The 72089-nt window shown below is 32.0% G+C and overlaps 2 protein-coding genes across 3 annotated transcripts; one reads left to right on the top strand and one right to left on the bottom strand.

Moving 5' to 3' along the window:
- Window positions 1-25624: 25624 nt before the first annotated feature.
- On the bottom strand, window positions 25625-48035 carry LOC143055402 (vacuole membrane protein 1-like). Its single transcript, XM_076228537.1, has 8 exons — window positions 47953-48035; window positions 47361-47501; window positions 44587-44667; window positions 43183-43299; window positions 38360-38452; window positions 34721-34786; window positions 27906-28041; window positions 25625-25731 (listed from the first exon to the last, which is right to left on the bottom strand). Exons 1-5 carry the CDS (start codon window positions 47983-47985, stop codon window positions 38405-38407), a joined length of 420 nt encoding a protein of 139 aa, XP_076084652.1. The 5' UTR covers window positions 47986-48035; the 3' UTR covers window positions 25625-25731; window positions 27906-28041; window positions 34721-34786; window positions 38360-38404.
- Window positions 48036-57886: 9851 nt separating this feature from the next.
- LOC143055023 (uncharacterized) lies at window positions 57887-63129 on the top strand. 2 transcript variants are annotated; one of them, XR_012971914.1, is made up of 2 exons: window positions 57887-58412; window positions 62209-62801. XR_012971914.1 is itself a non-coding variant. In XM_076228156.1 (2 exons), the coding sequence occupies exons 1-2, from the start codon at window positions 58067-58069 to the stop codon at window positions 62877-62879; spliced, it is 411 nt and encodes a 136-aa protein (XP_076084271.1). In that variant the 5' UTR covers window positions 57887-58066; the 3' UTR covers window positions 62880-63129. The 2 variants fall into 2 exon arrangements, 1 of the variants encoding a protein (XP_076084271.1); XM_076228156.1 differs by lacking the exon at window positions 62209-62801 and adding an exon at window positions 62815-63129.
- The last annotated feature ends 8960 nt before the right edge of the window (window positions 63130-72089 follow it).

Here is a 72089-nt window from a genome sequence, read left to right on the forward strand (position 1 = left end):
ATAATAATTAATTATGTAATAATTATGTCATAATGAAATTATCACAATTTGAAAGACTAATCTTTCTTCTTTCTTTTGGTACCTCGTTTATAAAATATAAAGAAGGATGGAATGAACTACATCAGTTTAAAGTTGTCTGTTTGGGAATGACAAAAACTTTGTATTGTGCTACCTTAAGTTATACAACATTAATAATTATGTTAAAAGGTACATTTGTGTATCAATTTTAAACCTGGATCATGCAGTATGAGCAATGAAAACCTGTCCGCATCTCTGAACTATATCATGACTTTATTAAAACAGTACATATTATATATTATTTCTTATTTTATTCAAAAATCTTGAATTTGTCGTCTGTTTATTTATCATTCTACATTAAAAATTCGGATACAGTAAAAACGGTATTTCAGGATTCGCACATTATATACACTGAATCTCTAGTTATACTACATGTACTAAGTAGTTGTGATAATGTGTTTTGAGACAGTGAGGCAATTTTGTAAAATGTATTTTAAAATTTTAATTTTCAATTTTATTATTAGATTGTTGGTTCCGAGTATGACCTGCCAATTTTGAAGGAAGGTGACAGGTGTGGTCACAGAGAGAAGAAACAGAGAAATAAGCTGTGCACATGGGTGAAAAACCTTTGTGTGCAGCATAAGCATGGAAATGCTTATAAAGCAGGTACATGTATGTATAACTACATGAAATTAATAACACAGATTGATATACTGGGTTGTTGGTGGTCAAGTGGTTTAAGTAGTTTATCTACAGGGATAAATAGCTTGTCAACACTAACAATGACTGAGATTGTGAGATTATGAGGTGCATTTGACGGATATCTTTAAAATTGACAAGGATTACCATTTTTGCTGTTGAAGGTCAATACTCATTGATGGTTCTCTCCAGATAGTATGGCTTCTTCCACCAATAAAAAATGGCTACCGAAATATAACTGAGAGTGCTTAAAGTTGAGTTCATCACCAACAAAGAAACAGATTGATTTGTGTATGATATTTAAAAACCAGTTTCTTTGCTGTATTCTTTGTTATTTGATGCAAAGTAAATACATGTATAATCTGCTTATCATGATCTATTATGTTAATATGAGGCAGGAGTTACCTGTAAAAGGGGATGAAGTGTGTATAAATTATTTTTGAACTTGATTAAGCATATTTTAACTTTTGTCTTTAGTGATTTTGTTAGTTATTTTTACCTGCATCACCAATGTTAAAAGAGGTCTAGTAACCCCTTGACTTTGCACATCATTCAGTTTGTCTGTACGTATGTACATCTGAATAACCTTCTGTAGAAAACTTTCTAACTTGTTTTGGCTTCTATAAAAGGAGGCAATTTTATATTTGGTCTGGAAATTGATAATGTTGATTTGTAGCATGTAAACAATTTTTAGAAGCTTTATGTGAACATGCTCAAGTGTGTGATACAATATTTCAGATTCTTCACTCATCTGAACTGCCTTTTTCAGAGTGTATAATAATAATAAGAGAGGAGACCTGTTTTCATGGTTTTTGTGTGTCTCTTTGGTTCCTTTTCTTCTAGATAAAATCAAGCAACTTGGCTCACTACTGTTAAAGGGGCATTGTGTGTGTATTTCAGTATAGACACCATCTGATTAACCATTGAGGTAACCTCCAAAGTCTGCCGACGGTCATATAACTTGATATAAATATAGATATAAATAGATAGCAAACCTGTGCAATTTGATTTTTTCTAGGTTTGTTTGATTTCATATTATAGATTAAAAATATATGTTAATCATCATTTTTGTCGAGCCTGCAACTTTTGTTGCAGAAAGCTCGACATAGGGATAGTGATCCGGCGGCGGCAGCGTTAGCTAACTTTTTAAAAGCTTTATATTTTAGAAGGTGGAAGACCTGGATGCTTCATACTTTGAATATAGATGCCTCATGTTACGAAGTTTCCGTCAGCTACATGTCAAATGTCCTTGACCTCATTTTCATGGTTCAGTGACCACTTGAAAAAAAAAAGTTCAGATTTTTTGTAATGTTGAATTCTCTCTTATTATAAGTAATAGGATAATTATATTTGGTATGTGCGTACCTTGCAATGTCCTAATGCCTGTCAGACAGTTTTCACCTGACCTCCACCTCATTTCATGGATCAGTGAACAAGGTTAAATTTTGGTGGTCAAGTCCATATCTCAGATACTATAAGCAATAGGGCTAGTATATTTTTCGGTGTGTGGAAGGACTGTAAGGTGTACTTGTCCAACTGGCAGATGTCATCTGACCTTGACCTCATTTTCATGGATCAGTGGTTATAGTTAAGTTTTTGTGTTTTGGTCTGTTTTTCTCATACTTTATGCAATAGATCTACTATATTTGTTGTATGGAATGATTGTAAGGTGTACATGTCCAACTGGCAGATGTCATCTGACCTTGACCTCATTTTCATGGTTGAATGGTCAAAGTTAAGTTTTCGAGTTTTGGTCTTTTTATCTTTAGAATACTATATGCTATAGGTCAACTATATTTGGTGTATGTAAATATTTTATGATCTATATGTCAGTTGCGCAGGTTTTATTTGACCTGGACCTCATTTTCACGGTTCATTGCTTAGTGTTAAGATTTTGTGTTTTGGTCTATTTTTCTTAAACTATAAGTAATAGGTCAACTACATTTGTTTTACTAAAGCATTGTTAGCTGTACATGTCTGCTTGGCATGGTTCATCTGACCTTGACCGCATTTTCATGGTTCATTGGTCTTTGATTAGTTATCTTGGTTAATGTTAAGTTTATGTGACAGTTTTTAATAAAGCTTTATACTTAGGATAATCAACATAATATCAATGATAAGTAAAGAAGGCGAGACATTTCAGTGTATGCACTCTTGTTACCTGTATAAGAATGAGATTTTGTGGATCGAATCAGTCAATCAAATGATTTATCCTTGTTTCACATTTAATGTTGACATTCTTTTCCTTTTAATAACAAAACACACCTCATTCTTGCTTAACCAATCTCTAGATAAGGGGTTAAATTGAAGGTCACATGAATATGGATTAAATAAAGTAAAATTATTCACTTGCAAGTTAATAATTCATCAGCAATCTTTCTTAGCATATTCTGACAAAATTGAACCAAACTGGCTGCTAAAAGCGAATTATGATTGTAAGGTGTACATGTCTGATTGGAATGTGTCATCTGATATTGACCTCATTTTCACAGATCATTGGTCAATGTTAAGTTTTCCTGGTTATGTTTGTTTCTTAGATAGTATATGCCATAGGGCAACTATATTTGATCCATTGAATGATTGTAAGGTGACATGTCTGTATGGCAGGGTTCATCTGACCTTGACCTTGTTTCATTGGTCAATATGAAGTTTTCAAGGTTTGGTCTGTTTCTTGTATATTTACTGTAAGTAATAGGTCAAATATGATTGATATGTATGGAATGATTGTAAGGTGTAATGTATTTCTGGCTTGATTTATCTGAGTATGCCCTCATTTTCTTGGATCAAATTAAGTTTATATATGTGAATACGAAGTAAAACTTCATATTTAGGACTATCAACATAAAATCAATGCTCAGTAAAAACAGGTGAGACATTTTAGCATGTGCACTTTTGGTAGTCTTAGGGGGAGGATTGGCACCTTTAAACTAATTTAACATCCAACATTCTGTTTGTACCTGTCCCTAGTCAGGAGCCTGTAATTCAGTGGTCGTCATTTGTTCCTGTGTAACATATTGTTGAAGGCCATACAGTGACCTATAGTTGTTAATTTCTGTATTATTTGGTCTCTTGAGGAGGGTTGTCTCATTGTCAATCATACCACATCTTCTCATTTTTATATTGACTACTGTGATCTATCTTGCTTTTTCATTTGTACTTAAAAAAAACCTTTAGGACTTCTAACAGGGGGTAAAAATCACTATCATTTTATATTTTTGTTGTAGTGACCACGACAGAGACATTTCTACACAATAAAAACCAATTATACCAAGCATGTTTCATAAGATAGACCATCTAACATCATAGTACTATCTTACTACACAATAAAAACCAATTATACCAAGCATGTTTCAATAGATAGACCATCTAAAATCATAGTACTATCTTACTACACCATAAAAACCAATTATACCAAGCATGTTTCAATAGATAGACAATCTAACAGCACAGTACTATCTTACTACACAATAAAAACCAATTATACCAAGCATGTTTCATTAGATAAACAATCGAACATCATAGTACTATCTTACTACACAATAAAAACCAATTATACCAAGCATGTTTCATTAGATAGACAATCTAACATCATAGTACTATCTTACTACACAATAAAAACCAATTATACCAAGCATGTTTCAATAGATAGACCATCTAACATCATAGTACTATCTTACTACACCATAAAAACCAATTATACCAAGCATGTTTCATTAGATAGACCATCTAATATCATAGTACTATCTTTCTACACAATAAAAACCAATTATACCAAGCATGTTTCATTAGATACACCATCTAACATCATAGTACTATATTTGTACGCAATAAAAACCAATTATACCAAGCATTTTTCATTAGATACACCATCTAACATCATATTACTATCTTTATACGCAATAAAAACCAATTATACCAAGCATGTTTCATTAGATAGACCATCTAACATCATAGTACTATCTTTCTATACAATAAAAACCAATTATACCAAGCATGTTTCATTAGATAGACCATCTAACATCATAGTACTATCTTTCTACACAATAAAAACCAATTATACCAAGCATGTTTCATAAAATAGACCATCTAACATCATAGTACTATCTTACTACACAATAAAAACCAATTATACCAAGCATGTTTCATTAGATAGACTATCCAACATCATAGTACTATCTTTCTACACAATAAAAACCAATTATACCAAGCATGTTTCAGTAAATAGACCATCTAACATCATAGTTCTATCTTTCTACACAATAAAAACCAATTATACCAAGCATGTTTCATTAGATACACCATCTAACATCATAGTACTATCTTACTACACAATAAAAACCAATTATACCAAGCATGTTTCAATAAATAGACAATCTAACAGCACAGTACTATCTTACTAGACAATAAAACCAATTATATCAAGCATGTTTCATAAGATTAACAAAATAACATCATAGTACTATCTTACTACACAATAAAAACCAATTATACCAAGCATGTTTCATTAGATAGACCATCTAACATCATAGTACCAAATTTCTACACAATAAAAACCAATTATACCAGGCATGTTTCATTAGATACACCATCTAACATCATAGTACTATCTTTGTACAAACATGTTTAATTAGATAGACCATCTAACATCATAGTACTATCTTTCTACGCAATAAAAACCAATTATACCAAGCATGTTTCATTAGATAGACCATCTAACATCATAGTACTATCTTTCTACACAATAAAAACCAATTATACCAAGCATGTTTCATTCGATAGACCATCTAACATCATAGTACTATCTTTCTACGCAATAAAAACCAATTAAACCAAGCATGTTTCATTAGATAGACCATCTAACATCATAGTACTATCTTATGTCGCAATAAAAACCAATTATACCAAGCATGTTTCATTAGATAGACCATCTAACATCATAGTACTATCTTACTACACAATAAAAACCAATTATACCAAGCATGTTTCATTAGATATACCATCTAACATCATAGTACTATCTTTCTACACAATAAAAACCAATTATACCAAGCATGTTTCATTAGATAGACCATCTAACATCATAGTACTATCTTTCTTCACAATAAAAACCAATTATACCAAGCATGATTCATTAGATAGACCATCTAACATCATAGTACTATCTTACTACACAATCAAAACCAATTATACCAAGCATGTTTCATTAGATAGACCATCTAACATCATAGTACTATCTTTCTACACAATAAAAACTAATTATACCAAGCATGTTTCATTAGATAGACCATCTAACATCATAGTACTATCTTTCTACACAATAATAACCAATTATACCAAGCATGTTTCATTAGATAGCCCATCTAACATCATAGTACTATCTTATGTCGCAATAAAAACCAATTATACCAAGCATGTCTCATTAGATAGACCATCTAACATCATAGTACTATCTTTCTACGCAATAAAAACCAATTATACCAAGCATGTTTCATTAGATAGACCATCTAACATCATAGTACTATCTTTCTACGCAATAAAAACCAATTATACCAAGCATGTTTCATTAGATAGACCATCTAACATCATAGTACTATCTTTCTACGCAATAAAAACCAATTAAACCAAGCATGTTTCATTAGATAGACCATCTAACATCATAGTACTATCTTATGTCGCAATAAAAACCAATTATACCAAGCATGTTTCATTAGATAGACCATTTAACATCATAGTACTATCTTACTACACAATAAAAACCAATTATACCAAGCATGTTTCATTAGATATACCATCGAACATCATAGTACTATTTTTCTACACAATAAAAACCAATTATACCAAGCATGTTTCCTTAGATAGACCATCTAACATCATAGTACTATCTTTTTACACAATAAAAACCAATTATACCAAGCATGATTCATTAGATAGACCATCTAACATCATAGTACTATCTTACTACACAATAAAAACCAATTATACCAAGCATGTTTCATTAGATAGACCATCTAACATCATAGTACTATCTTTCTACACAATAAAAACCAATTATACCAAGCATGTTTCATTAGATAGACCATCTAACATCATAGTACTATCTTTCTACACAATAATAACCAATTATACCAAGCATGTGTCATTAGATAGACCATCTTACATCATAGTACTATCTTTCTACACAATAAAAACCAATTATACCAAGCATGATTCATTAGATAGACCATCTAACATCATAGTACTATCTTACTACACAATAAAAACCAATTATACCAAGCATGTTTCATTAGATAGACCATCTAACATCATAGTACTATCTTTCTACACAATAAAAACCAATTATACCAAGCATGTTTCATTAGATAGACCATCTAACATCATAGTACTATCTTACTACACAATAAAAACCAATTATACCAAGCATGTTTCATTAGATACACCATCTTACATCATAGTACTATCTTTCTTCACAATAAAAACCAATTATACCAAGCATGTTTCATTAAATAGACCATCTAACATCATAGTACTATCTTTCTACACAATAAAAACCAATTATACCAAGCATGTTTCATTAGATAGACCATCTTACATCATAGTACTATCTTTCTACACAATAAAAACCAATTATACCAAGCATGTTTCATTAGATAGACCATCTAACATCATAGTACTATCTTTCTACACAATAAAAACCAATTATACCAAGCATGTTTCATTAGTTAGACCATCTAACATTATAGTACTATCTTGCTACACAATAAAAACCAATTATACCAAGCATGTTTCATTAGATAGACCATCTTACATCATAGTACTATCTTATGTCGCAATAAAAACCAATTATACCAAGCATGCTTCATTAGATAGACCATATAACATCATAGTACTATCTTTCTACACAATAAAAACAAATTATACCAAGCATGTTTCATTAGATAGACCATCTAACATCATAGTACTATCTTTCTACACAATAAAAAACAATTATACCAAGCATTTTAAAAAAAATAGACCATCTAACATCATAGTATTATCTTTCTACACAATAAAAACCAATTATACCAAGTATGTTTCATTAGATAGACCATCTAACATCATAGTACTATCTTTTTACACAATAAAAACAAATTATACAAAGCATGTTTAATTAGATAGACCATCTAACATCATAGTACTATCTTTCTACACAATAAAAACCAATTATACCAAGCATGTTTCATTAGATAGACCATCTAACATAATAGTACTATCTTTCTACACAATAAAAACCAATTATACCAAGCATGTTTCATTAGATAGACCATCTAACATCATAGTACTATCTTTCTACACAATAATAACCAATTATATCAAGCATGTTACATGAGATAGGCCATCTAACATCATAGAACTATCTTTCTACACAATAAAAACCAATTACCGTATACCAATCATGTTTCATTAGATAGACCATCTAACATCATAGTACTATCTTTCTACACAATAAAAACCTATTATACCAAGCATGTTTCATTAGATAGACCATCTAACATCATAGTACTATCTTTTTACACAATAAATACCAATTATACCAAGCATGTTTCATTAAATAGACCATCTAACATCAAAGTACAATCTTTCTACACAAAAAAAACCAATTATACCAAGCATGTTTCACAAGATAGACCATCTAACATCATAGTACTATCTTTCTACACAATAAAAACCAATTATACCAAGCATGTTTCATTAGATAAACCATCTAACATCATAGTACTATCTTTCTACACAATAAAAACCAATTATACCAAGCATGTTTCATTAGATAGACCATCTAACATCATAGTACTATCTTATGTCGCAATAAAAACCAATTATACCAAGCATGTTTCATTAAATAGACCTTCTAACATCATAGTACTATCTTTCTACAAACTAAAAACCAATTATACCAAGCATGTTTCATTAGATAGACCATCTAACATCATAGTACGTTCTTTCTACACAATGAAAACCAATTATACCAATCATGTTTTATTAGATAGACCATCTAACATCATAGTACTATCTTTCTACACAATAAAAACCAATTATACCAAGCATGTTTCATTAGATACACCATCTAACATCATAGTACTATCTTTCTACAAAATAAAAACCAATTATACCAAGCATGTTTCATTAAATAGACCATCTAACATCATAGTACTATCTTTCTACACAATAAAAACCAATTATACCAAGCATGTTTAATTAGATAGACCATCTAACATAATAGTACTATCTTTCTACACAATAAAAACCAATTATACCAAGCATGTTTCATTAGATAGACCATCTAACATCATAGTACTATCTTTCTACACAATAATAACCAATTATACCAAGCATTTTACATGAGATAGGCCATCTAACATCATAGTACTATCTTTCTACACAATAAAAACCAATTATACCAAGCATGTTTCAAAAGATAGACCAACTAATATCATAGTACTATCTTTCTACACAATAAAAACCAATTATACCAAGCATGTTTCATTAGATAGACCATCTAACATAATAGTACTATCTTTCTACACAATAAAAACCAATTATACCAAGCATGTTTCAAAAGATAGACCAACTAATATCATAGTACTATCTTTCTACACAATAATCAAAGCCTTAAAGGCTGTAAAAGCAATTGCTGTCATGTTAATGTTTGGGGACTTATATATAATAATTAAACCTGACATGAGTGTTGTCTAGTTAGAAGTAAGAAGGTTTTAACTTTATATAAATAAAAGACTTTAGCAGAAAGTCATTTTAAATATGTTTTATATTTCACAAGGAGAAAACACGTTTACCAGGCTAAAGTTGGGGTCAAATATACATGTGCTGAAACATATAACTCAAAAAGAAATCATCATGGATTATCCCCTGGTAGTGTTTGTAACTGGGCAATAATTTCCTTTATTGATTTAATTTTAACAATTTTCATTATTAATTTATATTTAACCATTAACACAAATGATTAAGTTAAAACATTTCAACTTTCCAGACGCAAATGTTAAAAAACGGGAAAGAAATAAAATATCTTACAAGACATAAACATGTAAAGAATAAATGTATATTTCAGCTTAATAAAAATATTTTCATAATGGTACTTTGTCATCATTTTTAAAACTAAGTTCCAAACATTATTGCTCAGTTGATATACATGTATGTCCTTCTGATGCGGTACGAGCACAGGCACTTGTTTAGTTTTATATGGATAGTCGACCTTCCTATGGATAGAAACAAGTGCATGTGGGTACGAGATAACTATAATTATCATGCAATCCCGAAAAGGGGGGTCATCACAGACAAACATGACATTAAATCGTTATCACTGAACTAGTATATGTATTGTTTAGGGCCAGTTGAAGGACGACTCCGGGTGCGGGAATTTTTCGCTGCATTGAAGACCTGTTGGTGACCTTCTGCTGTTGTATGTTTTTCTATGGTCGGGTTGTTGTCTCTTTGACACATTCCCCATTTCCATTCTCAATTTTATTATACGAACAAGAACAAACAGCTCTATGTTGCTTTGACATTTATCAATTTTCAGGAAACATTGCGAAAAATGATCTTCAATATTTCGAAAACATGTGAAATAAAATTGCTAACACGGTGGACCGTCGAGTGTCAACAAGCGTAGTAGACTTGTTCACTGAAAAGACGAGGATAATGGTTTCATCTGACATTTGTTATGCATACCCAGTTTTGATCATGATATTTAAAAAGACGTACTTTTTTTCAATCTATGTAACTAGAAAATTCCAAATTGAAATATCTCTTCATCTGGACCGACTTGGCATCTACTACGTTTAGACGGGTCCATTTCATTAGTAAGGTGATCCATAAATATTACAGAGTTTTGACAGAAAAGGAAAACGAACTTATTGTTATGTGTTTTCAACAAGGGTTTCGTTCCGCTAAATTATTTGCGCAAACAAAGTTTGTCTATTTTTAGATTACAGGTAATCATTTGACACTACGCATTAACCTGTGTAGTGATTTTGATTTTACGATAAATGTATGAATGAACGATAATTTTCTGAATGAACAAGAGCACCTGACCTCTTAAAGAAACACAAATTAAACATATAAAACCGTATTTAATAGGAGATAATTCAGTTAAATTTTCAATACTAAATCAACAACTGAAATGAATCCATATTTTGTTGAAACATCGTACGAACGGCGGAAAACGGAATCGCAGTTATAAAAATGTACTTTTTTTCACTCGGACTTTTATGTTATTTGATAGTCAAACGGTTGACCCTTTAAATACAAAAATACATCTACAAGAACATATTCTGAAACTTCTTAAATCCACTAACGTTTTTTTAAAGTTTCAAGCTATGTATTGCATTAGAAAACATACATAGGTGTTAAAGAATGACAGACCAGGAGCCTGTTTAACAAAATACTATGGCTTGATATGGGCGGAGTCTCTGATCTGGGTCACAAAGATGGCCATACGCGATAGCATAAAAGCAATTGCTTTAAAAACCAATTATACCAAGCATGTTTCATTAAATAGACCATCTAACATCATAGCACTATCTTTCTACACAATAAAAACCAATTATACCAAGCATGTTTCATTAGATAGACCATCTAACATCATAGTACTATCTTTTTACACAATTAAAACCAATTATACCAAGCATGTTTCAAAAGATAGACCATCTAACATAATAGTACTATCTTTCTACACAATAAAAACCAATTATACCAAGCATGTTTCAAAAGATAGACCAACTAACAAATTCAGTAATTTTTTCATTTGTAAAGGGGCATAACTCTAGAAAAGTAATAGTAACACCATCAAAATTTGAATTTCATCTGTATTTTGTTGCAATAAGAATTGTGTTTAAGTTTTATAACGTTAGGTTGAGGGAAACTTAAGTTTGAGAAAGAAAACAACAAAAAATTCAGTAATTTTTCAATATGTTAACAAGCATACATTTATTTTTGGCATTGCACAAGTCATGTCTTCTTTGACTGTTCATGACGTTGAAATACTAAATCTCTGGGATCTGTTTTAGTTGATTTTAGTCTCTGATGCATGATTTTTTTTTAATTAATTGTTTTTGGCTTTTCAGTAACTAAGAGTACTCTCAAATCGTACTTTCTTGTTTATTTGACCTGTTGATACTATTTGTAATGCTCTTTAGTTATTTAATGTTTACTTATTCAGGGATGTAACTGGTCTATATACCAGCTTTGATAAATGTTTGATAGTACTAAACATTTTCTCTAGAAAGGTTAAAGTTATGCCACTAAAATTCAAACTTGATCCGTGTTTTGCGTAATAAGCATTGTGTATAAGTTTCAAACATTTGGTCGAGTCAAACTATAACATCCATAGCTAAGGCTGCGGCATAAAAATGTTGGTTATCCCCATTATTATTCAATCTATTGATAACTTACGTTACTATCCTTATAAATCTATCTATAATCAGCTTGCATGTTAAATAGTCTAGAGCTGTTCCATTGAATTCGTCTTCTTTTTCTGTTTCTTGAGGAAGTTAAATCAACCTGTTCAGTCACTATAAAGTGTTACAATTCATATTTAGACGCAACACATAAATAGTGACCAAAAAGGTACCGCAATCTCAGGATGAACGCTTAAATAAAAAAAAAATATGAACACACCTCTTATGTCTCACCCTGCAACATTCTGTATGTATGTTTCTATCCCTAGTCAGGAGTCGGTCATTCAGTGGTTGTCCTTTGTTTATGTGTTACATATTTGTTTTGTTAGATCTCTCGTTTCAATTGTTTTACAATGTCATTTCGGGGCCTTTTATAGCTGACTATACGGTATGGGCTTTGCTAATTGTTGATGGCCATACTGTGCCCTATAGTTGTTAACTTCTGTGTCATTTGATCTCTTGTGGAGAGTAGTCTCATTGGCAATCATACCACATCTTCTCTTTGACATAAAATATTTTAACCTTCGTTCTTAAAAACACATGTCCAAAACTGGAATATGATTTGATTGCGTTAGAGATCTGAACACAGACAGAAACACTAACATGACTAAATCCATATATTTTTGTTCAAGCATAATTGATTTGAAGTCATACTCTCCTCGTACATACTTGAATTTAACACGAGATGGATTGTATGAATAAATGATATCATTATTTTGAAACTTTCGGATGCACAATTAAATTTCCTAATGGTGCACATGCGCAGAAGCGTAACCAATTTGATTAAGATTAACCCGAATAATCCAGTTGTTTCATTCGGATTATTCCAATTATTAATGTATCAAAGGCAATTATAACAACAATCAGTGAGAATTATTATTATGACCTATTAATGCTCCAAAACAAGCCATTAACTTTTAATTATTTTCATGTGTTTTCGTGAATTTCGAGAATTTATACCATTTAAATATCTGAAAAGGTTTATTTAACTTAAATACCCATAATATTAATATTTTAGTATTATGCGTCCTTGATAAAAGTAAGGAGAACGAACCCAGGGCCTTACTGCTGATTAATGTTGATGTTTGAGTTCTTTTATATACGTTATAATATGAATATACCCAATAATCTAGAAAACTTGCAATAAAAACATAATCAACCTAGTTGTTTTATACTCATCTAAAATAGATATTTTTCAAAGGTCTTTTTTATTTTTTTACCGTACACCTTTTACATTTATTGACATTATAATAAAAATCATAAAAATTTATGAATTACAATTAATATATATCTTTATTTTTATTTCTTATATACATGATAAATATATTTTTTATTGGGGCCGGATCGATTTTACATATGGGATGGATCGACGTTGGGCCGGATCGACTTGGGCCGGATCTACGTGGGGCCAGATCGACCCAAAAGCTTATTCTTGCTGTGACACTTTCCTGTCGCAGAAAGGGATCAAGGCAAGAAATAAAATAGCCTTTCATGACTTCACAAAAATAACATATTTTATATTTTTCCAGCACCAGCAATAATTTTATCCCTCTATACAGGTATAGACACCATATAGAGGGTTTGTTCCCAACCGGAAAAATAATACTTAGATATGATGTCTTCTCCTTGTACATTTTTTGTACTTAGCTACAAAAGGACAGCAGGAGTCTACATGCCAGTTTGTAGAATTTGAAGCGTTTTACGTTTTTGTGGTTTTATCATAGAGTATTGATCCTTTGACTGCCATGGCATTGAAAAACGTTTTACCTTTGACTGCTAAGAATCGGCCTGGCTTCGAACTTTATCAAACAGCACCATGGCAACCCTGACAACAATTGATAACGTCATGCTATTCTGCATGGTACCTGTATATGATTGCTCGTGTGATGACACCACAGTATGTCTGCTTCGTTCATTTATCACTCTCAAGTGTCGAATGTTTTTACTGTATTTGTGTTTTTTTTTTATATTTGATCAGTCTTTTAATTGGTGTTAATTGCAATTTATTAGTATTTGTAAAAACTGATAGCCTCATTGACTTTAATGGTATTCAGAAAATCTGTGCCACATGGCCAATATTTTGGCCTTAAAGTTATTTCTCAAAAATGCCATGGCCCATTTTAAATCGTTTGTGTTGTATGAAATAAACCATAATTAGTTATGGTGACAACACCAGTGTTTAGTTTAAAATATTTAACAATTTTACTTCGATTGACATCAGAAGAAGTGTGACGTCTTTTGCATCACTTTTAAATTCACGACAGGCTCCCGTTCTAGAACAAACTCTATGTGTAATATGCTTTATTAAACTCAAATGTTCGGATTTGTGTATCAAATTCCATTGTCAAACTTTTGAAGAAGAAAATAAAAACAATAAAAAAACTTCGGGCTTTGGAAAAGTTTTCTGATTTTGTTCTACATGCCTTTAGTTTGTATAATATCAAACATCGTCACAGCAAATAGGTATTTCGTCAATTTCGGTAAATGATAGAGCGAGAATATAAATTTATTTGTGAAAATTGCCACTGTGTGAAATTAAGTTCCTACAATTACAGACAGGCAAATTTTCTTTGTCTTGTTTTACTTTTTAGTTGATGATAAAATTGAAAATGGAAATGGGGAATATGTCAAAGAGACAAGAACCCGACCAAATATGTTAAAGGATGGCTTCTTAAAGTCAAGCGGCAAATAAATATGCATATATTAAGGACGTGAACATGCCACTTCTTCATTTACCAAGACCTAATTCCGATTTTTTGAAAAGAACATTTAAATATTCTGGTCTTATTACCTGGAATAATTTACCAAATAATATTAAAGAAATAGATAATTTAGATACATTTATGACCAACTGTTCAAACTATTTTCTAACTGAACAGAATAAAGATGCATGAAACTAATGTATTTCTTTTTCTTCTTCTACTGAATGCATATGTGCTTATTTAACTGTATTATGTATTTTATATTGTATGTATTTTTGTACGTTTTTTATTTGTATTGATAGTTTTTGAAGATTAACATGTAATTGTTAAATGTTTTACCTTCGTTAAATAAAGAATTTTATTATTATTATGTAAACAATCGCCATATTGCTTTGTGACGTCTTGGAATTTCCACAACAATATATATATTTTCGAATAACAGCCACTTTAACTCGCTTTGTAACTACGATGTACACCTTATCTACTAATATATATAAATAACGTCACATAATCTGTATATCTGTGTGGACCTAATCTACCATGTACCTATCTGATCATGTGACATGAATATTAATACACAAATTCTTGTTCAAATGTATAATTCCATAATATTTAAATAAACACAATTTCTTTTATGGTTGTGAAAATATTGAAGTTTCAAATATTAAATTCATGCAACACACATTATTTATATTTACCACAATTGATATTCTTTACAAAACAAAATCGAATAATACTGCATTCTTTTATACTAAATAAAATATCTGATATATAGATTCACTTACGTTTGCATGCAGTTTATTCACATTCGAGAGATATTTTCCTTTTCGTGTTTCAACACATCATCTCATTGTCAACTCATTGTCAACATTGATGTAAACAATCGCCATATTGCTTTGTGACGTATTGGAATTTCCACAATAATATATATATATATTTCGATTCACAGCCACTTTAACTCGCTTTGTAACTAGGATGTACACCTTATCTGCCAATATATTTAAATGACGTCACATAATCTGTATATCTGTGTGCACCTTATCTACTATCGTGCCTATCTTATCACGTGACATGAATATTAATACACAAATTCTTGTTCAGATGTTAGATTCCATAATATCTAAATAAACACAATTTCTTTTATGGTTGTGAAAATATTGAAATTTCAAATATTAAATTCATGCAACACACATTATTTATATTTACCACAATTGATATTCTTTATAAAACAAAATCGAATAATACTGCCTTCTTTTATACTAAATAAAATATCTGATATATAGATTCACTTACGTTTGCATGCATTTTATTCACATTCGAGAGATATTTTCCTTTTCGTGTTTCAACACATCATCTCATTGTCAACTCATTGTCAACATTGATGTAAACAATCGCCATATTGCTTTGTGACGTATTGGAATTTCCACAATAATATATATATATATTTCGATTCACAACCACTTTAACTCGCTTTGTAACTACGATGTACACCTTATCTACCAATATATTTAAATGACGTCACATAATCTGTATATGTGTGTGCATCTTATCTACTATATGTATGATAACTTTTTAATTTACAGTAATTTTTGGGCCGAATAAGGGCCTTATTGCTCCTACTCCTTTGATTGGTTAAGTTCCAATGATGGTTATTTTCTTGTATGCAATCAAATGTTATGTTAAATTTTTTCTATAGTACTGGACAGGATAAAACTTTACTCATGCCAAGTATATCTTTATTTGTAACAAAGATAAATTCTGCACATTTTTTCTAAAAGTGCAAATTTAACAAAGACTATGGGCGAGTTGTTGTCGCTTTGACACATTCCCCATTTCCTTTTTCAATTTTAATAGGGAAAAATCAATGGTGGTATTACACCTAGAGCAAATCTGACATGTGTGGGTAATCTTCTTTCTATGAAACTACTGAGACACATTTAACCATACTTGACCATAATAATTAATATGTTTTTCTTTAAAAAATGTATCAGATGACCCCACCTTCCAACCCTCATGGCCCACATGAATAAAAATGGAACATAGGGGTAAAATGCAGATTTTTGTATATATCTCTGAAACTAAATCATTTGGAGCAAATCAGACAGGGGGCAGTTGATGGTTTTCTCAGAGCATGGGTCCTGTGTAATTTCGAGGAGAAGATTTTTTAAAAGTTAACGGACATTTAATATGGACGACAGACAACAAGTGCTGCCCATTGGACCAAGATCGTTTTTAACCCTTAAAGTACACCACTTACCATTTTGTGTACAACATCCCAGGAAATTAATAATATTTTCATGGCATCCTATTAATTTCATCACTTCCATTTCTTGCATTAAATCTGTCAATTCTCTATCGGTTGCATCCTCTAAAATATTTAAATAATATTGACAATTATTAATGGATAAAACCATTGGTCACATTCAAAGAATACTGTGGATTCATTCATTTTCATGGATTGCTTAAAACTTGCATAATCGTGGATATTTGATTTTGTAATTTTTCCAATCTCTGTATTCAAAGCCTATTCAAAATATGTTATTCAATGAACATTTGAATTCAATGTTCACTTGTACCCACGAAAATTGGTATCAAACTAATGTTAATGAATCAAAAGTAATTTGTCCCAACCCAGGACTATATGTCCCCATTCAAAAACATTGATCAGGAACCCTCCCCTTGCAGTGGCATAGCTTGCATGTATGCTCAGATGCTCAAGCATCCACATCATTTTGACAAAACAAAAATAAAAAAAACAGCAGTTTAACTCGGAAGTATCAAAATGTAACAAGGCTGAGGATATGAGGATAACATCCAGTCATTTTCGAAGCAGTATGCCTGGTCTTTCATTTAGGATAATTTAGTTTGATACATGAATCGCAGAATAGTGTTTCAAGTTAACTTTTCTTCGTATAAATAGTCTATGTCATCAGCTAAGGCAAGCGGAGAGGACTGATACACAGACCCGTGGACATTTTTCATCTGAAATTGAACCTAGTGGAGGGATGGCTTCTCATTTGACTATAGTAACTAACAACTAAAACACCATATCCTGATATCGTTTCTTGCGACATTGTAAACGACGTGATAAAACAAATCAATTTGTAATAGATCGTGATAAGTCCTAGGCTTATGAATTCCCGTTTCTATTTAGGTTCAAATACTAATTTTATTTTTATTCAGTAAAGAACAAAGATCCAATATTCCCCGCCATGCACATTACATGTCATATTTTATCTATCAAAGGCCAAGGAACAAGGGAATAACTAAAAAAAACTTTTATTTCTTTTTCTTTTTTATTTTTAATATCTAAAAAGAAATAAAAGCTTCACAGCAAATGAAATGGGATTTCCATTACAATTTATATTTCAAAGGGACATTACTAGTTAAAAATATTTGATTACGAATTATTTTCAAAATTGTCAAAGACATTGCTTATGATATGAGTTTCACTTAATCTGACATGAATTGTACACATGAGAGTGCTAACAATACCGGACGATCGGACGCCCGGTATTTTTATGTCTCCTGCATGCGATTAGCTCAGTAATAAAAAATCAAAGGTTGTAGACTCAAATTCCTGGAAAGAGAAGTCACTTCAGTTCCTATACTCAGAAGTTCCTAAATTATACAGAAGTGCCGCTGTAATGGAGTCCGTTTAAACGGTTTTTGATATGTCAAATAGAAGATTGGGGGGGAAACTTTACATCAAATATTTATGAATTGAATGATGGTAGTTTCAAGAAAACAATAAAATTTGGTTAAAAATATAAATATATGAATTGGTGGGTATTTTGAATTTTAACAAAAATCTAACAAGTGTCGGATTCTGGGGGAGTACATGTGCTTAAATAAAAAATATTTTCTGCACAAAAAGGTCCAAAACATTTTTCGGCTCGCTCGACTCGGCAAAACATCCACATCATTTCAACCCTGGCTACGCCACTGCCTTGGATCCCCAATAGAACAAGCAGAGCTTGCATTGCTCACAAGTTTGTTTTTTTGCTTAAATCTTTCATCAATGACTGTTTTTGCTTTTCAATTTATATTTAATAATAAGAGGCTTACAAATGCCAATACAATGTTCATTGTATCTGTCATATTTTCATTAAAAGCAAATAAATGCATTTTACCCATTTGTTCCATTTTAACCATAGTGTCTTTGTTTCGTGAAGTACAAGGAAATAAAATACAAATTTATACTAAATTCATTTGCGAAGATTTATATAGTTAAAAAAAAAATAAAACAACTTGTGTAATTTTCCTTAAAGGTCAATAACTCCGTAACGGGTCAATAGACAATTTTTGTCATAAAAAACATTTTTGAAGATGTTACTTTGCTGAACATTTTTTGCTGTTTACAGTTTATCTTTATCTTTAATTAATTTCATACAAAAACTAAAAAAAATCCTTAAAATAACCAATTTAGTGGCAGGAACCCAACAATGGCAGCCATGTTTGTCGATGGATCAAAACTTCGGATACAATTTATAAGCAAGATACCAGATAATTAAGGAATTTTTTTTTTGTTAAAGTTTGAAATCTTTGGCCCAGTAGTTTCAGAGAAGGTTTTTTGAAATAGTTAACAACAGATGATGATGGACGCCAAGTCATTAGTGATAACATAAGCTCAAATGGTTATAGCTAACAAGAATGTGTCCCCAGTACATGAATAGCCCATCCACATGGGGGAAAATTTCTAGTTTGGCATAAAAATTACAAAAATTATAAAATAGAAAACATGAGCCCTAAGTTTCAAGTTGATTGGACTTCAACTTCATCAAAAACTACCTCTACCAAAAACTTTAACCAATCCTTTAACCTGAAGCGGGACAAACAGACGGAAGGACAAACAGACGGAAGAACGAACCAATGGATGGACAGATGAACAAATGGACAGACAAAAGAACGAATGAATGGACGCACAGAACAGAAAACATAATGCACCAAAATGGGGCATAATAAATGGGACATTAAAATGGGTTTTAATCGATCCTACAAACTATCCATGTTTATGTAATAAGGAGTACTGTCTTTTGGTATGTATAACGAACACATTTACATTTATACCCTGTGTGTTATACATGACTACAAATATTTTCTTAGTTTTTTTTCAGGTCCAAAATTGGACCAAGAAATTTCCAATTGAAGTGAAAAGTAAGGATTTTTTTTGCTCAAACCTTGATTGTTTTTTATGTGTTATAATATTAATATTCTTGATTTGTCATGTTTTATTCAAATAAAATACATTTTATATCTTTGTTGTTACGTTTTTCGTGTAAATTTGTCAATATGTTTTGCAATCCGGAAATTTGCCAATTGTCTTAATATTGAAGACACAATAAAGCTTTTGTTATTGGTTAAATCAGCCTAGAGTTGTGTTCCTTGTTGTCATAACTTATTGTTTTGTATGTGAAGAGTTGAAGAAAAGTGTATGAAAATTGAATAAACAACACTCATTTTGAAAAGATAAACCATATAATATATCAGGTGATCACAAGTCATGTTGGTCAGTCATGTGACATAATATTGTAAAGTGATGATTTATTCTATGAGAAGTTTATTTTTATAAATACGTTTTTACTTTAACTTTTCAACTTTTAAACAACTGTTTAAAACCTTTCAAGAAATTATGATTGAAAACATGATTATCACATAATTGTAACCTGAACAAATTTAATTAGGAACAAGGTCAACCTGTCACTGATTTGTTTTGACATTCATTAGACCTGGGGTTGAAGTCATAAAACTTTGCTCAGTGCTCGGAGCACAAAAATCTTGCTCAAAACATAAAATCCAGCATTTTGATTGGTTTTTATTTGTTTAAGTACAAAAAACTGACTCAAATATTTATTACTTCAAGGCCTGTTGATTGAGGTGGGATAATCCAGATTAACAGCTAGAATCATCAAACAAAAAATAAAAGTATTGAGATTTTAACAATTCATTACAGCACTAATGACATTAATTGATTTGTAATTATTTTATTGTTTGAATCAGAACATTAATTGGATATTTATAATCTTGTCCTTTATACTCAAACAATTCATCCTTTTAACTGTGATTTTCAAAAAATTATCAAAGTTCAAAGCCCATAATTATAGCAAAAATGAGCCAAGCGGAACAAAACTGAAACTTAACAATTCCTAGTTGTGGAATTAGGGAATGACAGAATGATGGAATGACGGAATGACAGAATTACGGAATGACCGAATTACGGACATGGATAAAACTATATGGCACCGACATCTTTGTTGCGGGCCATATTCGTTGCAGGGCCATAACAATGCAAATTTTTCAATAAAGATAAAAAAGATGGAAAAAATTCAATTCTTATTTCCCAAAATTTTATGCTTGTCTAATAAAAAAAGAAAACCTAAGCATAAATCCAGTTTTCATTAATACTATTTGATTTTTGATCTAAAATATATAAGTAAATTTTACCCTTTAACATCTTGACTGCTATGGCAGTTGTTGGAGCTTTATTTAAACCAACAGTTTCTGCTTTAAAAACTTTACCAAATGCTCCTTCCCCAAGAGGTTCACCAAGTGATAACCTATAACAATAAATAAATTATTTCATCTCATATTCATTTAGATATTGAGATACTGATTGATGTAACCATATATATATAACTAAATAAAATTCTAATAGTTGTACACATTTTCTTAGATATAAAAGATATGGTATGAGTGCCAATGAGACAACTCTCCATCCAAATGACAATTTATAAAAGTAAACCATTATATGTCAATGTACGGCCTTAACACAGAGCCTTGGCTCACACTGAACAACAAGCTATAAAGGGCCCCAAAATTACTAGAGTAAAACCATTCAAACGGGAAAACCAACGTTCTAATCTATATAAAACCAGAGGCTCTAAAGAGCCTGTGTCGCTCACTTTTGTCTATGTGAATATTCAAGGACATGACAAAATTGTGTTTTGGTGATAACTAAGATTTATGAAAAATGGTTAAATATTGACTATAAAGGGCAATAACTCCTAAAGGGGTCAACTGACCATTTCGGTTATGTTGACTTATTTGTAAAACTTACTTTGCTGAACATTATTGCTGTTTAGTTTATCTCTATCTATTATAATCATGATAATATTCAAGATAATAACCAAAAACAGCAAAATTCAGGGGTAGCAACCCAACAAAAGGTTGTCCGATTCATCTAAATTTTTTAGGGCAGATAGATCTTGACCTGATAAACAATTTCACTCTATGTCAGAGTTGTTCTAAATGCTTTGGTTTTTGAGTTATAAGCCAAAAGCTGCATTTTACCCCTATGTTCTATATTTAGCCCTGGCGGCCATCTTGGTTGGTTGGCCGGGTCACTGGACACAATTTTTAAACTAGATACCCTAATAATGTTTTGGCCATGTTTGGTTAAATTTGGCCCAGTAGTTTCAGAGGAGAAGATTTTTATAAAAGTTAACGACGATGGATGACGGACGCCAAGTGATGAGAAAAGCTCACTTGGACCTTTGGGCCAGGTGAGCTAAAAACAAGAAACGAGAAACACATATAAATTATATAAACAAACTACAACTACTGTACATCAGATTCCTGACTTAGGACAGGTGCAAACATTTGCAGTGATGGATTAAATGTTTTAATGGGTTAAACCATTTATTACTAATGATTTACAATTTTCAGTGTTTTTGAACAATTTTGTACCGAGACACATGTTTTTTTTTATCTAGGTAATGTGAGAATGTTATATTTGCTCTTTTAAAAAATTACCAGAAAATCAAGTTTCTCAGATTGTATTGCATGATCAGACCTCTACAATAACATTTTTTTCAACTTGTTTAGGAGGAATTTGCATTATAAGTTGATTCAAGGAACAAAAGAAATTTAAAACAATAGAACAGAAGTTAGTTTTATATCTTTTGAAATATTTTTCAAAAATTATGAGTCAAGAAAAACTGAAACTAGTCATGTCACAGAACTTAGGATCTACTTTTTAACAATGCCAAGTCAAATCAGACTTGCATATGAGGCACCGTCTGATAGGCATGTCAATGTAAATTCATTGGATTTGTATCTTGTTTTTATTTTAAAGTCGAATTTTTTGTCAGCTTTTTCCAGTTTTATCCATTTCATACAGTAAGTACAGAGTGAGTCATGGATGATATTACGACACTCATTCCAATTTATAATTGACTGGGGAAGATAATTACGTCCTTTACTGAGGAATGATTTTAACTCTCCGTCTTGAAATATGTTAAGATCTCCTGTTATAACATGGGAAATTGGTCCATAAATGTATTTGGAATTACTGCAATTACATGAAGTAGGTGTATTTTCACTGATATTAAAATCTTTACACAATTGGCTATAATTTAACACAAATTTCCATGTAGATTTCTTGTAAATATAACAAATAAGAGGGAGCTCAGTATTATCAAAATATCCAGGAATTTGTTCTTTAACAGAATGGTTGTTAAAAATACCAGCAATATTTACAAAATCAAAACCTTTATTGACATACTTTATTTTAATAAAATGTTTTTTATGATCTTCAGGACGATAAATTTTAGGAAACAGTTTAGAATAACAATATGCCATTATAATTTGAACAATTTCGTACTTAGGACTGCTATATGAAATTGTGTTGCAATCCTCTAAAATTTTATTTAACTTATTAATCGGTAATGAACAGAGCTTTGTTAACAGATAATGTCTGCTGTTGTTTTTTGAAATAGAAATTAGGTCCGAAATATTGGTGTGATTGGTCCGAAATTTTCTTTGATTGTGATTTTTTCTACGACCATGAGAATGTTTTTTTTTTCGAACAGTTTTAGAAACAATATCCAAAATGTTAACAGTATCGGTTCTTGATATTTTTTAATCTAATTTAATTCAATTATTTTCCGTGATTGTACAAACTTTGAATGAGATTCACCAGGCTGCTTATTTACTTCTTCCAAAGGTTGAACTGCTAAATATTTGATAAGATGACTGTGCTTCTTAAGGTGTTGATAAATGATACTTTTGAATTTATTGGGTTATTTTCTTGAGTGCGTTTAGATAAATATCGACCAGTTTAACCTACGTACTGAATACCGCATCCTGGTTTGTTTCATGTGAGTAAATAAATAAGACTGTTTGTTTTTCAAGTTATATCAGTTTCAAATTTTAAAGAAAATGAGCGACCATTAAGTGTGGACCTTACCGTATTGTTGGTGGAAAGACAGGGACATGTTACTCATTTTTTGGCATGACACTTATCGATAGAAGGGTAACCACGATTTTTATTTTTAAAAATGTTAGCGATGGTAGTATTTTTAGATAGGCGATTTTGAAGATTGAGACGTGTAATTACCCTTTGAACGAGTTAAGTATTTAATATTTTTCCATTTCTAAGCTTCCTATTTGTTTTTTGTTTGTGAATTATATTAGAAAGGAGCAAAGACTGGTGTCCAGAATATGAACCAGCATACAATGAATTAAGTTATGAAAAAATGATAAATCTGTTCAGCTAAAGATGTCAAACGCTATCTGTATTAATTACCCCAAAAAGATAGGGTATATCAGGGTAGCGACTGACGTCTGACTAAATATTCTCGCTCGGACACACACTCCATAATCTAGTATATTATAAGAGCATATAAACCTGTTAAATTAAATTAATATTGATATAGCTTTTACTTGTCTGACCTTTTTATCCTCCAGTACAAGACAATCAGACAAGTGTTATTGTTGAGCCCTAATGATTCCAGTATATATATGAGAAAATGTTAAACCTTGGAAAAAAAGAGTTTTTGGAAAAACTTCTTGTTATATTTCATACTACAGTGGTTACAATATCTATTGAATTCATCTGAAAATTGATACAACCAATCAAATATCAGGTCATTATACAGCTTTTAACCAAAGAAACAATCTGGATGTCAGAAACAGTGAGCAATGCTATTTGTGGGTCGACAGATATAAGTTAAAATGTTGTCATGAGTCAATATATATGTCTTTACAGTATGATAACTTTCATGGAATGATCAATGTTATGCTTTTACTTACTGTTCCCGTCTAAATTCCCAGTGTTTGTCCAGAGGGAGATCATACTCTGACATCATGGTCAAATCAGATGACAAGCGTCTTCTTGGACCAGGTTCAATTCTGATTGTGGGTAAAACAAATGGTTGTGTACCATCATAAGATTTGTATGGATGGTAATTCTCATTCTGGAATTGATGCAAAACATTCTGATATGAAATTAAAATGTATACCTGTTTCAAATTTGTATGCAAATCCATGTCATTTTTTTAATTATCATGATTTTGTAATAGAAATAAACATCATAAAAGTTTGAAGAGCACACAGACTATCGCTAATAATAAATGAAGCAAGTCCAGATGCAAAGCTGTTATAAATATTCAAATCTAAAATTGACAAAAACTTCCTTAAAACTAAATTAGATTCTGTCTAGATTGAATATCTCTATTTTCATAATCTAAACATTACTGATGAACATTTAATGAATCTCAATAATCTTCCTTTCTTAAGACTTACTTTGTAACTTTTACACCATATAAAGACAACTTCCTCATAAAACTTCATTTCCTAATTATAACCGAATAAGTCAAACATATTCTTTTTTGTGCACTTATATTTGAACTTATCAGTAATAAAATATGTTTGAATATTGAAACTAGCCTGTGTCATGACAATTACTCTCTTGACATTTCTATATTTGCTGGACTGAACCCTCTTGTAACGTCTATAACATATAAATATCAGGAGTAACAGGAAGAGAACAACTACTGATGCCACACCACCGATAATGTAGATTACTATTTGCTCTTTATCGTTTGTTCCTCCTGACCTAATGTCTACTGCTTCTGCTTGTTCATCTGCAATTAAAGTATTTGTAATTAAAAAGTTTTCAAAAGATGAAATAATATGTTTGAAAGGAAATGGTAAATATGTGTCAGCTCAATAGCTGGCTTATCTACAATATTTATAACCAATTCAATCCTTTTTTCCTCCTCATCAAACTTTTAATTGTTAAAAGTCTTTATTTTAGGAATGATTGTAATATTTTTTTCTGTCTATGAAGGAATATTATCATTAAAAAAAATGTGGTGCACACTGAATAACCCACTACATAAGTTACTCTAAAGTGTGTATCAAATTCAACATTTTTAACGATGAACGCCATGATTATTTTTGGTGTTAAAACTGCTTATTCTCCTTTTTTGTAAGTGTTCTATACTTTAAGCACCTGCATAGCCATTTTTACTTGATAGAAATATAAGATAAGGGGGTTTCAAATATTTATTTATTACATATATAAAGTTAAGATAAAGTGATCAGCCATCATATATAGTTGGTAAAAAGTATCTCTGCTTAAGCTACATAATGTCAACTTTGGTAACACTATTGAGCAGTGGCTTTCTGGTAGGTAGCTGTCTCAATATGTTTAATAAAGTTATTAGGGTCACCATAGTCAGCTTGGCAAGAAGTGTAGTAAGCATGATCTTGACCCAATGGCACTGGACTTGTACAATTTAAAATCAGATCTCCAGGCAGAGAAAATATGGCTAGATAATTGGTTGTTTTTAATTTGCTGCTAGGGTATTTGGTAATAACAGAGACATACATGTATAATACATTATATGTCTATGGGATAACATAGTTTGCATTTCATCAAATTATAAAAATTTAGAATTTTCAAAGACAAACATACTTATACTTAGGTATTCCCTTGGTTTAGATAGAAAACAAGCCATAAATATCGTATTTGATTTCATTAAGACATTTGTCTTTGAGGTTCAGTACTATAACTGTTCAATGTTTTCAACAGCATCAAATTAAAGTCTTTTTTTTTACATCTTAATCCATTGTCAGTATTTCACTTTTAATCATCCAGACGTGTGTCTTAAACTAGCTAGTTGATGACCAGGTAATTGCCAATAATTTGTTATTGCTGTATATATAGTCTAATAATAAACACCTTCATTGATTACTCGAAGCTATTTACCTTACGACACAAAAACAAGAAAAAGAAATGGTGACCTTCTGTTTTTACAGACTTTTCCGATATCAATTTCGAGTTTCTCAAGAGTTTTACCCTGTCAGTTTTAATTCTGTAAACAAAAATGTTTACTGAAACTTTTTCGATGTTGACATTTTCAAAAGTTGTAGATTTCAAATTTTAATGGGAGGGATGGAAGAGGGTCTGAAAAACAAGAGATTTCGACTCCCATCGGAAGAATCACATGTATGACATACAAAATTTAATTATTACACAATACAAACTAGACTAAGTGAAATCCCTGGCCACACTTCACTCTGAAACTGTTTTATAGCAAAGTCAATGTTGGATTTCTTTGACAGACACAAATGATGCCCCTGCAGATGCAAAGTCTTATTTAAAAATAACTGTCTAACACTTTACCTTAAATATGACAAAGGTAAATTATATTATCACCCAAAAGAGCAAATATAAATAAGAATCAAAATCCTGACCCCATGCACAAAAAATGGAAAAACCACCAACTAAGTGAACACTTCCTAGCATAAAACTGTAGGACAATTATCTGTATGCAAGCTCCCCTTATGCAAGTAACTACTACAAAAAATGATTAAGAGCAAATATTAAACAAAATCAAAACCCTGACCACATGCACACCTTCAATACATGTACAAAGACTACAAACAGACATCAGAGTGAAAACTTCCTAGAATTCAAACTGTAGGAGGAGTTAAGTGGAATAACTGTACACCCATAATGGGAAGGACATACAGAGAGACACTGACAGGGGTAAAATAATATGACGTTTCAGTTGTGGCGGCATTAAAAGAATTAATTTTTTAAGAAAAAACTGTACATTTCCAATTTTCATGATGCCAAACCTCCTATTTTTATGACAGTCTATAAAAAATTTATTGATAATGATGTAATCGAAAAATTGATAATTAAATTCTCCAAACGATTAAATCATTTTTATGTGAATATTTTGCTCTAAGACGTATTATTTCTTGGTGAAAAACAAACATTTCTCATTCTTACCTAAGCCTTTACCTAAAACTGTTAGCCAGGCAGTCTGGTAATATCTACCAAGTGGATTAGAAATCAAGCAACCATACCATCCAGCATTATCTTTTGTTACATTCTTTATTGTCAGTATTTCTGGGTGACTTAAATTCACCATGGATTGCTAAAATATCAAATAAAACAGCATTAGAGGATGAGTATATAAAACATTGAAAAGCAAAATTTTCAAAAAAGTGAACTAAGACAATAAATTATAAAAAAAGTGAAAAAAGAAGAAAATATTTCAATAAACTAGACAATTAGAATCACATTATTTTCTTAAGTCACTTGAGATTTGTCATGCAGTCAGTTTTTTAAATATACACATGTATATATACTATTGTATAACACTTTTTAACAGCAAGATAAACTTATCAACAGACAATAAGAAATTAAATTTAAAGAAACATTCACATCAAGATCATTCAGACACACCATATCTGTAAACATTTCATGACTCAGTGAGACATTTTTCAAGCGACATACATTTTGGTGTGAAAATCCCAATGCAACCTTCTACTTGAGGTATTAATAAGTTGAAGTTATGAAATAACTGTTTCACAAATGATATCGGATATGTTCCTTATGTTGTTACTACAATCCCCTTCCCTTTCATGAATGTGACCTACCAAATTAGACTATTTACCGGACTTGTTATTACATAAGCAACATGACGGGTGCCACATGTGGAGCAGAATCTGCTTACCATTCCGGAGCACCTGAGATGACCCCCAATTTTTGATGGGATTCGTGTTGCTTATTCTTTATTTTCCTATGCTGTGTCATGTGTTCTATTGTTTGTCTTTTTTATTTTTAGCCAGGTGCATGTTGTCAATTTATTTTAGTTGATTTATAAGTTTGACTGTTCCTCTGGTATCTTTCGTCACTCTTTTTTTGAAGTCTAGATTGACTATATAGATATAGATAGAAAAATACTGGTCTTGGCCCGTAATTCCTAAACAGTTTGGACCATCACCACCAAAAAAAAATCTGAATCTTCTTTTTGTGGTTTTAATATAACTAAAAAGTGTGTGAAGATTTATGGAATAATCATAAATAGTTTCTGAGATACGGCACAACATGTATTTTTAATAAACATGATCACTCTAAAATAAGATAAAGAATCATCACAAAAAAGTAAACAGATCTTCAGATTAATATAACTTACCACTGAACCATGAAAATGAGGTCAAGTTCAGATGACACCTGCCAGTTGGACATGTACACCTTACAGTCCTTCCATACACCGAACATACTAGCCATATTGCTTGTAGTATCTGAGATATGGACTTGACCACCAAAACTTAACCTTGTTCACTGATCCATGAAATGAGGTCGAGGTCAAGTGAAAACTGTCTGACAGACATGAGGACCTTTCAAGGTACACACATATCAAATATAGTTATCCTATTACTGTAAATTCAGAAATTATTGCGAGGGTTTTATTATTGCGAATAATGCGACAGAGTTGTAAACGCAATAATTAAAACTCGCATTTTGTAATATCTTAACTGAATTAAGCATGACTTTTATCAAAATCGTAATAATTAAAATCGCATTTAATTTAAAATGACAAAATCGCAATAATAAATGAACGCAATAATTTCTGAATTTACAGTACTTATAATAAGAGAGAATTCAACATTACAAAAAATCTGAACTTTTTTTTCAAGTGGTCACTGAACCATGAAAATGAGGTCAAGGACATTGGACATGTGACTGACAGAAACTTCGTAACATGAGGCATCTATATACAAAGTATGAAGCATCCAGGTCTTCCACCTTCTAAAATATAAAGCTTTTAAGAAGTTAGCTAACACCGCCGCCGCCGCCGTAGCCGCCACCGCCGCCACCGCCGCCGGATCACTATCCCTATGTCGAGCTTTCTGCAACAACAGTTGCAGGCTCGACAATTAGCATCCACAGATTTTATCAAAACATTATATGATTAGGCGTTGTTAATTAAAGTCTATTTTTGCTAATGAGAGTAATATTAACATGTCGGGATAAATTGAGTTATTTTGTGTTTTAGTATAAATATCGTTGCAAAATTTTGGAAGAGCAGTCACCCTTCGGAAACCCAAACTTGCACTGCTAAAGTCTATTATACTGGACCTGTAGGACTGACGATCAGTCTTCCAGTTGACTTTGTAGTGTTTGGACAAAAATGTATTTTTTGACTCCCCTTTTATTTTTGAGAATATTTTAAGATAGCAGTCAGTGTTCTGGAAGCGTAACCTCACACTACTCGTCATGCTCATGTCATTATACTAGACCTAAAAGATTGTTTTACCAGTCTACTAGTTGACTGTGCAGTGTTGAGACAAAATTTATCTCTGAATCATAATTTAATTTTAGAAAATACTGTTAAGACTTTTATATTTTGATTTTGAGATTAAGTTCATTTTATGATTTAGTAAATTTGGCATTTATTTTATATTTTACATTGTAAGGAGAAAATAGTTTTACTTTGGATTTTTTATTTTGAATTGATACTATGTACTTTAATTGGATTATTATTATTATTTGGAATTGTTTAATAATTGATTTATTATCATCATACGTCTAAATTATTATAGTAATTAAAGTATGAAAACCTAGTGATTTTTAGCCTTATGTTACAGTTCTATGTAATATAGGCATTTTCTAGTAATATTACTGTTTTATGTAATATGGAGACTATATTACACATTTCAGTAATATAACAAAATTATAGGTTTTAGTAATATAAGAATTATATTACTATTTTTTGTAATATTACTTTTACTTGTAATATTATATAAAAAAGTAATATTACAGTTTTCAGTAATTGCATGGACTGTGATAACAGCAAAATAAAATTTCATGTAGACAAGAAAAGATACCAAAGAAGACATCATAAGTCTTAGCTTGTGTCTCATTCCCTTTGATGATTACAAATAAAATATGTTTATATTAAGGGGGCTCTCCAGTATAAATCTTTTTTTTCTTTCTAATATATGATTTCTTTATATTTTTCTATAAACATGATAAATGAACTTTATCATATACTTAATAGAACAAGAGGCTCTCAAGAGCCTGAATCGCTCACCTGGTAAACAATGCCTTATTGAACATATTGAACCATGCCAGGCAAACATGTACAGCTAACAATTCTTCAATATTAGAAATACAAGTTCTACCATGTTTACACGTTTCCTTCTAATATAATATGCATACAAGAAGAGCGGCAGGACGTTATTTTTATTACATTATAGTAACAATAAAAGAATTTTAACAATAAAATTGTTATTGTTACATTATTAAATTGTTATTCTTTCGAATTTCTTCATTCATGATTTGGATTTATTTCACTGCTGAGAAGGGGCAAGGGGCTCCAATAACAGCAAAACAGTTAAATGATTTCATTAATAACAGTTAGGCATGGACCATTTAACTTGTAGGGGGACATGGTTTTTTTTCTGGTCAGAATATTTTCTATTTTTTGGAAGTAGCACAACAAATTATTTTTTTTGCAAATTGCAAATTGAAAATTTCAGGACAGGTAGACCTTGACCTAATAAATATTTTAACTTCTAGTCTTATTTGCTCTAAATGCTGGAGTTTTTTTAGATATAAGCCAAAAAACTGCATTTTACCCTGTGTTCTATTTTTAGCCATGACGGCCATGTTTTTAGACAAAATAGAAAATAAAACACAAACTTTATTTTATACACCCTACTGATCATTCAGTTGAAGTTTGGTTGAATTTGGTTGAGTAGTTTTAGAGGAGAAGATTTTTAAAAGTTAGCAAATATGATGAACAAATTGTGAAAAAATTGTCATTAAAGGACAATAACCCCTTAAGGGGTCAATTGACAATTTTGGTCATATTTAACTTATTTGTAGATCTTACTTTGCTGATCATTTTTGCTGTTTACAGTTTATCTTTATCTATAATGATATTCAAGATAATGACCAAAAACTGCAAAATTTCCTTAAAATTACCAATTAAGTGGCAGCAACCCAACAATGGTTTGTTTGATTCGTCTGAAAATTGCAGGGCTGATAGATCTTGACCTAATGAACATTTTTACCCATGTCAGATTTGCTCTAAATGCTTTCGTTTTTGAGATATAAGCCAAAAACTGCATTTGACCCCTATGTTCTATTTAAAGTAAGGGCGGCCATGTTTTTTGACGGATCAAAAATAGAAGCACACATTTTGTGCAGGATAATCTAAGGAACTATCATGCTAAGTTTCATCCAAATCCATTCAGTAGTTTCAGAGGAGAAGATGTTTGAAAAATTGATAACGACGACAGACGACGACGACGGACGCCAAGTGATGAGAAAAGCTCACATGGCCTTTTAGGCCAGGTGAGCTAAAAATGAAATAAAAAAAATGGGTCACCGTTCATTTACGCTAACAATCTGCCTCTGAAAGAAGCATAATTTTTTGTTTATGTCCTTATTTACTGTTGAACTAATAGGAGAAAAAGAGGTAATATCGAAATAAAAAAAGAACTAAATTACAGAAATCGCTTAAATTTTACAAGTATTTAGTTTATGTACAGCTTTTTGAAAACAATAATAAACAAGAGGCTCTCAAGAGCCTGAATCGCTCACCTTAATTTTTTTGGTTAAATCTCTCATCAATGATTATTTTGGCTTTTCAATTTATTTAAATGTTCTTTGAATCGTCCTATTTTCTTCAAAAGCAAAAAAAAAATCATTTTCTCCTATGTTCTATTTTAGCCATAGGAGCTATGTTTCTGACATACAAGGAAATGAAATATAAAATTTATACTAGATACTCTGAAACTCATTTAGCCTAAGTTTGGCTGAAATTGATACAGCAGTTTCAAAGGAGAAGATTTTTTAAAGTAAGTCAACATGATGAACAAATTGTGAAAAAAGTCTTTAAAGGGCAATAACTCCTTAAGGGGTCAATTGACAATTTTGGTCAAATTGACTTATTTGTAGATCTTACTTTGCTTAACATTTTTGCTATTAACAGTTTATCTGTATCTATAATAATATTCAAGATAATAACCAAAAACTGCAAAACATATTAAATTTTAAAAGCTTTGGTTGAACGGTTCATGAGTTAATGCACGGACAACATTTGATTGACGCCCGAAAAAATACCGAAAAAATGAATTTAATTTTTAATTTCTGGATACTATCTTATGATCATAAACAAGTTTCTGTCCAAGTTTGGTACAAACCCAGGATAGTTTAAGAAAGTTAAAAAACTACCTTGATCAAAAACTTTAACCTGAACTTTGCTCTATCATTTTCTATGTTCAGTGGACCATGAAACTTGGGTCAAAACTATAATTTGGCATTAAAATTAGAAAGATCATATCATGGGGAACATGTGTACTAAGCTGAATGGACTTCAAATTCTTCAAAAACTACCTTGACCAAAAACTTAAACCTGAAGCGAACGGACACACAGATGGACGAACTAACGAACGAACGAACGGAGGCACAGACCAGAAAACATAATGCCTCTCTACTATCGTAGGTGGGGCAATCATAGGTGGGGCATAAAAATGAAATCACATTTAAACTTTTTTTTACACCAGAAATCAGGGACGTTCTCTGAAAGCAGGAAATATATTTCCTGACTTGTGCTCAACCTGTTCAGACGTCTCAGACTATTTTTACTCAAAAGATTTTATCCTTTAAACAGGAACAGAGGTTAAAGACAAATCCAATCAAGGTGCACTCAGTGGGTTGAAAGATGCTTCAGATTTAAGATCACCCTTGCACACAACACAAATCATGTGGCAAGGCATTATGTTTGTTTTCCTTGATTCCAAATCATATAGAAGCATCAAAGCAAAAAAGCTTTGATTTAAAACGTTTGATGACTGCAGCATCAGAAAGGTATAAAAAAAAAACCAACGCATCGGAAAGATATCACTAAAAACCAACATAGAAAAAAAAAATTTGGACAAGAATGGCCAATAAAAATTTTCGTGTTGCAGTGATTTTACAGGGTTAGTCGTGGAAAGGGAAACAAACAATAATTAATTTTTGGCCTACATAGCTAGTTGACACACAATGAATGTTGTGTTAGAACTTAAAAAAATTAAATTGGACATTTACCTGCTATTGTCCAATATACAAAATCTAAATACATGATTTGATTCAGCATATTTTAAAAAGAACCCCAACAATTCAATTTTTGATGAAATCATAGAAAGTTCAATTTTGGAACCTCTAGAACTCAATGTGGACCAATTTGATAAAGGGGCCCAGACATCACAAATCTAAATAAACGATTAGAATCGGCATATCAAAGAACCCCAATAATTCAATTTTTGATGAAATCAAACAAAGTTTAATTTTGGACTCTTTTGGCCCCTCATTCCTAAACTGTTGGAACCAAAACACTAAAAATCAATCCCAATCTTCCTTTTGTGGTCATAGATTTCTATTTACTTATTCATACTAAAGTTATTATCCCGAAATCATTGGTCTTGGATGACGCTCAACAAGGCAGATGACAACAACGTATAACAAATATCAACTAAATTTTTTTTAATTATTTTTGCGGTTGTATCAAACGGACATATAAACCCATAACGTTAAAAGTGAATGTACCCAAATTCATGCTTCATTAAAAATTTGTGTGAATAAGCATTGTGTATACATTTTTTATATTATTTGGTTGATGCAAACTTCAGTTAGAGAATGGAAACAGAAAATTCAGCATTGTTTCCATAATTGTAAAGAAATATTTAACTTAAATGGAAATTAAGACCTCATTTAACACAAAATTAAAAATAAAAGGTTGAAAAATAAAAGGCAAAGCTACAATATTTACAAACCTTTCGGCTCACTAATGCCATGAATTGATAGCCATACCACAGTGGTAACATCCTGTGTTATCTGATCTAGAAAAGAAAAAAAATACAAAAATAAATATGTAGTAAATATATATACTGTCTTAAGTGTTGAGGTACAATATCCAATAAAGAAAAATAAATCTAACATTAAGACGAAGTTGCAAGTGTTGAATTAATATTTCTGAATGCAGTTGTTTGCCAGCCCAGAATTGCATCAATTGAGGGCAGTATGTTTATTATATTAAGTGCTTGCAGAAATTAATCCTAACTACATAAGCCAAGGTTGTTTATAATTATTAGGATTTTAAATAGCATGAAACATAACCAGTGCTTAACAAGTGTAAAGTATTGTGTAACTTATATTCAGAACTGTTAACGTTGGATTATGTTGCTTGATGAATTTGGTGATTAGATTTTGTCAGTTGTCATGGTTGTTGTAGGATTTTTCTTGGATTTCAGTATTTCTGTTATTCTACTTTTTTGTTATGTATAACAGCACTTACAAAAAGATTTTAATCATTTTAATTAGCCAAACATCATGTAGTCGCCAGAAATATGGTCATTGTATCGAAGCACATGTGAATGGTTCCAGTATGAAAAGAAGATAATTACACTTTTGCGAGATATGAACAAAGAAATGTTTAGCAACATTTTGAAAGCATATATTTCATGCTATTTTCATTGCATGAAGTTTTAGAAGAACAATAATGTATACAAAATCATACATGTACATGTATTATTGGGGAAAAAAATTAAAAGCAAAGGAAGGGTGCTTTGGCTGTTGTCTTTCATCCTAAGGTCATGGTCAAATGGTGAGTACCCTGATTTAACATAAGTGAATTTCTTTGTTAGTGTGAGTAACCCTGCAAAGACGCCATTGGCATTGCAACAATTAATAAAAGTATATTTCAGGTGTAAGTAGGATGACAAAAGTATCTCTTATATTTGGAACTTGTAGCTTAACAGTGGAAACGGTGTTTTCTAGAATTGATGCCACAGTAAACCAATCTTATTTCTCGGATTTAAACAAATGAGTAAAGGTTCTGTGCTACAAGATAAAAAAGTATCATAAGTATAATGTGTATATACATTTTGAAGTTATTTTGCATTTTTTACAAAAAATATTTACATGGTAATAATGAGAAGTTCTGTTAATATTCACATGCAAATTTCAAAAACGCTCACATGACATAGAGGGAATAACTAGAGGCTCTAAAGAGCCTGTGTCGCTCACCTTGGTCTATGCGCATATTAAACAAAGGACACAGATGGATTCATGACAAAATTGTGTTTTGCTGATAGTGATGTGTTTGTAGATCTTACTTTACTGAACATTCTTGGTACTTAGAATTTTCTCTATCTATAATAAACTTGGACCTTTAGATACAGTGAAAAATATTTTGTAAAAATTTACAAAAATTTACCAAATTAGTGAAAATTGTTAAAAATTGAAGAAAATGGGCAACAACTCCTTAAGGGGTCAACTGACGATTTTGGTCATGTTGACTTATTTCTAGATCTTATTTAGCTGAACATTATTGCTGTTTACAAGTTATCTTTATCTATAACAATATTCAAGATAATAACCAAAAACAGCAAAATTTCCTTAAAATTACTAATTCAGGGGCAGCAACCCAACAACAGGTTATCCGATTTATCTGAAAATTTCAAGGCAGATAGATCTTGACCTGTTACACCATTTTACCCCGTCAGATTTGCTCTAAATGCTTTGGTTTTTGAGTTATAAGCCCAAAACTTCATTTTACCCCTATGTTCTATTTTTAGCCATGGCGGCCATCTTGGATGGTTGGCCGGGTCACTGGACAAATTTTTTAAACTAGATACCCCAATGATGATTTTGGCCAAGTTTGGTGTAATTTGGCCAAGTAGTTTCAGAGGAGAAGATGTAAAAGATTACTAAGATTTACGAAAAATGGTTAAAAATTGACTATTAAGGGCAATAACTCCTAAAGGGGTCAACTGACCATTTCGGTCATGTTGACTTATTTGTAAATCTTTTTTTGCTGAACATTATTGCTGTTTACAGTTTATATCTATCTATAATAATATTCAAGATAATAACCAAAAACAGCAAAATTTCATTAAAATTACTTATTCTGGGGCAGCAACCCAAAACTGGGTTGTCCAATTCATCTGAAAATTTCAGGGCAGGTAAATCTTGACCTGATAAACAAATTTACCTCATGTCAGATTTACTCTAAATGCTTTGGTTTTTGAGTTATAAGCCAAAAACTGCATTTTACCCAAGGTTCTATTTTTAGCCATGGCGGCCATCTTGATTGGATGGCTGGGTCACTGGACACATTTTTCAAACTACATACCCTAAAGATGGTTGTGGCCAAGTTTGGATTGATTTGGCCAAGTAGTTTCAGAGGAGAAGATTTTTGTAAAAGATTACTAAGATTTACGAAAAATGGTTAAAAATTGACTATAAAGGGCAATAACTCCTAAAGGGGTCAACTGACCATTTCGGTCATGTTGACTTATTTGTAAATATTACTTTGCTGAACATTATTGCTGTTTACAGTTTATCTCTATCTATAATAATATTCAAGATAATAACCAAAAACAGCAAAATTTCCTTAAAATTACTAATTCAGGGGCAGCAACCCAACAACAGGTTATCTGATTTATCTGAAAATTTCAGGGCAGGTAGATCTTGACCTGTTACACAAGTTTACCCCTTGTCAGATTTGCTCTAAATGCTTTGGTTTTTGAGTTATAAGCCAAAAACTGCATTTTACCCCTATGTTCTATTTTTAGCCATGGCGGCCATCTTGGATGGTTGGCCGGGTCACCGGACACATTTTTTAAACTATATACCCCAATGATGATTTTGGCCAAGTTTGGTGTAATTTGGCCCAGTAGTTTCAGAGGAGAAGATTTTTGTAAAAGTTAACGACGCCGGACGACGACGGACGACAGACGACGGACGCCAAGTGATGGGAAAAGCTCACTTGGCCCTTTGGGCCAGGTGAGCTAAAAAGCCATATCTAGTTGTTACAATGGTCAACAATTATGGTCATAATTTAACTTAGGACTCAATAAAAACCAACGCATCCCAGCTGGAGAAAACTCTGCAAATTTTGTTTGTTTTTGGATTTGCAAATTTTAAATTCTTCTTCTTGTCTTTATCATGTTTATGTGTTTACAGATTTTTTTACATCATTTATTAATCTCCAACATTCATGACATTTGAATCAAATGATTGATGATTTGAAACAATCACATGGTCACAGTGTGCCCACATATAACGCATCCAAAGACGATTGTGTAAGATTTATTTTAATTCATTCAGAAGTTATATTATAACTTGCTTATTTATAAAAATCTGACATTTTTTTTTTTAATATTGCAATGTATTGTAATGAAAGAAAAAAACAGTGTATCGCTGTCGATAAACACATCTACATATTTTGTTTTTGTTATCTACAGAGTTTTATAAAATTCTGTTGAGTGGTTTCAGAGGAGTTGGGATGACTAGAACAGGACTGATGGACAAAGTCAAAAACATTATACCCTACAGAACTTTGATCCATGGGTTATAATTAATGTACATGAAATAAAAATCTCAGACATAAGAGATTTTATTTTACTTACACACAATTTTCCATTAGGATCCCCCATGATGCAAACTGTCACATGTCAGTTCTTACCATGCTGACCAAACCAATCACTCTGTTTTTCTCGATACTGTAACAAAAAAGAAAGATACATGTATAACAAAGGTATATGTTCCATACTCCAAGGTATATCTAAAAGTAAATGTCCATAAAAACTGTCAATACAAAATCCCACTATCATATCACTATTAGGTAAAAATACCATTTTTTTTTTAATCATTGTTAATGTTCCATTTTCTGTTCATCGTTCCAGAGTTTTATTTTTTTTACACTATCTACATGTATAGTATATAAATAAAAATGGTGTTGTGATGTAAACAAATGACACCATAATGACATTTATGTGGTGAAAACAGATACTTTTGCAGTACAAGCTATTTATTTGTCTAGCAAATATGAATAATTGCATACAATTCACATTTTGTATCATAATCCTTCATGCTTAACAAATAAATTATATACATGTACATGTAATCTGGCATATTTGACTGTAAACACTGAATTTGACTGAGAATGTGTATGTATGCATTGAAAGAAGTGAGCTCCTTCTTCATGTGTTCATCAGAAAAACCAGATGCTCCGCAGGGCGTAGCTTTATACGACCGCAGAGGTTGAACCCTGAACGGTTGGGGCAAGTATGGACACAACATTCAAGCTGGATTCAGCTCTAAATTTGGATTGTGATTAAATAGTTGACACATCATAGGTTTCTGACACAGAATGAATGTGTTCTAATGAACTTAAAATTTTTGTTTTCTCTTAGAGCAATTCACTATGCTGTTGAATATTAAACCTCTCAAAAAAATGTTTGAAGAAATTTTCTTTTTTATTTATGAAATTTCAAATGAGAAAAATTGAACCCAATTTTTTTAATCACATCCCCCTTTCCCTTATTCCAAAACTAATCTCAATTAAAATTTCTAATGGAGTTTGCAACAATAACTACTCATTTAAATACATCATAAAATATTAAGATGTTAAAAAACTGCTTGTTATCACTGAATGGTAAAGATTATTTTAATTTATCAGTTGGTAGTAAAAAGTGAATATACATTGTATATTGTATATAACAAAGATTTAAGTTGATTCTGGACAAAGAAAGATAACTCCAATTAAAACCAGATGCTCCGCAGGGCGTAGCTTTATACGACCGCAGAGGTTGAACCCTGAACGGTTGGGGCAAGTATGGACACAACATTCAAGCTGGATTCAGCTCTAAATTTGGATTGTGATTAAATAGTTGACACAGCATAGGTTTCTGACACAGAATGAATGTGTTCTAATGAACTTAAAATTTTTGTTTTCTCTTAGAGCAATTCACTATGCTGTTGAATATTAAACCTCTCAAAAAAATGTTTGAAGAAATTTTCTTTTTTATTTATGAAATTTCAAATGAGAAAAATTGAACCCAATTTTTTTAATCACATCCCCCTTTCCCTTATTCCAAAACTAATCTCAATTAAAATTTCTTATGGAGTTTGCAACAATAACTACTCATTTAAATACATCATAAAATATTAAGATGTAAAAAAACTGCTTGTTATCACTGAATGGTAAAGATTATTTTAATTTATCAGTTGGTAGTAAAAAGTGAATATACATTGTATATTGTATATAACAAAGATTTAAGTTGATTCTGGACAAAGAAAGATAACTCCAATTAAAAAAAAATCTTGCTATTGCACAATATTTTGCAATTAGATATTTCTTGCTTACTATTCTGGACAAAGAAAGATAACTCTAATTAAAAAAAAATTTGCTATTTCACAATATTGTGCAATTAGATATTTCTTGCCATTGCGCAATACTGTGCAATTAATATAATAATTTTAGATCCTGATTTGGACCAACTTGAAAACTGGGCCCATAATAAAAAATCTAAGTACATTTTTGGATTCAGCATATCAAAGAACCCCTAGATTTCAATTTTTGTTAAAATCAGACTAAGTTTAATTTTGGACCCTTTGGACTTTAGTGTAGACCAATTTGAAAACAGGACCAAAAATGAAGAATCTACATACACAGTTAGATTTGGTATATCAAAGAACCCCATTTATTCAATTTTTGATGAAATCAAACAAAGTTTAATTTTGGACCCCGATTTGGACCAACTTGAAAACTGGGCCAATAATCAAGAATCTAAGTACATTTTTAGATTCAGCATATCAAAGAACCTAACTGATTCATTTTTTGTCAAAATCAAACTAAGTTTAATTTTGGACCCTTTGGACCTTAATGTAGACCAATTTGAAAACGGGACCAAAAGTTAAGAATCTACATACACAGTCATGACAGTTAGATTCGGCATATCAAAGAACCCCAATTATTCAATTTTGATTAAATCAAACAAAGTTTAATTTTGGACCCTTTGGGCCCCTTATTCTGTTGGGACCAAAACTTCCAAAATCAATACCAACCTTCCTTTTATGGTCATAAACCTTGTGTTTGAATTTCATAGATTTCTATTTACTTATACTAACGTTATGGTGCGAAAACCAAGAAAAATGCTTATTTGGGTCCCTTTTTGGCCCCTAATTCCTAAACTGTTGGGACCTAAACTCCCAAAATCAATACCAACCTTCCTTTTGTAGTCATTAACATTGTGTTTAAATTTCATTAAATTTCATTGATTTCTATTTACTTATACTAACGTTATGGTGCGAAAACCAAGAAAAATGCTTATTTGGGTCCCTTTTTGGCCCCTAATTCCTAAACTGTTGAAACCTAAACTCCCAAAATCAATCCCAACCGTTCTTTTGTGGTCATAAACCTTGTGTCAAAATTTCATAGATTTCTATTAACTTAAAACTAAAGTTATAGTGCGAAAACCAAGAAAATGCTTATTTGGGCCCTTTTTGGCCCCTAATTCCTAAAATGTTGGGACCAAAACTCCCAAAATCAATACCAACCTTCCTTTTGTGGTCATAAACCTTGTGTTAAAATTTCATAGATTTCCATTCACTTTTACTAAAGTTAGAGTGCGAAAACTAAAAGTATTCGGATGCCGGACGACGACGACGACGCCGACGCCAACGTGATAGCAATATACGACGAAAAATTTTTCAAATTTTGCGGTCGTATAAAAAAATCTTGCTATTGCACAATATTTTGCAATTAGATATTTCTTGCTTACTATTCTGGACAAAGAAAGATAACTCTAATTAAAAAAAAATTTGCTATTTCACAATATTGTGCAATTAGATATTTCTTGCCATTGCGCAATACTGTGCAATTGAAAAGACTTGCTATTGCACAATACTTAATATAATAATTTTAGATCCTGATTTGGACCAACTTGAAAACTGGGCCCATAATAAAAAATCAAAGTACATTTTTGGATTCAGCATATCAAAGAACCCCAAGATTTCAATTTTTGTTAAAATCAGACTAAGTTTAATTTTGGACCCTTTGGACTTTAGTGTAGACCAATTTGAAAACAGGACCAAAAATGAAGAATCTACATACACAGTTAGCAATGGTTAGATTTGGTATATCAAAGAACCCCATTTATTCAATTTTTGATGAAATCAAACAAAGTTTAATTTTTGACCCCGATTTGGACCAACTTGAAAACTGGGCCAATAATCAAGAATCTAAGTACATTTTTAGATTCAGCATATCAAAGAACCTAACTGATTCATTTTTTGTCAAAATCAAACTAAGTTTAATTTTGGACCCTTTGGACCTTAATGTAGACCAATTTGAACACGGGACCAAAAGTTAAGAATCTACATACACAGTCATGACAGTTAGATTCGGCATATCAAAGAACCCCAATTATTCAATTTGGATGAAATCAAACAAAGTTTAATTTTGGACCCTTTGGGCCCCTTATTCTGTTGGGACCAAAACTCCCAAAATCAATACCAACCTTCCTTTTATGGTCATAAACCTTGTGTTTAAATTTCATAGATTTCTATTTACTTATACTAACATTATGGTGCGAAAACCAAGAAAAATGCTTATTTGGGTCCCTTTTTGGCCCCTAATTCCTAAACTGTTGGGACCTAAACTCCCAAAATCAATACCAACCTTCCTTGTGTAGTCATTAACATTGTGTTTAAATTTCATTGATTTCTATTTACTTAAACTAAAGTTATTGTGCGAAAACCAAGAATAATGCTTATTTGGGCCCTTTTTTGGCCCCTAATTCCTAAACTGTTGAAACCAAAACTCCCAAAATCAATCCCAACCGTTCTTTTGTGGTCATAAACCTTGTGTCAAAATTTCATAGATTTCTATTAACTTAAACTAAAGTTATAGTGCGAAAACCAAGAAAATGCTTATTTGGGCCCTTTTTGGCCCCTAATTCCTTAAATGTTGGGACCAAAACTCCCAAAATCAATACCAACCTTCCTTTTGTGGTCATAAACCTTGTGTTAAAATTTCATAGATTTCCATTCACTTTTACTAAAGTTAGAGTGCGAAAACTAAAAGTATTCGGACGACGACGACGATCCCCTAAGGAGTTATTGCCCTTCATAGTCAATTTTTAACAATTTTCTTAAAATTTGAAGATTTTCAATAACATTTTCCACAGAAAGTACTGTTATAGATAGAGATAATTGTAAGCAGCAAGAATGTTTAGTAAAGTAAGATCTACAAACACATCACCATCACCAAAACACAATTTTGTCATGAATCCATCTGTGTCCATTGTTTAATATTCACATAGACCAAGGTGAGCGACACAGGCTCTTTAGAGCCTCTAGTTCTATAGTACACTGCAAATGTGTATGAATTACAATAAATGAGTATTCATTATGATATAGCTACCCAACAACATAACATAGAACTTACCTGTATATGCATTTTAATAACAGCTTTTCCTATTAATGTTGCACCAAAAAATGTCCAAAATGGAATGAGAAAATGACCACATGTTATTCCTGCCAAATCAAACAGAGGGTTTGGTATCTGTAAAAAAAAGTAAAATTTATAATCAAAACAATCAAAATTGAATTTATACAAATTCAGAGGCAATCCAGTTTCACAATGAAGTAAGCTTAAATAAAATCTATGCTTTTTCAATGTTTAAAAGATTACAATACCAATTTCTAAAATTAGCCTATATTTAATATTTTATCAATAGATATGTACCAACATCTGAGCATCTGCAACTCATATATTTAACTGACAGACTTCTTATACAGATTTAAAAATAGAATTAAAGAACAAAGAGGCACAGATTAAAATAAAGCATGTTTTTTTGTCTGATAATGGACAAATTGACCATGTTTATAGAAAAAATGTTTTGTCGTTTGGAAAAGTTTTTCCAGAAGTGATGTTTTTAAGATTAATACCTGCATAGGGGCCAGCTGAAGGACACCTACGATGCGGGAATTCTCGCTACATTGAAGACCCATTGGTTGCCTTCGGCTGTTGTTTGCTCTATGGTCGGGTGGTTGTCGCTTTGACATATTCACCATTTCCTTTCTCAATTTTATACTGTAAACCAACTTATTTTCGCGGATACTTTATTTCGCGTTTATCTCCAGCTAGTCTACTTCACGGCGATTTAATTTCGCGATTTTTTAGTTAACTTGATATAGTTTAATAAGGAAAGATCCAAGTTATACATATTCGCGACGATTTAATTTCGCGTTATTTTTCTTCCACCAAGAGTCGCGAAAATTAATCGGTCGCGAAATTAAGTTGGTTTACAGTATTCAGAATTTCAGACACAAATTAAAAGTACCATTTATTAAGATTAAACCTTACATAGAAACCCCAGTAATGTTTATCTAGCTTAGTACTTACCGATTGATTGATTGATTGTTGGTTGCTTAACGTCCAGTGGCAAATATTTCATGCATATTCAGGACGAGAACAAGTTCACAATAAATACAATAGGTAGGTCTTGTCACAATAGAGGCCATCTGGGATGATGGTCGGGGAAATTTGGACTGCCACTGGAAAATGAGGGTTTATTGGATAGGGAAAGAAATTTTGCCTTGCAACAGGCCACCTACGGACCCCTCAAAGAGTTGTTGCAAGGGTTCTTTACGTGCAAAGAGCGTGGCACTCTCTCTACACGAGACATTGGATTTAACGTCCCCATTCTGACCGGACGTGACTGCGAACTTGATACATCCCGCACAGCCAAACGGACACCCCACTTCAGCAAGCGTTTTACTGCCAGTCGAGAGAAGACCAAGTGACCATATTTCTATTCCCCAGTCACCCTTGGGGGTCAGTACTTACCGATGCACAGGCTAAGATACCAAAGAATCCAACTTTCTGTACAAGGTTATGTACAGCTAATTTAGATTTTTCCATAAATCCCTGAAAATAAAAAATAACACAATAGACAAGAATATATTAAAAATTCTTTTCCAATTATCATGCTTGAGATAACAGAAATTTCAAATCCTTCTTGTTTGTTTACTATTTAAATGCATTTGGACACATTTAATTCTACTTTTTAACCATTGTTAACTCTAGATCTACTTGAACTGATTTAAAATAATGGATAAATTTTTTGTTGCTAATTTGCTTCTAGCTATATTTTCCTCGTTTTAGGTCATATGCTCTTATTTTTTTTTTATAAGTTTTGGATTTTCAAATATTTCCACCTAAAGCATTGCTGAAGAGTCATTTCTTGTCAAAATGCACATCTGGTGCAGAAAAATTGGTACCTTTAATGTTATTAATTACAGTAATTACTAACAAACACAGTGAACAAAGCTAACAAAGTCATACCCTCTAAGCACTGTAAAAAGTGTGACAAATCAAGCCAACATAACAAAGAAGCAAAGTCGTGAGTTTTGTTAAGACGTAGACATATGGTTATTTATGTGCTCAATATCATTATGCAAGAAACATTCTTTAATTTTTTTAAATGAAATCCATTTCAATGCTGGTTCAGAAACAAGATGCCTAAAAACTTCTGAAGATATAGTAGTCCAAATATGAGACATGAGAATGAACAGACAAACAGACCAACAAGTTAAACATACAATTACTATATACAGCTCCCTTAAAAAGGGAGGTATAATACCTACACTGTTAGTGAATTTTAAAATGGATATCCCCAAAACCATAAATAATATTATCTTCACTCGGACAGTAAGAACAAGATAACGTTTCTTTGTTTACACTGTCAAGTAGTGTTCAACAACTGTATCTATATAGATTCCTACACTGCATCAAGTGTATTACGATATTTCTCCACTCGAGACAGTTAAATTTTATTATTTAAAGCACGAGGCTTAAAATTTAACTGTCTCAAGTGGAGAAATATCGTAATACACGAGTTATAGTGTCGGAATCTGTTTCTCTAATGATTTTTATCCTTCTTTTTCAAAGATTTTCAGAAACTTGTGTTCTTTATATGCGACGTCATCAGGCATTACCGCCTTTTTTCATGGCGTCACAATAGGACAATTCAGAAGAAAAAAAAAACATTTAGATGTCATAATCAAATTTCGACTAATCATTTGCCGAGAACAGATTTTTCACTAGTGAGGAGAAATATTTTTCTCACACCGGTCAGGAAATGTGAAAAAAGCACAAAAATTAGAGAAAGTATCATCAATGTCTGTGCATAGATGTTAAAGAGGAGTTACACTTACAAGAGACAATTACCATAAAAAGCTCAGTATGATAAGTCCCCATTCCCTTTTTGCAACAGGAATTCAGAAAAACCTTTTTGTCACTCAGTGAAATTCTTCAACTTTCAAGATCATGGTCGTTTAAAATGTTTATAGTTCAAAATGTTGAAAAGGATTCTAGAACACTGTTATGACTGTACAGATGCTAAATAAACACAAAATAAAAAAATAAAAAATATTGGAAAGTTTTTGTGTAAATTGTAAACAATTTCATTGTAAGTATGTAAAACATGTAGAAATTTGATCCATAATAAATATTGGGGAAAAAATACAACTTGATATTAGGTGTTAGCTTTTAGTAAATTACTGTTAAATTTATTCATGGCTTGAACGTGTGATGACCGTAGCCAAATTATCCGCCAGCAGCTGTCTGAAACACCAAATCCAATAAATAACTTCTTGCGTAAAAATGTAGTTTATACATCATTATGCAATGCTATGAATAGAAATAAGAAATGTCTAATGAATTATATTACATTTTGATATTTATTAGTAAATATTTTTAATTGAATATTAGTATGGAACAGATAATCATTAAAGAATTTGAAAAGAAATAAAGGTGCCCTCTAATCTTTCAGAACATTTCGCAAAGTAAGCAAACATCACAAAATTCTTGCCTTAAGTACTTCAAAATTTGCACTGCTGCCCAGCAATTTGAGATTTGCAGTAAGACTATTGATTTTGCAAGCCCGAGTACGGTGCCACATAATGTAATATTGAAGTAGGTTCAATTATCTCCCCTATCATAATACGACCAAGATTATATTCCTTCATGTACATTGTCAGGTAGAGTTCTACAACTGTGTAAAGTGACCAACAGACAGATAGGTAGTCTGATTCCTAGATTTAAACCTCAAAAGCTTAGGTTGTTGGAAGGGGAGTTTAAAAAAGATAGAATGCCACTTACATTTTAAATCGTGTCAATGGTTTCACAAAAGTTGACACAAAATGCACAAAGGACAAAAGTAAAAATTATAAAATAGACAGAACAAGAATGTGTCCAAAGTACACAGATGCCCCACTCGCACTATCCTTTTCCATGTTCGATGGACTGTGAAATTGGGTAATAATCTAATTTGGCATTAAAATTAGAAAGATTATATCATAAGCAACAAGTGTACTAAGTTTCAAGTTGATTGGACTTCAGCTTCATCAAAAACTACCTTGACCAAAAACTTTGTCCTGAATGGATGCACAGACAAAAGGACAGACGAACGGAGCCACAGACCAGAAAACATAATGCCCCTCTACTATCGTAGGTGGGGCATAAAAAACAGAGTGATTACTAGAAGGCACCCACAAAAACATGAAAGGCCAAAAATAACAGTACACACTCTCACTCGGACCATAACCTGTGAGACTTACTAATTCTTCAGGATGCTCTTTTTTCTCATGAATGAGTTCTTCTATTTCTTCAAACTCATCGTCATCAAGATCTGCCCCTGACAGCCTGGCTGCCCTTGCCATAAAATAGGGCGGCAATTCTCCAAGTGCTGTCCCAGCACCCTGAAACATAAAGATATATTTTTTTAATCTCTCACTCTATAATATAAATTATCCAATAATTAGTACTTCTTGTATGGTGTGGTATAAAAAATATTCTTGCATTTTTGTGCCTGTCCCAAGTCAGGAGCCTCTGGCCTGTGTTAGTCTTGTATGATTTTTAATTTTAGTTCATTTATATATTTCGGGTTTAACATCCATTATCACTGAGCTAGTACACATTTTTGTTTAGAGGCCAGCTAAAGCATGCCATGGGTGCGGGATTTTTCTCTTTGTGTTGATGACCCATTGGTGGTCTTTGGTGAATATTGCTCTCAGGTTGGGTTGTTGTCTCTTTAACACATTCCCTATATCCATTCTCAATTTTATCTAAATATATATGATGAGTTTATTTATTTGCTATGATAGTTTAGGAGACAATATCATTTTCATAAAGGTTGAATATATGACATACCCACATAATAGCTTCAAGTCTGACTTTATTCATTATAGTCCATAATGATACTGTGCTGCCATCTGTAACACCTTCCGGACAAACAATTCTAAAAATACAAGATTACTTAAATTTAATCTAGTGTATAAAATAAGGGATCTATATACATTTATTCATATATGACATTATTTGTTAACACAGTTTAAAAATTAAATCTGTTCATCAATATATTTTATAAATTACATAAAATAGGCCGTTAGTTTTCCTCGTTTGAATTGTTTTACATTGTCATTTCGGGCCTTTGCGGTATGGGCTTAGCTCATTGTTGAAGGCCGTACGGTGACCTATAGTTGTTAATTTCTGTATCATTTTGGTTTCTTGAGGAGAGTAGTCTTATTGTCAATCATACCACATCTTCTTTTTTATAATAAATATTTAAGAAACTATATGTCATACAACTAATAGGGAAAGAAACACAAGCAAATTAAAGAAAAATGCTATTTCAACATAAGAAATTTATTAAAAAAAATCCAGAAAATTATAAAATTCAGAATTGATTCCTATCATTCACAAAATAAAACAATTCAAACAGGAAAATTAATCTTGAAAATATTACTGAACACAAAACTTTGTTTTTGATGAAGTAGAAAAGTATCAAATGAAAAATAACTTTCCAACTACTTAAAGATACTGTTTATATTGGAAGGTTAAAAATTTAGGAAGATTAACACAATCATACTATTCCGTGAAATTTAAGAGTAAGCAAGTCTTTCAGAAACTTTAAATCAAAATTTTATAAAGCATTCACTGAATCCATTGATACATGTATCTTACTAAATTAAGAAATATGGGAAGTATTAGCAAACAAGAATGTGTCAATAGTAAACGGATACCCTATTAACACTATCATTTTCTATGTTCAGTGGACTGTGAAATTGGGGACAGAACTCTAATTTGGCATTAACATAAAAAAAGATCATATCATAGGGAACATGCTATAAGTTTCAAGTTGATTGGACTTCAACTTCATCAAAAACTACCTTGACCATAAACTTTAACCTGAAGCAGGATAGACAGACAAATAAACGACGCACAGACCTAAAAAGGTACTGCCCCTAGGTGGGGTATAAAAATTTTAAACAAAACATTTTTAAATTAAAGAACCTTAGTGAGCGCGCTCACATACCCCACGTCCCCACATTGTCATTGGAGAAATAAAATAAGTATGAGAAAAAAAAATTGTATAAAAAAAAAAAATTGAATCATAATTTCCTGTCGATATACACATCTACATAGTATGTCCTTATTATCTGAAAAGGTTTCATGAAATTCTGTTGTGTGGTTTGAGAGGAGTTGCGATGACAAAAGGTTGCAGTAGTATATTGGGCAAATAAGTTCAAAGGGGCGTAACTCCTGGGAAAAAAATTGAATCGTAATTTCCTGTTGATATGCACATCTAAGTAGTATGTCCTTATTATCTGAAAAGGTTTCATGAAATTCTGTTGTGCGGTTTCAGAGGAGTTGAGATGACAAACTGTTGCAGTAGTACATTAAAGTAAATAAGTTCAAAGGGGCGTAACTCCTGGGAAAAAAAATGAATCGTAATTTCCTGCCGATATGCACATCTACGTAGTATGTCCTTATTATCTGAAAAGGTTTCATGAAATTCTGTTGTGTGGTTTGAGAGGAGTTGCGATGACAAAAGCTTGCAGTAGTATATTGATCAAATAATTTCAAAGGGGCGTAACTCCTGGAAAAAAAATTGAATCTTAATTTCCTGTCGATATGCACATCTACGTAGTATGTCCTTATTATCTACAAAGTTTCATGAAATTTTGTTGTGTGGTTTCAGAGGAGTTGAGATGACAAACTGTTGCAGTAGTACATTAAAGTAAATAAGTTCAAAGGGGCGTAACTCCTGGAAAAAAAATGAATCGTAATTTCCTGTCGATATGCACAACTACATAGTATGTCCTTATTATCTAAAAAAGGTTTCGTGAAATTCTGTTGTGTGGTTTGAGAGGAGTTGCGATGACAAACTGTTGCAGTGGTACATTAAAGTAAATAAGTTCAAAGGGGCATAACTCCTAGAAAAAAAATTGAATCGCAATTTCCCGTCGATATGCACAACTACATAGTATGTCCTTATTATCTGAAAAGGTTTCATGAAATTCTGTTGTGTGGTTTGAGAGGAGTTGGGATGACAAAAGCTTGCAGTAGTATATTGATCAAATAATTTCAAAGGGGCGTAACTCCTAGAAAAAAAATTGAATCGTAATTTACTGTCGATATGCACATCTACGTAGTATGTCCTTATTATCTACAAAGTTTCATGAAATTTTGTTGTGCGGTTTCAGAGGAGTTGAGATGACAAACTGTTGCAGTAGTACATTAAAGTAAATAAGTTCAAAGGGGCGTAACTCCTGGGAAAAAAAATGAATCGTAATTTCCTGTCGATATGCACAACTACATAGTATGTCCTTATTATCTAAAAAGGTGACGTGAAATTCTGTTGTGTGGTTTGAGAGGAGTTGCGATGACAAACTGTTGCAGTAGTACATTAAAGTAAATAAGTTCAAAGGGGCGTAACTCCTAGAAAAAAAATTGAATCGCAATTTCCCGTCAATATGCACAACTACATAGTATGTCCTTATTATCTGAAAAGGTTTCGTGAAATTCTGTTGTGTGGTTTGAGAGGAGTTGCGATGACAAGAAACAGGACTGACTGACGGACGGACGGACAGACGGGTCAAAAACATTATACCCTCCGCAACTTTGTTGCGTGGGGTATAATAACATTTAACATGGGATATTGTGTATATGGAGTTGTAGAGGATGGCATCTAAATTCCTGTAAAAATAAACTCTGAATCTAGAATTTCTGAAAAACACAAAGTAATCTTTTTAACAGACTTAGAGATAAGACAAAATATACAAGTTTACAAAACACAACAGAACTGCATGTAATCCTGGTCAATCACAAGATACTCAAAAAATGTTTGTAATCATGTGTTTCATGACAGACTAATGTTAATACACCTAGATAAAGTGCTCACCAGATATAATAGAAATGTATGTAATCCTGTCCCCAGACCTACAGATGATAGTACACCAAGATATACTCACCAGATATAATAGAAATGTATGTAATCCTGTCCCCAGACCTACAGATGATAGTACACCAAGATATACTCACCAGATATAATAGAAATGTATGTAATCCTGTCCCCAGACCTACAGATGATAGTACACCAAGATATACTCACCAGATATAATAGAAATGTATGTAATCCTGTCCCCAGACCTACAGATGATAGTACACCAAGATATACTCACCAGATATAATAGAAATGTATGTAATCCTGTCCCCAGACCTACAGATGATAGTACACCAAGATATACTCACCAGATATAATAGAAATGTATGTAATCCTGTCCCCAGACCTACAGATGATAGTACACCAAGATATACTCACCAGATATAATAGAAATGTATGTAATCCTGTCCCCAGACCTACAGATGATAGTACACCAAGATATACTCACCAGATATAATAGAAATGTATGTAATCCTGTCCCCAGACCTACAGATGATAGTACACCAAGATATACTCACCAGATATAATAGAAATGTATGTAATCCTGTCCTCAGACCTACAGATGATAGTACACCAAGATATACTCATCAGATATAATAGAAATGTATGTAATCCTGTCCCCAGACCTACAGATGATAGTACACCAAGATATACTCACCAGATATAATAGAAATGTATGTAATCCTGTCCCCAGACCTACAGATGATAGTACACCAAGACCTAACCAATATGCACACCATAATACATATTTCTCTATTTTTGCAACATACTGAAAAATGAGGACATAATATCATGGGTTATAAATTCTTATTGATTTCTTCTTAATAAATCTAATATTTCTTTTAACCCTTTCACCGATTGCTGCCCAGACAGAAGCTACTCTGAGACGATGGCTTCCCTGGCTACTATTGCTCAAGTGGGAGATCTTCATAATAAATGTCAATAAAAACTTGTTTGTAGTTATTTGTGTATTTATTTCATTCACTAACACCATGTTCACAGTTTTATTCATGTTTTGATCATTTTTTCCTCATAAAATATTCAAATTTTCAAATTTTCGGCATTATATCTAGGTGAAATTCTCAAAATTCTGCTATTTGACCCCAAATCGTAATTTTTTAACCCAAAACGGCAAACTTTAGAAAAATTTTATGAGGCTGTACAAATTCCTCACACTGAACGATGTCCATCCCAAGTGTTTTGTACATAAAACGACATTTTATGTCAAACCAGGTGCTCCGCAGGGCGCAGCTTTATACGACCGCAGAGGTCGAACCCTGAACAGTTGGGGCAAGTATGGACAAAACATTCAAGCGTGATACAGCTCTGAATTTGGATTGTGATCAAATTTTTGACATTATATGTTTTTTTTTTACACAAAACAAATGTCAAGATTTTACAAATCAATTAAAGATTTCTTCAAACTTTTTAAATCTAAAATTAAATAGTTGACACAGCATAGGTTTCTGACACAGAATGAATGTGGTCTAATGAACTTAAAAGTTTTTTTTTGCCTTTGAGCAATTCACTATGCTGTTGAATATTAATCCTCTCAAAAAAATGTTTGAAGAAATTTTCTTTTTATTTATGAAATCTGAAATGAGAAAAATTTAAACCCCCCCCCCTTTTTTTCACATCCCCGTTTCCCTTTTTCCAAAACTGATATCAATTCAAATTTCTAATGGAGTTTGCAACAATAACTACTCTTTTAAATACATCATAAGATATTAAAATGTAAAATAAAGTGCTTGTTATCACTGAATGGTAAAGATTGGTTGGTAGTAAAAGTGAATATACATTGTTTATTGTATAAAACAATAAAAAAAAACTTCATCAGCAACATTTTATATTGGCAAATTTCCAATGAAGTTATTTACATAAAGTTATTGGCAAATAAAAATAGAAAATGACATCATAGTCATGTCTGGCAAATGTCCAACATACATTATCTAAAAACATTTTAGATAAGATAAGGAAAAAAAGCTTCATCAGCAACATTTTATATTGGCAAATTTCCAATGAAGTTATTTACATAAAGTTATTGGCAAATAAAAATAGAAAATGACATCATAGTCAAGTCTGGTAAATTTCCAACATATATTATCAACTACTATTCTATACAAAGAAAGATACAGTACGCCCAGAGAGTTTGTAATCGCAAACTTTTATCACCGATTTCCGAGTGTAGCGGTGTGACACCGCGAATCACGGATTCTACTCCCAATTTCCTCCAAAGATTCTCTCCCAACACCGCGTGGCTGTTAATTGGTTTATTGCCCATCGGATGAACTGAAAATTAATGACGCGTGACAACATAATCGGATTAGCCAGATTTATTACCTTTGTACATTTAATCGATCTTGATTGCACCTGTGTGCTTTAAAATACGTTATTTAAATGTTCATTCATTGTCAGATAAAAGTGTGACATTTTTATTTAAAATAAGATTATTCTTGTATGTACACTGTTCTAGGATTCCCATTACCCGTTACCCAGGGTAAGTGGATTAGGACAACGGGTAAGTCATTTTTTAGCCTTTGTCACCCGGTGGTAAGTCAATTTTCAAGTTCGGGGAAGCCGAAAAACTCTTGAAATTTCCCGGTCCTCTTCAATTTTCCCATATCTGCTTTTTATTTTTATTAAATCACGAGAAAAAACTTTGATAAAAGATCGAAGATTTTGTCGATGTCTATCGGCGCTTTTATTCAAGCACTCGTTTACTAGGTGTAATCAAGCGCAAAAGAGACCACATTCTTCTCCTTTCATTCTAAAAGTCGGTCACGGTGTCGGTAAAATCGGAAAATCCGGATTGATAACTGGTGCTTAAATCGGGACATTAACGATTTTTTTTCTTGTCATCGGAGGAAAATAAACTTACAGTTGCATTTATTATAGCTCTTAATAAATGACATAGTAATAACTATAACATATTTGTCAAATTTAGTAAGAAATCGTTTTTTTTGCGCCGTCCGCATTGGTTGGCGGATTTAACTTTTAGATGTGGGTAAGTAATTTTTTTATTGATCTTACCCGTGGTAAGTCAAGGTGCCAAAAAAAATCCTAGAACACTGATGTACATTGTATATGCCCATGTCATTGTCATATGAAATAAAACGTAAAAACGTATAAAAATACGAATAAAACACTTATTTAGTATTTTCATTATAGTCCGATCAGGTCATAATTTTTGTTTTTTCAACAAAGTTTCAACAAAGATGATTTTACCACAATTAGAACCTTTTATGACCTACTCAGTAAGCAATATCCGGTTCATTAATAGTTTAATATTATATAATTAATATCAACTGGCTTAAAACAAAATGATGTTTTTACGGTAATTTGTCCAATCTAAATCAAACCCTAGAGTTAATTTATCGGACCAACAAGTGAACTCTGTTACTTTCAATTTATTTTGAAATGTAAAATATTATGTTTCACTACCTCGGTAGATTACCGACTTGAAATATTTGAATTTAAAAAAGAAACAAATAGTTTTGTATGCAATGTGGCAGCCCTATATTCATAAATACTGAGATAATTCCCCGCCCAGACACAACACAATAATCACAACCTTATTTAATTATATGAAGAAATAAAATCATGTGTTTTTTTATCTGTTATGATCTGTTATTGATCTTTTATTTTTTTAAATAAAATTGGATTGGCGCAATCCGTATTTTACTGCTCGTTAAAAGTCCTCGGCGAAATATAAAAAGAAGTATTTCAACAATTTATACTATAGAATATTAAAATGAAATTATATCGTACAAGAAAGAAATATGTAAAAAAAAATGTGGATCGGATTTTTACGATCGACACATTTTCACAGAGGATCTTACCAACGCCCATCAGTAACTGAACGACATACATCCTGTTTTCATCTACCATTAATGTATAGTGTTGACTATGGAAGTATAAATAATGTCCAGGTTTATGTCCTCTGTTGACTGAGAAACGTATAAATAAAAGGCTGATGTTCGTTTATTCAGAAAAGGAATAAAATTTAGAATCTGGTTAATCAATTGTAAAAGGACCTTCTAGAGCCTCAATCTTAACGCACACAAATGTCAATCATTACAAAGCAAGTTTAAACTTTCAATGAATTTTCCCACGGTTATCCAGAAAGGTCACCTGAGTTTACTGTTACATGATACTATTTCCCGCCAAATAAAAATCTCATGGACAAAATTGATGTCACTATTTTTAGCATTCAATATTGTGAGCAAAGTCAAGTTCAAGTTCAACCACGCACTGTTGATCACTGAGATGCGTGTCGTCTTCCCACGGCAAAAAATATTTAAAGATCACTGTTCTAAATACAATACAAAAGTTTACATTCATTGTGCGTAAATGAATATTATGCAACGACGAGTTGATGCAGCTATAGCAGTATTCCTGTTGTAGCCGAAATGTATTATATCCTAAAGTAATGCTAATCGTGAAGAGAAAATGCCGTAGACTTATTAAACATAACGAATGGTGAATAGTATTTTCTTTTTTACTTACATATACAAGTTTTAAGACACGTAATTTTCTTTAAACTCACTGCTCACATTCTATACCTTCAGCGTTAGTTTCCGTTTATTTTCACGCAAGTATGTCTCTTTTCGTAAGTTACATAAATTACCGATAAATAAAAAACGAGGTCATAATCAAGTATAGATTTTTTTTATAAAACTTTAATGCAATTGAAAGCATTAACAACAACGTTTTGGATTTTAAAACTTTTATTTTGTAATCGTAAAATGGAAATGGCGTAGAATTATTAGCATAACAGATAGTGAATAATATTTTCTTTTTTACTTGTAGTATAAAAAACTTTGAGACGTGTAATTTTTCTTTAAACTGCCCTCATTTATTCTCCGTTTATTGTTGCACAATTATATCTCTTTTAGTAAATTAAATATTTATTTACTGATAAAAAAACGGAAGTCAAAATCAAATATAGTTGTTTAAAAACTTGATTAAAATGTACAGTGTAATTGAAAGATTGAAAGAATTAACAACAACGTTTTGCTTTTTATTTTAATCTTTCATTTGTTTCAAGCAATCAGATATAACCTGATAATCAATAGACAGGAAATACAATTGTTTAATTACATTAGAAATCTCACATACCTTGACCATGTTGACTGTCGCGTGCCGGCATAGATCAGACGGATTAGGGCAATTAATTACCTGGTGTCACACCACGTCACACCAGACTGGGAGAGATGTCGCTAATACAATAAACAAAAGGTAGCGGATTTACGCGGAAGTCGGAGGGAATACTCCCAAATTTCTCCGAGAATTTTGGGAGGGATGTCGGAGTTTCCTGGTGTTACACCAGGAAAAATATCGGAGTATGGAGTTTGGGATTACAAACTCCTTGGGCGTACTGTAACTCCAATTGAAAATTAATTGCTATTGCACAATATTGTGCAATTAGATATTTCTTGCTATTGTGCAATACTGTGCAATTGAAAATTTCTTGCTATTGCACAATACTTGATATGGAATCCTGATTTAGACCAACTTGAAAACTGGGCCCATAATCAAAAATCAAAGTACATATTTAGATAAAGCATATCAAATAAGCCCAAGAATTTAATTTTTGTTAAAATCAAACTAAGTTTAATTTTGGACCCTTTGGACGTTAATGTAAACCAATTTGAAAACGGACCAAAAATTAAGAATCTACATACACAGTTAGATTTGGCATATCAAAGAACCCCAATTATTCAATTTTTGATGAAATCAAACAAAGTTTAATTTTGGACCCCGATTTGGACCAACTTGAAAACTGGGCCAATAATAAAAAATCTAAGTACATTTTTAGATTCAGCATATCAAAGAACCCCAAGGATTCAATTTTTGTTAAAATCAAACTAAGTTTAATTTTGGACCCTTTGGACCTTAATGTAGACCAATTTGAAAACGGGACCAAAAATTAAGAATCTACATACACAGTTAGATTCGGCATATCAAAGAACCCCAATTATTCAATTTTTGATAAAATCAAACAAAGTTTAAATCTGGACCCTTTGGGCCCTTTATTCCTAAACTGTTGGGACCAAAACTCCCAAAATCAATACCAACCTTCCTTTTACGGTCATAAACCTTGTGTTTAAATTTCATAGATTTCTATTTACTTATACTAAAGTTACAATGTATGGTGCGAAAACCAAAAAAAATGCTTATTTGGGTCCCTTTTTGGCCCCTAATTCCTAAACTGTTGGGACCTAAACTCCCAAAATCAATACCAACCTTCCTTTTGTGGTCATAAACATTGTGTTTAAATTTCATTGATTTCTATTTACTTAAACTAAAGTTATTGTGCGAAAACCAAGAATAATGCTTATTTGGGCCCTTTTTGGCCCCTAATTCCTAAACTGTTGGAACCAAAACTCCCAAAATCAATCCCAACCTTTCTTTTGTGGTCATAAACCTTATGTCAAAATTTCATAGATTTCTATTTACTTAAACTAAAGTTATAGTGCGAAAACCAAGAAAATGCTTATTTGGGCCCTTTTTGGCCCCTAATTCCTAAAATGTTGGACTAAAACTCTCAAAATCAATCCCAACCTTCCTTTTGTGGTCATAAACCTTGTGTTAAAATTTCATAGATTTCTATTCACTTTTACTAAAGTTAGAGTGCGAAAACTAAAAGTATTTGGACGACGACGACGACGCCAACGTGATAGCAATATACGACGAGGTTTAATTTAAGATTTAAATTATTTAATTAGCAAAACAGTGAAATTTATATTTTACACTTCAGTAATCACACTGGTTCAAACTAGATTTTCATTAGTATAAACTCTTGCATTAAATTTACTCACTATATTATTTCGCTCTTTTTATATATTGGATATAAACTTTTCCTTTGTTGTTAATTGTTTATTTATACTATTGCAAAGTGTTTTCTTTACATTTTTGAATTTGATATTACGTTGAAATTAGATATTACGTAAAAGCTACTTGGAATTTTTTGATTGCCTTTTTTGAGTTAAAGTGACTTTTGAAGTTGATAGTAATGAACTTTTCCGCCGTTAAAGTATGTCTCGGGAATTAAGGGAAAGTAAGAACGTTAACTATAAACAATTGCATTGTGTGGGAATGTCTAGCCCTAATGTTACGGAGGATGTGTTCAGTTTGGAGAAGGAGATGACTCCAGTGAAGTCAAGAAGACTACAGAAAGTGGAGGAAATTGAGTCGGAGGTCGACAGCAATGACAGTGGTGAAAGCAGCGAGGAAGATGAGGAGTTGCAGAGGTTAAAGAAGGAGTTGGCGAAAGTAAAGCGGAAAAAGAAGGAACAAAAGTCGCAGGAGAAGAAAGAAAAGATCAGGAAGGAAATAGAGAAGGAGAAAAAAGAGTTAAAGAAGAAAACGGAGAAACAAAAAGGTACTGCTAAAGTAGATGATTCTCTTAACATTAATTCTTTAAGAAAATGTCCTTCAATTAAGAAAAAGGCAGAATCGGCTGTTAAGAAAATTTTAGAAATTGATTCAGATGATTCTTCTGATGAAAGTGGGGATACCACTTCTAGCTGTGAGTCCGATGAATTAAGTGATTCTATAAAAAAATCCAAAAGACACAAAAATAAAAGCAAGAAAAAGTCTGGTATATTTGATCATCCGTCAGATGAAGTAGTTAAAAAGCAATTGTGGCCGCAATCAAAATTGCAGTTTGAATATGCGGGGTCTAAAATCAATTTTGATGATCTTGAGTTTAATTTATTTGTGGCTGGAGAATTGAAAATTTTGTCCTCTTCAAAGATAGGCGATGTCGAAAGAATTGGTAGAACAAAGCTGTTGAAAAAAATTGCGTATTATACAGAATTGTATGAGTGGAAGGGTCTGAAAAAAATGTATGCTCATATAATAAGGTAGATTGAAAATGGTTTGGCTGATTGGTCCAAAGATTTCAGTGAGATTGAAACTCCCATTTTGATTAAATATGTAAAATCAGATGTCAAGTCTAAAAAATCTATTCAGTATGGGGAAAACAAAAAACCAGTAAAGAAAGAAGAGACTGTGTTTTATTGTTCGCATTTTCAAAGGAAAAAATGTGTGCATAAGGATTCACATTATGGCAAAATTCGAGGTGTCGATAAGTACCTTCAACATATTTGTGCGACTTGCTGGAGAGAAGATAACAGAAAGGCTTATCATCCGGAATCGTCAGAAATTTGTCCGCATCAAACTAAATGACTGGCAGTAAAAAATGTGTTTGGTAAATGTACAATGTTAAATCCACTAGCAGAAGTTTTTTTACCAAGTTATATGAAATCGTTGGAAAGTGACAACAAACTTGATAATGATAAGGTTGATAATCTTGACAATGGAAATGCATTTATTAATAAGTGTACACATTTTTGTAAAAAATACAAGAAAGATTTATTGTGTGATGTAAATGTAGACACATTGAATATTAAGATTAATAAGGTTGGTTTAGTTGCTCAGGATAAACTGAACGATACTGAGTTTAAAAATACTATTGAAATACATAATCAAAATGTTCAATCAGGTTACCCAAATTATTTGGGTTGTAGAATTCCAGTTAAATCTGGAATTAATGTAGATTTTTTTAGGGAAAATTTGATAGACTATGACGATGAAATCATTTGCGAGTTTTTACAGTTTGGTGCTCCGATTGGATATCAGGGAGAAATGTTAAATGAAGGTTCATCTAAAGTTAAGAATCATAAAGGGGCTACAGATTTTCATGATGAAATTTTGGCTTACTTATTAAAGGAAGCTACATATGGAGCAATAATTGGACCGTTTGACAAAAATCCTTTTTCTTGTCATTTCAAAATTTCACCGTTAAATTCGGTGTATAAAAAAGACTCGGTGGAACGAAGGGTCATTTTAGACTTAAGTTTCCCACCTGGAAGATCCGTAAATGATTTTATCTCAAAGGATGTTTATTTAGGTGAAAGGGTTCAATTATCGTATCCGAAAGTTGATGATTTAGTCGGAATAATTAAGGATAAAGGTGGCAAGTGTCTGGTTTTTAAGAAGGATTTGAAAAGGGCCTACAGGCAAATTCCAATTGACCCAGGTGATTTGCATTTAGTTGGTTTTCAGTGGGATAATAAGCTCTTTGCGGATCGTGTTCTTCCTATGGGTTTACGGTCTAGTGCTTTGATTTGTCAAAGAATCACTACATCTGTTAGTTTTATGTTTTATAAGATGGGATACATGGTTATCAATTATCTAGATGATTTTGGTGGTGCGGATACGGTGGATAAAGCTGATGAAGCTTATATTGCTTTAGGTGCATTACTAGATAGTTGTGGGCTAGAGGAGTCAAAGCAAAAAGGAGTAGCTCCTACTACGAGGATGGAATTTTTAGGAATCACAGTTGACACTGTGAAGTTGACTTTGGAAGTTACTTCAGATCGTGTTCTAGAGATTTCGTTGTTAGTTCAGGCTTGGTTAAGAAAGAAAAAAGCTTCTTTAAGAGAGTTACAGTCAATACTTGGGAAACTTCATTTTGTGTCCACCTGTGTACGACACGGTAGATTATTTGTCAGTCGTTTGTTGAACTGGCTTCGTGGTGCTTTCCCTTCAAATGTCGTGGGCAGTGGACATAAGATATATAGAAAGATTCCGGTAGAGGTACAGAAAGACTTATTGTGGTGGCATAGGTTTCTGTCAAGCTATAATGGTATCTCGATGATGTCTCTTGAAGATTGGTCGTCTCCAGATGAGATTTTTTCAAGCGATGCTTGTTTAGAAGGGTTTGGAGCTATTACTTCAAACCAGTATTTTCATGCTGTTTTTCCTTCTGATATCACAAAAGATCAATTACATATCAATTGTTTGGAGTTACTTGCTATTGTAGTTGCGGTTAAAATTTGGGGGAAAACATTTTGCGGGAAAAAAATTCTGATCTTTTGTGATAATGAGGCGTCTGTTCAGGTCATCAATTCAGGTTCATCTAAGGATGCTTTTATGCAAACTTGTTTGAGAGAGCTTTGTTTTATTCAAGCAAGTTTTCAGTTTGAAGTTCGAGCCAGACACATTTTAGGTGTAGAAAATAGACTTGCTGACTATTTGTCTCGATGGCATTGTAGTCATAAATACAGAGAGTTATTTAAGTCAGCTATTTCAGTAGATAGATATGAAGAGGTACCAGTTATCATGTCAGATTTTTCATTTTTAAATAATTGGTAATTTATTTTACAGAGTTAGAGGTTCTGCGGTTTCAATGTAAAGATTCTGCTAAACATGCTTTTGCGGAGAGTACTTATAAAAATAAGAAAACTCATTTAGAATCATATTTTATGTTTTGTATATATTTTGAACTTATGCCTGTTCCTGCTACAGTTCATCTGTTCATGTTTTGACACTATATGCACAGTTTCTAAGTAGAAGTTTCAAATCTGTTGACTCTATAAAGAATTATCTTAGTTCAGTAAGATATCTGCATTTACTGTTAGATTTAGAATATCCACAGTTTGAAGCTTTTCATTTGAGATTAGTATTAAGAGGTTTATGTAGAATTAAGGCACATTGTCAAAAACAGGCATTGCCAATTACTCCGCACATTTTACTTCAAATTTATAAGAAGCTGGATATGAATAGTGCATATGATGCTACTATATGGTGTTTATTTTTACATGCCTTTTTTCTAATGTTTAGAAAATCTAATTTGGTGCCAGACTCCATTTCTACTTTTGATCATAATAAGCAGCTTTGTAGGGATAGTATTATTTTTGATTGTAAGCGTAAGCTATTATTGATAAGTGTTAAATGGTCGAAAACCATTCAGTTTGGTGAGAGAGAATTATTGATACCTTTAGTCTCGATACCAGATTCCCCATTGTGTCCCGTTCAAGCTTTTTTGAATATGAAGTCTTTAGTTTGTACTTCTGATAAGAGTCCAGCTTATTGTTTTATAAAACATAAATTATGTGTACCTGTCACGTATAGACAATTTCAGACAATATTGAGACAGTTAATTAATGAGATTGGTTTAGATGCTTGTTCATATTCTACACATAGTTTTAGGCGAGGGGGGGCTAGCTGGGCTTTTGCAGCCGAAGTACCTACTGAATTAATTCAATTGTACGGAGATTGGAAAAGCGATGCTTATAAAAGATATTTAAAATTTTCATTAGATGATAAGATTTCAGTAGCAGAAAAGATGACGGCACATATTTCAGATGTTTTATTATAAATTTTTACAGGGAATTTCTTTGAAAAAAGGGCGACCATTGTGTCAGCGTCTATACCTAAATATGTTAGTGGAATAGATGGGTGTACAACTCAGGCCTTTCCTGGTGCCACTATTGGTCGTCTTACTGAGTTAATTTCATCTGGGAAAGTAGATTTAATTTCATTAGATTTCGTTATAGTTCATGTTGGTACTAATAATATTTCTTCGTCTCAATCCGTAGATACTATTATATCATATTTCGGAGATTTAATTCACAAGTTAAAAAAGATGATATTTGCTAAGTTGATCTTTACTTCTATTCTTCCAAGACCAGTTGATCACATGAAAACTGGAGCTAAAGTTAATAAAGTTAATACTGAGTTAAAAAGATTGTGTAAAAGAAATAATTTATTATATTGTAATTTGTATAGGAGTTTCTTACTCGACAATATTCCAGATGCTTCCTTATTTGCTCCGAGAGATGGGCTTCATTTAAATTTTGCTGGTACAGAACTTTTCAGAAAAAAGATAATCAATATTATTAAGCATCAGAGTATATAAATTGTAATGTGTTACAATTGTGTTTTTTATTTACTTCATACATGTATATTGTTTACTGTAATTATTCTTTTTTCAGAGAACTTGCATCCTGAATATGATGCTGGTTTTCCTCTAACTACTCAAGATCTACATATATTTTGAGTTGGTTTGCTGTTTTGTCCTTTCATTATCTATACACATTTTGAAAGGATGGAGCTTATTTGAAGTGAGAAAAAAGAGTGATGATAGTATGTCTGGTTTTTATCATCATTATAACTGTTTTGATAGTTATTATTTTATCTTTAATTTTTTTTGGCGGCCTTGCAGGCTTGGCGGATGTTTGCCAAAAAATTTGGTTATATATCTATGTTATGTATTTTCATTTGTGTATTTAATTATTTATGATATATTGTATTTTGTAATATATTGAAAAAATATTTATATCAGGCAATACAAATTATACCTATTGACTTCCTTTTATTTCACCCACTTGATAATTGGTTTAATTTAAGATTTAAATTATTTAATTAGCAAAACAGTGAAATTTATATTTTACACTTCAGTAATCACACTGGTTCAAACTAGATTTTCATTAGTATAAACTCTTGCATTAAATTTACTCACTATATTATTTCGCTCTTTTTATTGGATATAAACTTTTCCTTTGTTGTTAATTGTTTATTTATACTATTGCAAAGTGTTTTCTTTACATTTTTGAATTTGATATTACGTTGAAATTACCCACCCTCCCTCCCTTGTTAAATTTTTTTTTTCTTTTATAAATTCATAGTGGCGGATGTTTGCCAAAAAATTTGGTTATATATCTATGTTTATGTATTTTCATTTGTGTATTTAATTATTTATGATATATTGTATTTTATCAGGCAATACAAATTATACCTATTGACTTCCTTTTATTTCACCCACTTGATAATTAAAATTTTTCAAATTTTGCGGTCGTATAAAAATGTAATATTTAAAAACTAAATAAAAAAATTGTATAAATTAAAAACAAAGAAAAATTGTAAAAATTGAAAATATGAAAATATATGACCAAAAACAACTTTGAATAAGAAATATTTTGTTAATTTATATTTTGACAAAAATTATCAACATAAATTTATTAAAAAACATTTACCAGGCATGCGCCGGAAAGTAAACATCAGTACGTTGATGGTTTTCTGTAACAAAAGAAGAGAAGAAGAAATCCAACCCCCATAATAGATCATGAATTTATACATTTTTAGAATTATTTATATTTATTTTATCAAATATTATAGGATGCCGAATTGACTTTAAATAGGTGCTGATTTGACTAGTTCCGATTTAACAAGGTGCCGATTTGACTTGAAGTTGTACCCATAATAATTTATAAATTGCCTTCCGACAGAATTTCGGCTGTAAAATCTCGTCTCTGTCCACATTTCAGTCCTAACCTTTTGAAATGTGATGTAACATCCCCCTGGCAATCAAATAACTCTACTAAATGTGTGCCATGAAGATGTAAACATAAAACATAAATTGATAATGTTACAGACAGCATCCATGTTGTATACAGCGCCATCTATAAATAGTTCTAAAGGGAGATAAGGTAAACTTCTTCTTCTTCTTCCAAATTTTCACATCCTTTGTAGGACAACCACACCGTTACGGCGTGTAGAAGGTGTCAGACCACCAATTAAAAGTCCCTATCTGTTCAACCAAATTTTGCAATTTTCATAGCTTTCTAAATTTTTTATCTTAAGTTTAACCTCTTACAAACCAGGTATGTCCTGAATCGTACAGGTATCACCTTTCTTCATGCCAATTTTCGACATACCTTTAAAGCCATATAAGAAAGAAGAGACCTTCCGAATGGATGTACCACTAAAAATAACCCCTGGTTTTCTTGAAATCTTAAATTAGTATACTATGGAGCGCATTAATCCTCAATTTTTAATTTCAACTCATAGACAAGTAAATTTGGGCTCAAAATGGTCTAAATATATTTCTCTTTCACCAAAAGTTTCATTTCTGCAAATTTGTTGTGTAGTTTAAGTAAACAATGACATCAAATGCACTATTTTTTGTCCCGAGTAGGCCTACTTTTATACGTTCTAAATTTGAGGGAGTAATTGGTGGTCTGACACCAGAACAAAACCCACCACCATGAATGTAGGAATATAATATGTACACTATATATTGAATAATGATATCCTCCACTAATATATACAGGATCACTTCATGTTGCACAGAACGGGCAGATTTAATACTGCTGTTCCTCAATCCCAATCTTAACCAGCGCATACCAAATTTAAAGCACAGAGAACTTGAGAAAATACGTCGAGGAAAATTAACGCACCAGAGAGGAAAACTGCACATTGGGACAATTCGTGCCAACAGGCCATAAGATTGAGGATTGAGGACGTATAGAAGAGGGACGGTCGAAAGATACCAAAGGGACAGTCTAACTCATAAATCTAAAACAAACTGACAACGCCATGGCTAAAAATGAAAAATACTAACCTGTTAGAGACAAACAAAAGTATGCATGACACAACATAGAAAACTAAAGAAAAAACAACACGAACCCCACCAAAAACTAGGGGTGATCTCAGGTGCTCCGGAAGGGTAAGCAGATCCTGCTCCACATTTGGCACCCGTCGTGTTGCGTATGAGATAACAAATCCAGTAAATAGTCTAATTCGGTAGGTCACATAGCTTGTAGTATGCATTCTTAGTTGCGTTAAAAATTGTTAGGCTAGTTACCGGACATATATACAGGGGGGATGACAGTGGCGGATCCAGAACTTTTCATAAGGGGGCCCAGAGGCGGATTTAGGGGGGGGGGGGCAGGGGGCCCGGGCCACCCCTTTTTGGGAAAAAATTTGGTTGCTTATATAGGGAATCACTGAAGCGTGACTGGAGCGGGCCCCTCTTAGGTCAGTCAGTGGGCCCCCACTTATGAAAATTTCTGGATCCGCCATTGGGGCCCGTTGACTGACCTAAGGGGGGCTCCAGTCGTGCGTCAGTGATTCCTTATATAAGCAACCAATTTTTCCCACACAAAAGGCGGGCGGGCCCCCAGGCCCCCCTGGATCCGCCTATGGGTTATATATGTTTACGTAGTAAAATAGTAAAAGATAAATGTTGTAAAATAAATTACTTCACTCACATTCACACGGGTAAAAAGAATAACAAGCTTGCAGCATTTAAATCTAAAAATAGTTCGCTTTTCACAATATAGACTAAGGATCTAAAAGCTAAAACACTTTGTCTTCTTTTCATCAGAGACTCTGTTTTCATTAACTAAAATCGAATAAAACGTTCATAGTGTCTACATACTTAATCCACGCATAGAATTTGTCGTTTTACATCATAACATCTAATAAAAAGGTTTTTAAGATTTCATCGTATCTATATATTAGCACTTTGTGTGACGTTTACGATCTAGGCACGCACTGACGTTACGCACGGTAATGCGTTCGGATTAAAATTACGTTATTATATGATTTTAGAACAGCAACCATTTGCCTTTAAAGAAATAAAATCACCAACATCCATATATCTACAGAAAGGCCCTGACATGTTTTTCTTATTTTAAGTTAATTCTATAAATTTTTACACCATACATTTATTTTATTGAACTCACAAATCTTACTTTTGCGTTAAAAATTGCATGTCCGGCGTAACATTTCAGATTAAATAAAATGCATTGTAATTTTGCACATAAAATCTGCGAAATTTAGTATATCAGCTTCCTACTAGATTTATATTATAACATCATACCCGTTTTTTGGTATTGGCTGAAATTTGAAACAAGCCTTCAACGAAATATTCAGCAGAGGAACCTGTCTTAATGAGTTTTGAGGAAAGTTTATCAAAATATCAGTTTTATTATTATCCCTATAAAATAATCAAATCATATTAAAACTATACTCAATAGAAAGTTCAGAAAAAGATAAACATTTTCAAAGTTTCAAATGTAAAAAAAAACTTTTTCGTGAAGCAGAATTTTTAAAAATCGAATGTCTAGCCACAATGTCCAAACGTTATTTTTGTCCATTCCTTAGGTGAAACATGTTGTATAAATACTAAATGTGCATTTATAATACAAAACTAACATATTTATAAGATACAAACTATAAGTTCATACAAATGGCTAAATGAGTCGGGTGTTTTCACAAACATTATGACCGTACATTTTTTTTCGGAAAGCATTCCCTATGTCTAGCCATTATGTCCAATGGTGTCATTTTGACGTTTCTGCACAGTGGCGTCTTTTATACAAATACACACTAGTTACGAACTGTTTAGGCAGTTAAAATGATGCCGGGAAATGTTCATTCCAAAATGGTCTTCTGATCAAAATAACACTCAGATTAGAAAAACATACACACATAAGGAATAAACCCTTTATAGACACACGGGAAAAGGGGGGATGGGCCGAGGGATAATTTCTTATTGACAAAAGTTTTCACGCAAATCTAAAACACCTTTATAGATTAGAAACCGATTAGAATCCGAGTTACAATGGTCTTATAAATTTTAAACAACTATATAAATTCGTATTGTAAAATGAAACCATCAGTGCTAAAAAGACAGAGAAATAGTGGGAAAACTCAGACACAGACACATACAGATATTGGACAAAAGTGAGTTCAACACAAAAAAATCATTTCAACTAAAATCATTATAAAAAGAAATATAGCTAAATTATTATATGACCGATTTTAATGAAATAAATACCATAAATTTTTATGTCAATTTGTCAAAAAAATGTTCAACGGCTAAATTTATCTTCTCATGTGTCCCTCCGGAAGCAAGATTTTTTTAAAGGTTGCTATGTTTTCTATCCAAATAAAATTGGAAAAATTTGCATTTGTTTTCATCTAATCGCAGATCAGAAAATAAAAACGATCCTTACGTAATTAATTGCCTTATACATGATAAATTTTGAAACATTTCTTCAGCTTATGTTATTTATTTGATAAAAGTCGACCGAGTAGGTACTCCGCTCTTGATAACAAAATGTGAAAGTTAGTTTATGGCGTCAAATTTGTCATTTATACATGTTACGTCTTGCGACGCAATACCGTGCGTAACGTCACTGTATATGTAAAGCCAATTGTCATGTTTTTATTTACTTAGATCTAAAACTTAAAAACTTGTCTTCGTCTCAACTCGGCCGATTCCGTACCCTCATCTAGGAAGGAGCTAGAGTATCGGATTCTACCGAGGATTGTCGAATGCAAACCACCCTTCAGCTAATCAGAAAATGTTTCACGACTATTTTTCTGACTTACAGTGTTGTTTTTTTTTTTGGTTTTTTTTATAACCTTCTTCAGTTCAAATAATGATAACCTAGAATTTATTGTCGTTCTTTGCAAATCAAAGAACTGTGTTTTGTTTTTTTACAATTTTGGTATGGATACATACAGGATCATAAAGGAGGGGGAATAGGACCTTTATCGGGACTCCGGGATCGGGTGTTTTTAAACTCGGGATTTCGGGATTGACCCTTTCGGGATCCGGGAATCCTTTTTTTCGGATTTCGGGATGTCGGGATTTGCTTTATTTAAATTCGGGACCTCGGGATTTTTTTCAAGTCCGGGATTTCGGGATCAAGACCCCTCCTATCCCCCCTCATAAAGGGAAACTGATAATTTTTTGTATGATATGTGCTCATGTTTTTCAGCGATGATCCTTTTGTGCTGGGTTTTATACTGAATAAAATTAGTTAGTTAGTTTCTATACTTTTTTTTTATTAAATGGCTATCCGCAATATGTTTAATAAGATCATTTAGTCTGAGTTGTTTGATTGAGTATCGAGAAAGAAAAAAAAAATCTGATGTATGCAGCATAAACACGAAAATTTTGATAACTACATGGCAGAGGGAGGGGCAGGACTTTTTCGGGACGTCGGGATCGGGTGTTTTTAAGCTCGGGCCTGATTTCGGGATTGACCCTTTCGGGATCCAAGATTTATTTTTTCTAATTTCGGGATGTCGGGAATTAAATTTCTTTAAATTCGGGACCTCGATTATTTAGATATAGAGGTTGTTTTTTTTTTTTTTTATTATTATTATTAAAGACAGTTTTTGTACTAGTGTAAATTGATATCATTTACCTGAATGGTCTCAAATATTAGATAGTATCAGATAGTAGAGAAACAACAGTCATATCACATCCCATATATATGATAAGAGATGTTTCTGGAATTACGTATATCAAAATATTTAAGTTTAGTGCTTTTCGGTAAAATCCTATTTAATTATTACAGAAATGCAATCTAAAACAAAAACCAAAGGCATCTTTTTAAATAACAAGATACCCAAGTCGGAAGAATTAATATTTTAATTAATGATTAAAAAAAGGAAGCTGAAAGTATCTATTTAAGGTCTTTCATAACAGCGGTATTTGTTAAAGGGACTGAAACGATTAGACGCGTGCTCAAAATCAGCATGCATGATGAGTTGGTTACCGTTATGTGGTTAAAAGCTTGATAAGTGAAATGACAACTTTATTGCACCTACGCCTACGCAGGTCAATTCAGTTCAATGATGCACCGTCTAATAGTTCTCGCACTTATATCATTAGCAACGCCAAAGTAAATACATCAATTGAGTGAAACATTTATATGCAACAGTTTTATCAAACGGTGCGAAAAGATGCAATTTAGTATTATGATTTGTATTTTTATATGTTGAATATATATGTAGTAGTTTTAGACAAAACCGATTAATAATCTGATTGAAAAAAATACCATTTACCTGAATGGTCTCAAATATTAGATAGTATCAGATAGTAGAGAAACAACAGTCATATCACATCCCATATATATGATAAGAGATGTTTCTGGAATTACGTATATCAAAATATTTAAGTTTAGTGCTTTTCGGTAAAATCCTATTTATTACAGAAATGCAATCTAAAACAAAGACCAAAGGCATCTTTTTAAATAACAAGATACCCAAGTCGGAAGAATTAATATTTTAATTAATGATTAAAAAAAGGAAGCTGAAAGTATCTATTAAAGGTCTTTCATAACAGCGGTATTTGTTAAAGGGACTGAAACGATTAGACGCGTGCTCAAAATCAGCATGCATGATGAGTTGGTTACCGTTATGTGGTTAAAAGCTTGATAAGTGAAATGACAACTTTATTGCACCTACGCCTACGCAGGTCAATTCAGTTCAATGATGCACCGTCTAATAGTTCTCGCACTTATATCATTAGCAACGCCAAAGTAAATACATCAATTGAGTGAAACATTTATATGCAACAGTTTTATCAAAAGGCGCGAAAAGATGTAATTTAGTATTATGATTTGTATTTTTTTTAAACTTTACATCAGTAGGATACAGTCCTGCATGATCTAAGCCGTGGAGATTTTTTTCTCAGTTATAAAAAGGCAAAATAAAGCTATTAATCAGTTATGGCATGCAGATAATAACATGCTAAAACAACAAGTTCTAAGGTTTTGGGATTTTCTAATAACCACTCAAAGATAGAAAAATATAGTACATGTTCTAGAAATGGGACAACTTTGACAGATTATCTATACACATACATTTAATGCATTAAAAAGAATGAAGGAAATTGAAAAGAAACTTCAGTTTTACATATAATATTAGGTTTACATGCATTTAATAATCTAACCATACTCAGTGGCGGATCCAGGGGGGGGGGGGGGGTTCCGGGGGTGCGCACCACCCCTTTATTTTTGCCGATCAATGCATTTGTATCGGGACATATGTTTTGCACCCCTTTGCACCCCCCTTTGCCCAGTTGTATTTATGTTTTCAAGATAAAAAGTGAAGGTTCAATGTATGGACAACCTGAAAACCAAGACATATATATGATTCGGCGCGGGACGTTTGCGCTTTTTCATAGGACATTTGCGCTTATTTTTTTAGACACTTGCGCTTCAAATCATAGGACATTCGCGCTTTTTAAAAAAGGACATTTGCGCTGTTAACATAGGACATTTGCCCTTTTGCAATATTTGATTTTTATGACTATCATATCTTCCTCTTTAATACTGGCAGAATAATATTTTTTCTTTATGGTTAAAGGTTTAAAAAAATCATTTAATAGCACATTTCATAGCACATTCATTTCATAGCACATTGATATGTGTTTAAAAGTCTATATACACTGAGCTAAAGGTAAACATTCTAAAGACCTAAAAACACGTACAGTCATCACAGGTCAGTTTTCGCTTGATATATGAAGACCAAGGATTGGACAAATTTAGCTCTGCTTATCTGTCCAGACTGGCATTTCGCACACATTTCAAATATATATTCAATATTCTCTTTCCCAATTCTTGACAGGGGTGCCTGTTCATCAATATAACGAATCTAATGTGATTCACATACTGTTGTTCAATGATGCTCTTTAAAAAGATAAAAATATCAGGATGAGTCGAGTAGAACTGTTCATTATAATGTACAGGGAATTATTCTGGACCATTTGTCGTACTAATGCCAAATATAAGTTAAATTTATTTAAGCAATAATTACTTCTCTTTAAAATTACAGATAGACGACAATAGGTGCAAAAGCGCAAATGTCCGGTCAATTTAATACTGGTGAATCAAAATTTAAAGCGCAAATGTCCATAGTATTTGAAGCGCAAATCATATCCAAGAATTTGTTGCATTTAAGGGAGGCAACTCGAATTTGTTATCAAGAATCAAGGGAAATAACTCCATTTGCAAACGATTTACGCTTGTGCATGTACAAATGTACAAACACATGGCCTTTCTATATATATTTAACAAATATGAGCTCAGTGCATTTAAATTTAAAAAAGATAATACCTATGTCTAAACATAACAATGTGCTTCAATGTGCAAGTTTAGTCACTTTTTTTCGATGAGGTCCTTGTCTCTTTGCTTTCATATAATTATGCATTTCTTTCGGTAAACGGTACCATATTCTCAAATAAAAAAAGCGTCATAAATTAATGTGTGTGACGATAGATAAACAAGTCCATGAAATAAAACTAGCACGACCACTGTAATTTTACACATTCACTAATTATCACATACATGTATCATTCTTTTTATCGTTTAATTGGTTGGGTAATATTAAGAATATTCCAGATGACAAGCGCCTGCTGGTAACACTTCAGATAACACACTATCAAGTCATAATTCACGTGTACATGCTTTACGTAGATGTCAAGTAACTACAAACAATTTCTTAAATTAGTTTTCATCTATTTAAAGTATAAACGCAATTCGATAAAGGAATTTATAAACAAACATAATAATAATAATATTATGTCTTATGATTAAAGCACATCCATAATTTTCATTTTCTGTAAGTTATATATGTTGTCAGTAATTAAAAGACAAAAACACCATATATGCATGCATTATTC

The sequence above is a fragment of the Mytilus galloprovincialis genome, chromosome 12, assembly GCF_965363235.1.
Source record: "Mytilus galloprovincialis chromosome 12, xbMytGall1.hap1.1, whole genome shotgun sequence".
NCBI lineage: Eukaryota > Metazoa > Mollusca > Bivalvia > Mytilida > Mytilidae > Mytilus > Mytilus galloprovincialis.

Bases quoted from the DNA above. Each gene is read 5' to 3' on its own strand.
- LOC143055402 (XM_076228537.1), bottom strand. From the start codon at position 47,985: ATGAATAAAGTCAGACTTGAAGCTATTATGTGG. The intron at 44,668-47,360 runs GTAAGTCTCACA...TTTTATTTTCAG, and splicing joins AAGAGCATCCTGAAGAATTA to GGATTTATGGAAAAATCTAA. The intron at 43,300-44,586 runs GTAAGTACTGAC...TTTTTTTTACAG, and splicing joins GTATCTTAGCCTGTGCATCG to ATACCAAACCCTCTGTTTGA.
- LOC143055023 (XM_076228156.1), top strand. From the start codon at position 58,067: ATGTCTCGGGAATTAAGGGAAAGTAAGAACGTTAACTATAAACAATTG. The intron at 58,413-62,814 runs GTACTGCTAAAG...TTCTTTTTTCAG, and splicing joins GAAAACGGAGAAACAAAAAG to AGAACTTGCATCCTGAATAT.